Source organism: Stegostoma tigrinum, chromosome 6 (genome assembly GCF_030684315.1).
Source record: "Stegostoma tigrinum isolate sSteTig4 chromosome 6, sSteTig4.hap1, whole genome shotgun sequence".
NCBI lineage: Eukaryota > Metazoa > Chordata > Chondrichthyes > Orectolobiformes > Stegostomatidae > Stegostoma > Stegostoma tigrinum.
The window spans coordinates 30,846,710-30,918,798 of NC_081359.1; positions in this window are offsets into that span (position 1 = coordinate 30,846,710).

A 72,089-nucleotide genomic window follows, 5' to 3' on the forward strand; every position below is an offset into this window, starting at 1 on the left:
CAAATGATACATCATCCAGCCATTGTGTTTTTCGATATTGTAATCTCTACGATATCAGAAGTAGATTCATCCCAGAAAAGGTCTCAAAGTGTTACAGATTCTATGACAGGAAGACCAACCTTTTTCACCTATTTCTAAGGTAAGGTCCTTACAACAGCTCTTGCAAACTTATCCAGCATTGAAAATAAAACTCTTGCTCCCCACGAATCCCATACTGATTGTTATCCTTTTGATTTTGTACCATTCACTAGCCTATTTCTAAAGACCATATATTTGTGGCTGTTTGATATAGGTGTAGGCTGCCTTCAAAATCTTGCCCAAGTCATCATTCTTTCTGTGTTGCAGCCTCACTAGCTCAGTTGGGATTCTCAAGCTGGGCTAGAGTCCTGTGGTGGAAGTTTCTGTTTTGTCACTTGGTAGCAGTCTTATCTCCTGAGTTGTGGTTTTAAGTCCGAGGACATGAGCTCAAAAATCAAGATGTGGAGATACTGGTGCTGGACTGGGGTGGACAAGCTTTCAGAGCTTCAGTCCTTTATAAGGTGTTAGTTAGACTGACGCTGTACTGGGAATGCACTGTAGTCTCTTTGGGATGAGCGTGCACTCTATCCTGATGGAGTAAAATATCTGATATCACTTCTGAACAAGTCCAGGGATGTTAACCCTGACTACTTAATTAACATTTACATCCCAGATAAGGTCACAAAGAGACATTATCTGGCTATTATCCCCTTGCTGATGGGGGATGTTTGTTAAGTACAAGTTCGCTGGTGTGTTTTCTACATTTCAGCAGTGACTTCACAATGAAGTACCACCTTGGCTTTGAGATATCACTAGGGTGATGAAAATGTGACATAAATGTAAGTCTTTCTGATACAATATGACCCAAATTGTCTGGAAAAGCCAACATAACTGTATCTAATCTTATCCTCATACCAACACCCCTGAGCAAGAGTAACACCAACAGCAATTTTTTTTGATAAAATGATGTTTCGTGAAATGTCACAGAGGCATGCATAGTTTTCATCAGAGATCGCTTGATAACCACTAGAGCATAATGCCCAGTTAATTTCCTTCTCACTATTCCAAAGACTGAAGCCAATTGTTGTGCCTTCAGTTAGGGTCAGTCAAGCCACCAAAGGTCAAAACATCAAAGCTATTCCCTTCCTGGTATACAGGGATCATGTATTGCATTGTGTGCTACATTTATCTCCAAGATACTGAGAAAGCAAAGAGTTGTAAAACAGGAGAGTCTGCCTAGCGGTAAGACGCAAGCTTAGTTGGCAATTGTGTTATTATCTCTCAGCCTGGAAATGGTAATAGAATGTTAGGAGGTGCTAACATATGAAGCACTGCCCATTTCACTTGCTCACCCTCTGCAATGTTAGCTAAGGTGCAACTGATGGGTTCCCAAAAAGAAAGCCAACAAAAGATTTTGAAAGTAAAACTCTTGCTCTTCCACCAATGCCATACTGATTGTTATCCTTTTAATTTTATGCCATTCACTAGCCCATTCTAAAGACTGTTTATTTGTGGCTGTTTGATATTTTGTTGCAGGGATGCCTAAAGTGAAATTAGAAGCATCAGCTGATTTCCCCCTACATGCTCAGGCAAGATCCTCTGGGATTCTCTCAAGGCAAACAGAGAATGCAGGTCAGTAAGTCTTGGTGCAGCTTTCAAATCCAGAATGGGGAAAGTGGCAAAGTGTACATTGAATTTCACAATTTCTATAAACACAGTGGCTAGGAAGGCTGCTATAGCATGTAAAAGTTAAGGTTCTGCATATTCAAAGCTTGTGAAATTGTAGAGTTAGTATAGCATTCACGTAATGACCCTGTGGCTAAACATGTGTGCATCATTCAATAGGTGAATGGCCATTTTATGAAATCCAAATAAGCTGCCATTAGTTTAATTCTGTCCATCATTTAATTTTTTTATTAATTTAATATGGAGCCAGATCACAATTTCTATGATCCATGAGACTGCTATATATAACCATCAGCTCAGATGCCATGGATTTCATTGCTAGTTGTAGCAATTGTTTCATTATTGCCTTTATCATAACGGAAAGATTCAAAATCATTGTTTTTTGTTTGCTTTGACAGAATTCTCTGCATAGCTTTCAACTAGCCATTTGATGTTCTCCCTAATGATCACAACCCACTTTCAGTATTGTCATCACCTCAAACTGGTTTACTTGTTTAATGGGTGTAAAACATCTTCCCCTTTTACTCAAGGTTTTAGAATTACAGCATAGATTTATTAGGCACATGTTCTGATGCAGTTTCTAAAATTATATCCAACAGTTGTGAGCAGCGTTCTGACTGCATCAGTAATTGACTGTGTCAGTATTCTCAACAATAAAATACATCAGGCCTGCTCTTGCTTTTCATCCCAAATACAGTTAGAAAGGGTTTGTCTTTTCCCTTGATGAGTCCTGCCGAACTTGATTGCTATTGGTTAGACTTCCAACATAATCACCAGCCCCATGCTGTTGGCATTTCCATGATGCTTAAATCATTTTTCACCCATAGTACACAGTACTTTAACAGATAACACTTCAGTAACATGGAAAAAAAAACCCATATTCTCTATGTTAACTGAATCAGCCACAAAAATTCCCTGACTTTATGGACAGATCAGAGGCTGGATATACCGTGGCAAATAACTCACCCCTTGACAGCTCAAAATCTGTCCATCGTTTACCAAGCACAATTCAGGAATGTGATCAAATGGTCTCCACTTAAGAAGCTTGATGCCATCGAGCATAAAGTATTCTGCTTGTTTGACACACCATCCACTACAGCCAACATTCACACTCACGATCATTGTCACACTGCCAACAGTATGTACTGTCCACAATATACACTGCAGTAACTCACCAAGTAACTCCTTCAATATCCTCTTCCTAGTCTGTAAAATCTACTGTCTAGAAGAACAAGGGCACTAGGTACATGGGAACAACACTACCTGCAATTTCCTCTCCAACCCACACACTATCTTGATTTGGAAACATATCAATGTTCCTTCACTGCCTCTGGGTCAATCTTCTGGAAGTCCCATTGTACACTGCACTGTGGGTAGCAGACCAAGAAGACAGGAATGGTTCAATAAGGCAGCTCAATGTCACCTTCTCAAGGGCAATTACAGATTGGCAAAAAATACTTGCATAGCCAGTGAGGTCCATTTCCAATAAAAGAATTAAAATAAAGCAGACTATGGTGACTAATTCATGTTGGAGTGTATAATGATGTACACTCTGAGTCAGCCAACATTATGTCAAATCCCACTAGCCCCTTGCTCTATCCACCATTTTTATTAGTGCCAGAGAATTTCCTTTGTCTGCATGACAAAGCCTGCAAACAATGTAATAAGTGCATTTTAAATGACGAGGTATTGGACAAGAGTGTTGTTAAAACAACAGCAATCCCCTGAACAGCAGAACATGGCTGGAGGTCAAGTGCAGGTATATATCCGATTATTAATTGTAATTTTAACAGAAACTAGGCTGTCAGTAACTATTATATGCATAGCTTCAAAGAAGTTTTTTTTAACTTTGTGTCAGCTTGTGCATGAACCAAGGTAGAAGTTAACACAGAGTAAACAGAAATAGGAGGTTGTTAAAACAGCATAGGCACATTATAACTAAGTTTCATGAGAGATTTTCCCTGCCTTCAAATTTCATCATTGCTAACTATATTAAAATTGGTGCCCTTACCTTTATTATACAGGATCCCCACAATGTGGGGACAGGCTATTTGGCCCAACAAGTCCACCCAGAACCACCCTCTTATTACCCACTTAACCTACACATCCCTGAGCAGTATGGCAATTTAAGATAGCCAATCCACCTAGCCTGCTCATCTTTGGACTGTGGGAGGTAACTGGGACAGCCGGAGGAAGCCCACACAGATAGAGAGACGTGCAAACTCCAAACAGATAGTCACCTGGGGGTGGAATCAAACCCGGGTCTCTGGTGCTGTGAGGCAGCACTGCTAACCACTGAGCCACTGTGATGTCCCACAGTTCAAAGCCACCACCTTCTGCCTGAAGACCTCCTTCCCTCCTTCCAGCTCTGTCAGCCTTGGTTGTCTTTTCTGCCAGTTGGGTTCCAAAAACTGCTGGTGTAGGAACATTTCATTTATGTACCCCTCCCTCTGAAAACAAAGGTTCTAGTGCAACTCTAACTGGGCCCTGGGCCCTAGATCACAGTTAGGCACCTATGTTATAAAGCCATCCATCATAGCTGCGTGCTTGGTAGCATAACATGCAAAAAACACAACCCTTTTGTTCATTTTTCCTCATAGCTTCAACCTTAGAATTCAGTTAACATTCTAGTAACTTCACTGCTATATCTTCAAGGTCAGTATATCTTTACTGAGGTGTAGGATAATCAAATTTCTGAGATTAAGCTTTTATATGCAATAGCATGAGAAAATCCACCAGGAGAATGAATCTAAAGATTTGACATAATGTAGGCTGTCTCAGTGTATATCATTATACATTCCAACATAAATTAGTCACTATAGTCTGCCTTATTTTTATTCTTTTATTGGAAATGGACCTCACTGGCTATGCAAGACTTCCTTATTTGTAATCAGAGTGCAATGTCCAAGTAAGAAGAGGACAAAATAACTTTGTTGTTTTTATATGTTGTTGAATTCTACAGAGAAACCAAAGCTTGGATCTCATGAGACTAGAACCATCTAGACCATTGCTGATAAGTGAGAGCCCTGTGCCTGTAGTGCGTGGCACAGACAGAGAGCCTAATGCCAAAACAGGGATCCTCTGCACTTCCATCAATGGGATGGCAATTCTCACATTGCACTAAGTCTGGTTCCTAAAACACCTCTCTGATCTGATCTAGGGTGCAATGTTGAAGATAGGATTTTCTCCAAGGTCCTCTGGCTTCAAAACATGTCATGTGCCCATCTAAGCTGTAAGGCTGCAAAATTCCCAGACCTCTGAGGTGAAAAACTGATATATCCTTTTCTGTAAAAAGTGAAAATGCTGCCTGGAGATTGCAAACATTAAAGAGAAAATTGAGACAAATTCAACACTTAACACCCGGGCTGCTCCTGCTGTGCAGGGCTCAGACATACTCCATGACAGATTGATCCACGGCAGAGTATATATCCGCTTCATCAATGTGGACAATTGTTCTGAATCCAAACCTACATGTTCTCCTGTCAGGGTGAATGCTGTCACAATTATAGTTATAAATTATGTGATCACCTGCATGATTTTGATACCTTCAGTTCCAAGATATAGGACTCTGGAACAGATGGGACTTGGGTATGGGTCTCCTGGTCCATAGGTAGGGATTTGATACCCTTTTAAAGCTTCTTTGACTAATATCTCAGTTCTTAATATCGCACAGCTAACGTTGTGTTCACAGCCATTCATTTTTCTCCCTCTTTTCTCCCCATTTTGCTTTTGCTGTCACCCATGCTCCAAGGGGATGACTGACAGAGGTCTGCTAGGAGCAAAATCAGGTCCATCTTGGATATTGGAGCTGAATAGACCCAAAGAAGGAAAACCGGCAAGCCATATTTATTTTGGGGCTGGGAGTTTGTGGCACCTTTTTGTTACTTTTCACACTGAATTTTCTTGCCATAAACTAGCTGTGTACTTTAACGTACATTCTCAACAAAATGTCTTTCATATTCTTAAATGAGTGCCACAATTGATGTTATTATACACACCCTCAGCTGCATAAACATCCACCCATTTAGAATTTATATCCAGTTTGTTAGCTCCTGGAGATCACAAAGAATCTGTTTGGGTGGACCCTACATATAGCATCACAGGCAGCAACACTTACAGCCAACAGTTTGGCACCATAATGCGCATTTCCAATATGCTGCTTCATAACAGTTAACTTGACCAGTACGACTGGCACAATGACCAGTATTACCAGCTGCTAGACTAATATCCCAAGTGCAAAGACCTGTGTTACTGGTGCCATGATTTATATTGTCTACTCAATTCTCTTAGATGAATGAGAACTCTCAACAGAGAATGACTGGGCTGAATCTTAGGTTTTTATTTGCAAAGTGTGAATTGCATTGATGTTTTTGGACGGTTTGCTCCATGAAGCCTAGCACGTTTTCTCACCATATCACAACAAACTTGCCTCATTGACTACCTAAAACACCCCCATGTTGACTGTCATGTCGATTCCAGCCATTCCCTGTTCTCAGAACAACTCACCACTCAGCAGATATCCACAAAACTGTCATCCCTTGCGCCTGTGCCATCTTTTAAATTTCAAAATGTACTCAAACAAATGTTGACTAACTGAAATTTCCCTCTCTCTGGCAATGTCATGGCAAAGCAGCTGCAAAGCCATGCGGCTCATGGCTGGCACTCCCTCATGCCTACAACCCAAATTCTCTCATCTCCTTTGTTGGTTACCCACCAGCCACAAAGTTTACTAATCCTTAGCTGCATCTCATCTGAAAACCCTCTCTAAGTCAGCGCCACTCTGTCCCCAGTACCTGTTGGAGACCCACAGTTTGTCATTGTCCAGTAGGTAAACATTAAAGACAGGCAAGTACAAGTATGAGCTTCTATATGCAGACAACTAAAGAGAGCACAAACACAATGATTAGGAGCTGTAGGTCACCTGCAAATGTGAACCCAATTCTGTCATCCTGACCAATGAATATTTTACAGTCTAAGTTTGATTTGACTTATGTTGTCATATGCACCTAAGTCCCATGGAAAGTTGTGTTTTGCAGTACAGTCAGATGATAACATACAAGGGCCTACAGAACATGGGGTGTTCAGACCGATCGAGGCATACAATATCACAAATCCACAGGAGGTACACAAAAGCAAGATCAATCTCAAATTTGAAATTAGAGATGCCCATTCAGAAGCTTAATAACAGCAGGGAAGAAGCTGTCCTTGAGCCTGTTGGTGTGAGTGTTCAAGTTTCTGTATCTTTTGCCTGACGGAAAGGGTTGGAAAAGAGTGTTATCAGGATGGGGGTGCGGTCTTTGATGTAGACAGCCTTTCTATGGCAATGATAGGTGAAGATGGAGTCCATAAATGGGAGGTTGGCTTTTATGATGATTTGAGCTGTGTTCACAACTTTCCGTAGCTTCTTATTGTCCTCGGCAGACCAGTTTCCGTACCAAGCCATTTTGCACCCAGATAGAATGCTTTCTCTGGTGCATCTGTAACGTTTGGTGAGGGTCCTTATGGGCATGTAAAATTTCCAAAGGTTCCTGAGGAAGAGATGTTGTTGTGCTTCTTGACCATCGCATCTACGTGGGAGGTCCAGGGCAGATTGCTGGTTACTGTCACTTCTAGGAACTTGATGCTGTCGAACCCTCTCCACCTCATCTCCATTAATACACGTAGGGGTGTGTCATCCTCCTTTCTACCTAAAGTCAATAATCAGATTTTTATTTTGCTGACATTGTGAGAGAGGGATTATCATTGGACCACAACATCAAGCACTCCACCTTTTTCCTGTATTCTGACTCATCATTGTTTGCTATCCAGCCCACAACAGTGGTGTTGCTGGTGAATGTATAGATGCTTTTGTACAAGATTTGGCCCCACAGTTGTGAGTGTACAGCGACTACAGATTGTAGCAAGGAGAGGTTAAAGATGTTAGCGAATACTTCTGCTAGCTGGTCTGCACAGGATCTAAGTGCACAGCCAGGGAATCCGTCTGGGCCAATCGCTTTCCTCGCGTTCTCTCTCACAAAAGCCAATCTGATGTCTGCAGCAGTGACTGAGAGAACAGGTATATCCGGGACTGTCGGGCCAGGTGTCACTGTGTCACTAGCATTCTGCATGAACAAAACATAGAAAGCATCAAGTGCATCAGGGATGGGTGTGTTTTAAATCTGCTATTTTGTTCTGCTTCATTTTGTATCCCATTCTGTCATGTAGGTCTTGTCACAGGTGGCAGATGTCCATGTGGTTAGTTTGGGCCTCTGACTAGGTGCGATACTGCCTCTTGGCATTTCTCCAGGTTGTAACTGAATTTCCTGTATAGGTCTGGGTCGTCTAACTTGAATGCCACATGCCTAGTTTTCAATACGCACAGTTCATCCAAGGTTTCCAGTTGGGGAACACACTGATTTACTTCTTTGGCACGCTGTCCTCTATGCATGAGCAAATGAAGCCCATGACGGTGGTGGCGTAGTTGTCTAGGTCGTCCATTGAATTCTTGAATATGGGCCAGTCCACTGATTCCAAGTAGTCCCGGAGAAGCTCTTCTGCTGCCTCAGACCAGACATATGCTACTTTCTGCGAAGGATCCACTCATTTCGGCTTCTGCTTGTAAGATGGGAGGAAGAACACAGCATTGTGATTTGATTTTCCAAAATGCAGACAGGATATGGAGTGATAGGCATCTTTGCTGGTTGTGTAGCAGTAGTCAAGGATGTTGAGTCCGCTGGTGGGGCAGGAGATCCGTTGGTATTTTGCTAGCACCCTCTTGATGTTAGCCTGGTTGAAGTTGCAGCCACGATGAATAAGCCCTCAGGGATTTTATTTTCTCCAAAGCATTTGTAGCAGTATAAATTTCATCCACAGCATTTTTCACCTCTCCCTGGGGTGGTATTTGAACTGCTGTCAGGATGGAGGCGGTGAATCCATGCAGCAGGTAATAACAATGGCATTTCACTGTAAGATATTTTAGTTCCGGGGAGCAGGAGCTTGCCAGGGTGGCCACATCTGAGCACCAGAAGATATTGATTAGGAGGCAGATCCCCCACCACTCACCCCCGGCCTTACCTGAAGATGCTGTGCAGTCCATGTGATGTATCGAAAAATCTTCAGCTTGCAAAGCACAGGCAGATGTAGCAGTCTCTCCATTCCTGCTGGAAGGTAAGTGTAAATCTGAGATCATCAATTTTGTTTTCAATACCTTGGACGTTTGTCGGAAGAATGCTTGGGAACATGAGACCAAATTGTTTCAGTCTCACCTATAGACCGGTGCGTCTTCCATGTTTTCTCATAAGCTCCCTGCTTGTGGAGGGTCATGAGTGTTGGTTATGCGAGGCTGCTGCTCTGGAAGGTGACTGAGTTGGTTTGGGCTGGGCTTCCCCAGGGCTGTGTTGCTGTGAGGCTGGAGTTCGGGCCTGGGTTGGTCTGGTCTCCTCAGGGTCCAGCAGGAACGGTACTTGGTCCTGGGCTGGTTGGGCTCTTTTAGGTTTGCGTCAATGTAGGCTTAGGATTCAGTCCTGGACTGGTCAGGCTCCTCTGGGTCCGGTGGCCATAGGGATCAGTTTTGTTCTGAGTCGTGTCAGGTCTCCATGGGGTCGGGTCACTGCAGTGTCAGAGGTCTGGCCTCGATTCTGGGTTTAGTCATGGGGTCTGCGGGAGTCTGGTAATTTTACTCTGGGCCTGCAAATATGTTGCACCCAGTCCTCTTTTGTTGAAAGTGGGTGTCAATGAGATTTTGTCTCGCTTGTCGTGTCCAATGAGCCCAGCTTGGTTGTGGATAATGGCAGCTTCCTCCTCCCCAATACCCTCACTCCCTCCTTGGAAGGTTGCTCCCATTCCCCCAGTTCCTCACCATTTTTAACATCACAGCATTCCTCTCCTGCTCCAGTTGTGCAGGGCACTGCATGCCAAGATGATGTGTTACTGCTTGGCTCAGTGTAGTCCAGGCAGGCTGTATGTGCAGATGGGTAATTCAAATTGCAGTGGGTTTCGATCAACTACAATCAAATTGATTAATGGGCCAGTGTCAATGGGAGGAATTCATTGCCTACTCCTGTTCCCAGTGGTCCCAAATTCATAAGCAAATGGTCATTGTCTTCCTCGATTTGAAAGAATGTGAACTGGGACGTGGGAAGGAGGAACTGGCATGATACTGGTAGTGGGTCATCTTCAATCACTGAGGAAGAAAACATTTACATTGGAAATTCCACCACAGTTCCTCTTCTCAATGTGGACGAAAATGTATTGCTCAAATTATTGTGCAGGAAATTGAACAGGAAACATACACATCTGCAAGACCTTTACTAATATGTAGATGCATTCTTTTTTGGCAGTGTTGCTGAACACAGCCTTATGGGAATTGGTGGAGGTTTTGAGTGATGATTTGTGTCAAGCAGTAACTCAAAGTCAGACTTTCTCAGGGATCGCAGCAAGCACTGTTACAACAGATGACAGTTGAAAAGCAATGTATCTTTTCTGATTTTTAAAAGCTAAAAATTATGAATCCCATGCATCAAAGTCTCCACATCCAGTAATCTTCTATCATAGTATGTTAACTGTGCTTTTCCTGGATAAGATTAAGTGTCAGCTTGAAACCGATGTAGTGATTCCAATCTGAATCAGATCTTTACACTCTAAAACAAACATTAATTGCCTTTAGCAAGTTTACAAGGCAGCCTTGATACCATCAGAAAATGACTGATAGCATATTGAAGTCGTAAAACTAATTCTGTGCTTGATTTCCCTTCCGTTAGACAAGATTAAATGTAAGCCAGCAATATCCCTAGGTAAATGTATGTAGACTCATGCAAACACCAGTGGAAACCTCAAAGACACAAAATGAAATAAGGAACGAAATGTGCTCAAACTGCCAGCCAGTAGCTATCAACAGGTGGCACGGTGGCCTAGTGGTTAGCACTGTTGCCTCACAGCGCCAGAAATATGGGTTTGATTCCAGCCTCTGGTGACTATGTGGAGTTTGTATGTTCTCCCTGTTTGTGTCAGTTTCTGCTAGGTGCTCTGGTTCCCTCCCACAGTCCAAAAGTGTGCACGTTAGGTGCATTGGCAGTGCTAAATTACCCGTAGTGTTCAGGGATGTGTAGGTTAAATGCAATGGCCATGGGAAATGCAAGGGAAGGATAGGGTCATGGGCCTGGGTAGGATCTCTCCGGAGTGTTGGTGTGGATTTGTCAGGCTAAATGGCCTGTTTCCATGCTTTGGGGATTCTATTAAAGAAAAACATTCGGGCTTTTTGAAACAATAAGAGCAACCGATGGACTAGGTAACTGTAATGTGATATCACATCTGTAATATGGACAAAAGTGTGGGGAAACTCATGCAAATAAAGTGGCACTTATCCCCAACTTTGCAGGTCTGGTGAGGCCCACTGTTTCCCATGTTATACTCTGGTATATTCCAATTGGGCAAAAAAGTATGGAAAAAATGTAAAGTTTTTTTTAATCGATCTAGAATTCATATCTGCGCAAATAGTGATAAACTTACTTTTTTTGAGTTCTACCAAAGGTACTGCTTAATTGGTAATGAAGCATAAATACCTAACAAAATACCTTTTATTGAAATATGCCTATTACATGTACGCCGACAGTTGTTGGGAAGAGATATGCTACAAACGTGGAATGAATCCTGCTTCCAATTAATATGCTTAATCATCTGTACCCTTTGGCCTTGTCCAAACTGATGCGTTGTTGATGAAATCCAGAAAATACTCATCATTGAAAGGATGCACATATCCATGTATTTTCTCTACCATCTTCACTGCTAAACGTATGGCAACCTTTATTACTATGTCTTTTAGGAGGATATGGTGGGATGGACTGAAACTGAAAACAACTGTGTTTTTGAGTTTCATTCATTATTTCATGTGAACTTTTTATTTACAATAAATATTTATAACCTTATTTATGAGCCCTTGTACCGACATCAGAGGTTAAACACACTGAAAGTATTTATGACCCAGCCAAAATAGTGAATTTTTACTAGGTTTCCTGCATCTCTTGATGATCAGAAGTGACTTCATTGCTTCCTTACCCTGTTCTAATGGTTACAGAAATATTGCAACTAAACATGGGGGAAAAAAAATCTATCTTCTACATACAGTTCATTCTGCATGTTCTCCAAAGATTATAAGGGTCCCTTTTGCATTAAGATATTTTATGTGTTGCTTCCACCAGTGTCTATTTTTCTTTCAGTTTATAATAAATGATTGCTTGCAACAGACTAAATGGTTCTCCAGAAGCATTCGATCATCCATCACTTCAGGATATGCGCTGCAAAAAGACAAGGATTCCCCCTAAAAAACAAAGATGATTATGTCACTCTACAAGGAAGCGTGAATCTTTTCTAAACATTTTTCTTTAAAACTAGATATGTTTAAAGATTTTTGTTATATTAACCCTAATTCTTTCAGACGTTCCACAATCTTGCACTTATTAGTGTTCCCCATATGTTGAAATGATATGGCTGTTTCAAAATTAAATCTTGCCACAAAAATATGCTTTTCACAGTCCCTAAAGTACATTGAATATTTAACAACTATGAAGATGACAGGTGCTAAGTGTTAATGAAATAAGCAACTGTTGATTTATTTTATTAAAGGAGAAAGAAATACTTAAAAACATAAAAAGCTACAAAAATTCAGCAGTTCACTGGCAGCATCTTTGCAGACAGAGCGCAGTTTACATTTTGAGTCCATTGTGACATTCCTTCAGAACTGACAATGCACTAGTACAATTAGTCACTTAGTAATACAGATCTTGAGTATTACTGGAAAAAAATAGTTTTGGCCAAAGGCTTTCATCTTGCACTGATTGGGACAATTCACAAGTATGTTAACTGGAGGGAAGGAAGCTACTTACACGGTATAAGAGGACAATGCCAATTGGTTGGCCAGTAACCTCTGATTAACAGAGGATTTTCATAGGAGAATGCACCTATTAATAATGATTAACAGTTCACTGCCAGGCTTATTAAAATTATAAACCAGGCAGGATGACTCTGATTAGCATTGCCCTGAGAAAACAGCTAGCAATTGGCTGCTAATTATTTTGTCCATATGCTATGTACAATTGTTTTTTGATCTGCAAAGGGCAGGACCCTGTGTACTACTAAATGTAGATTCTTATGCGTGCGTGTTTGCCCAGTTGACAATTCTAAATTGGTAGGCTGCATAATTCCTTACACACTCAGGATTAACCAGCAATTGTTGTGAAATTGCAAAATCACATTTAATGTTGGACACTGTTGTGAGTTTTCCGAGTGCAAGCCACTTGGGTACCGTCATTATGTAACTTCTGCAAACAGCAAGAGGGATATGCTTTTTGATATGATCTTTGAGATACACAATTTACGTATCCGGAACAACACGGACAATTAAATTCATATATTAATTTACTAATTTGTATGATAGGCAGAATGTCTTTTTGGTTTGGCTTGGCAGATGTAATACGCATATACATGCATTTTACCTCAACATAATAGGTGCCAGCCATTTGCTGGTTCAATTCTTAGAGCAATGCCTCAACCAATCAGAGTAAGGCTGCTTGTTTTTAAAACTCAAAACATTGTGTGGTAGTTATTATTTATCATTAATGGCTGCATTTTCCATGGCAATGCCAAACCAGAATCTACTTTGCGACAAATCACCTGTTATTTCAGACAGCATAAATATTTTCTTCTTAAATTGATACTTCTACAAATTGTCGTAATGAGTGCCAGGCTAAATTCTTTGACAAAATGTCTCTTGTTTTAGTTCAGTCATAGGAAAGAAAACTGGATTAATCATGTTACAACTTTATGTGCCCTATGTTTTTCTTTCTGCACTCTCCGCGTAAGACAATAGAAATCAATGATAATTATCAATAGAAGGTCTAGAAGATAATGCATCAGATTGCAGAATAGTAGACAAATTGAGGGTTTTCGGATTCAGATCACAGTCACTTTCATGACATGCGACTCTCTTCAGCCTGATGCAAAATAAATCAGTGATATTTGTTTTCTGACTCATACTAAATGCTTTAACTGAATTCAAAATGTAAAAAAAAATTCTTTTATCATTTATTTTAATCAATTTAAATAATGATTATACCCACAGTACGACCTTTGATTGCTCATGTGGTTTGTAAGCAAACTAAAAACTAAAATTATACGAATGGACAGAAAGCCCCTCTGAGAGAATCTTTGGGGTCTACAGATACGCTTTATTGCCTGCAGCCCACCTCTTAACAAAAAGACTTCCTCATCCCCATCCACCAAGCTGCCACTCAACATTGCCTTCATTCAGCTAGTGGTCTGCACATCCAGCATGGAAGATGCATCACCAGAAATACCGACAGCCTAGTAAAACATGCCTTTAAGACAGTTTTTGAACATTTAAATTTGTTTCTGTTGAAGTCTGGAATCCCAGACTGAATCAAGAATAATTATTTCCACTCTATGGGAACTGCAGTGAGGGCCAATAACACCTTACACACTTTATACAGGAAGACAGATATGACAAGGGAATCTCGAGAAACAGTCAAGTTCTGCACTCTCCGCGTAAGACAATTGAAATCAATGATAATTATCAATAGAAGGTCTAGAAGATAATGCATCAGATTGCAGAATAGTAGACAAATTGAGGGTTTTCTGATTCAGATCACAGTCACTTTCATGACATGCGACTCTCTTCAGCCTGCTGCAAAATAAATCAGTGTCTTAAAAAACTGTCTTAAAGGCATGTTTTACTAGGCTGTCGGTATTTCTGGTGATGCATCTTCCATGCTGGATGTGCAGACCACTAGCTGAATGAAGGCAATGTTGAGTGGCAGCTTGGTGGATGGGGATGAGGAAGTCTTTTTGTTAAGAGGTGGGCTGCAGGCAATAAAGCGTATCTGTAGACCCCAAAGATTCTCTCAGAGGGGCTTTCTGTCCATTCGTATAATTTTAGTTTTTAGTTTGCTTACAAACCACATGAGCAATCAAAGGTCGTACTGTGGGTATAATCATTATTTAAATTGATTAAAATAAACTTGACTGTTTCTCGAGATTACCTTGTCATATCTGTCTTCCTGTATAAAGTGTGTAAGGTGTTATTGGCCCTCACTGCAGTTCCCATAGAGTGGAAATAATTATTCTTGATTCAGTCTGGGATTCCAGATTTTCTTTTTGATTTTTCAGGGAGAATTTGGTTGGTTCACAAATGGTAACATCATGATATTTGGCAGAGGTGGGTACGGTAAAGGTTTGGTCAACCATATTCAGTCAACTCCATGACCATGCCCTGTGTTTAGAAATGTTACTGACAGTGGGACTAGACTTCAACAGAAACAAATTTAAATGTTCAAAAACTGTCTTAAAGGCATGTTTTACTAGGCTGTCGGTATTTCTGGTGATGCATCTTCCATGCTGGATGTGCAGACCACTAGCTGAATGAAGGCAATGTTGAGTGGCAGCTTGGTGGATGGGGATGAGGAAGTCTTTTTGTTAAGAGGTGGGCTGCAGGCAATAAAGCGTATCTGTAGACCCCAAAGATTCTCTCAGAGGGGCTTTCTGTCCATTCGTATAATTTTAGTTTTTAAATTAATTTCTAAGGCCTACTGGCTGTAGGCTTTAGGTTCACTGCTTTCCTCAGCAATGGTCACTGTTGTTCCTTAGGATGCCTTCTTTTTCTGTAATGTTTCTGGGGCCAATCTAATTATCAGTGCTAGATGATAGGTCACTGATGAATCTAAACAGAAGAGGCACTTGTCTTAGATAGCAAGGTAGGTTATTGCTTGAAAGCAGTACATTAAATTGTAAGGTATATTTGGTGAGGATTCCTGGGAGGTATGCACATCTGCTCCCTCGAGGTACTTGTGCTGACCTTACTGTCTCCACCTGAGTACAATATGACTTTGAACTCAATGGAATCAGAGTATAAATTCTTTCAAAACCATTACTGTGTGCAGTAGACATGTTGCCTCTTGGATCAGCTGAGGTTACTAAGTGTGGACTGAATCTCTACTGAACAGGACGGCAACATCTACAGCAGTTTAACACCCAAACTACTGCCCAGAAGAAGGGTACATTCCAGTTGGCTGACTGTGCATTTTGCCAACATGTATTTCCATCTGCTGTCAGGAATCTAACCTCGTCAGGAAAATTCTAATCTGAAGTAAGGGCCAGATTCAATCCATACCTCCATCTGTCATTTAATTTCTTGGATCATCATGTAAGTAAACAACGATGAAACACAACCTGGAGATTTAATACATTTAATTGTTCTGTATTCAATTATGAGTCTGGTAACACCTATGCTCGCTGTGCTTGTTTGGTTAAGCTATTTATAGACAGAAAGGCAACAGACAAGACAGAAGTTGTGAGAAGTTGAGCTGGGGTAAGTACATCTCCACACAATTTTGAGATCGTAGAGGTGGTTGAAAGAGCTGTCTTTACACTGATTGCACACTAAGAAGCCAGGTCAGTGTGTCTGCCAGACCCAGCGAAGCCCAGTCTGTGGGAAGAAGAGGCACTAAGACATGGGTTCAATCTTCATTTGTGGATCTACAAATGTAGAAAACTACTTCTGCACCCTGTAAGGGAAAATGAAACAAATAATTGTCAGATTATATTGCAATTTTACAATAGCAAATACCAGAATGAGGAGCATTTGGAATTCATGGAATAATGGGAACTGCAGATGCTGGCGAATCCGAGACAACAAAGTGTGGAGCTGGATGAACACAGCAGGCCAAGCAGCATCTTAGGAGCACAAAAGCTGACGTCGCGGGCCTAGGCCTGAAACGTCAGCTTTTATGCTCCTCAGATGCTGCTTGGCCTGCTGTGTTCATCCAGCCCCACACTTTGTTGTCTTGCATTTGGAATTCATTCAATTTTCATGTGCAGATTTGTACATGAGACACCTCCTTCTCTGAAGAAAATCCATTTTCACTATTGAACAGTCAAATGGATCGATACTTGAACGTGAAGTCCCTAGCAACTGGTGGGAAACAAATGTGCATCCTGATGCTTCAATGTTGTATAGATCTTTAAACAGAATGAAAATCAAAACCACAAAAGATTAATTATTTAAATTGGTCTAACCAATAACTCTAATTCGAGGAACCATGCAAGAATGTAACTAAATTAGCAACAAGTCACCACTGGAAGGTGTAAACTATTATGTACTAAATTCCAGATTTGATGGCATTGTTTAGGTTTCTTCTAGTAGTCAAATAAATGGAAAAATTTCCTCTGTTCATTTTCGGTAGCTAATAACACATGTTTGTGCCTCTGTTTCCAACTTTTCTCTGCATTAAGACCAAAGAAAACCATCCAGAATTGGACTGAGACCAACAGAGCAATCTATAAATGTCTGTCAGGTGGAATTTTAGTTCCCTCCACCCAACAGGAATTTTGTGGGTCAGTTTGCACCACATCATTTTTTTTGATGTAATAATCTCAGAATCATAGTCTCATACATCACGGAAACAGATCCTTTGGTCCAACTCACGCATGCTGACCAGACATCCCAATCTGACGTAGGTCAATTTGACAGCATTTGGCCCGTATCCTTCTCAACTCTTGTTATTCATATACCTGCTCAGATGCATTTTAAATGTTGTAATCATACCCACCTCCACCACTTCCACTGGCAGCTCATTCCATACATGTACCACCCTCTGCATGGAAAAGTTATCCCTCAGGTCCTTTTTAAATCTTTTCCCTCTCACTTCAAACCTATGCCCTTTAGTTTTGGATTCATGCCTCCTTGGAAAAAGACATAGAACAGATCAGCACAGCACAGTACAGGCCCTTTGGCCCATGATGTTGTGGCAAACTTTAACCCTAATCCTAAGGTCTATCTAACCTCCATCTGTGCTTTGTGCTATCATCCATATGCCTATCTAAATGCCCCTAATGTGGCCAACTCAACTACCTGCTCCAGCGATGCATTCTACGCCCCGACCACATGAGTAAAGAACCTACCTCTAACGTCTCCCTTATATATACCTGCACTCACTTTAAAACAATGCCCCCTTGTAATAGCATCCTCCACCCTAGGAAAAAGGCTCTGGCTGCCTATCTATACCTCTGATCATTTTGTACACCTCTATCAAGTCACTTCTCATCCAAGACCTTGGATATTCACTCTACCCGTTTCCTTCAAGATTTTACAAGCTCACTCCTCTGCCTCTGATGCCCCAACCTATTCAGTTTCTCCCTGTAACTCAAACCATCTAGTCCAGTCAATATCCACATAAATCTTCTCTGCGCCCTCTCACGTTTAACAACATTCTTCCTCTTGAAAGGTGGCAAAATTATATGCAATATTTTAAAATATGCCTCACAATAGCCTGTATGACTGCAACGTGACGTCTGAACTCCTCAACTCAATGTTCTGCCCAATGAAGGCAAGCATGCCAAACGACTTCTTCATCACCATTTCTACCTGTGATTCCTCTTTCAAAGAATCACGTCACAGGAGCAGAAGAGTTCTTCTGGACTGTATATGGGAAATCTTGCTTTCAGTCATCTTATTCTTCCTACCCAAGCAATTCTTCTTTAAATACCCCATTCTTTACCATAGCACATCTGTTAATAATTTTATATATATTACAGCAATACAGAGGTAATGGCCTAATGTTATTGTGAGACTGTTAATCCAGAAGTTCAGCTAATATTCTGGAAGATGGTGAAAACTAAATTCAATTTTTAAACAATCTGTAATTAAGAAATTACTGATGACCATTGTTGATTGTCATAAAAATCCACCTGACTCACTAATGTCCTTTAGGAAAGGAAATCAGTTACCCTTACCTGGTCTGGCCTACATGTGACTCCAGACCTACTGCCATGTTGACTTTCAACTGCTCTCTGAGCAATGAATGGGCAATGAATACTCAACTAGCCAGTGATGCCCACATCCTATGAATGAATAATAACAAAAGAAATGACAAGAGCTCCTTAATGTGCAACATGTTTATTCACAGTGCTTTCAAACATCCCTACAATCTCAATACCCTGAGTGCAGATTCTCACAACTTGTATATGGTCTGCTGGCTTTCTGTCCACAAAGGATATTTGAACAAAGCATAATTGAACATTTACTTCAGCTTATGGATAATCAATGTTATATCTTTATGCTTCTGGTGGCTTCAGGATTAATGTAAATGAGATCATTTGTATAGCTGGCTCACTCTAACAGGATTTAAAATTTGCCTAAATGAAAAACAAAAAATTTGCGGATGCTGCAAATCAGAAACGAAAACTGGAATTGCTGGTAAAGTTCAGCAGGATGGCAGCATCTGTGGAGAGAAATCTGAGTTAACATTTCTGGCTGACTGACCCTGTTCTGGCCACTCGGCCCAGCACATTAACTCTTGATTTCTCTCCACAGATGCTGCCAGATCTGCTGAGCTTTTCCAGCAATTTCTGAAGTGTTGGATTACACTTGCCGATATTTTCAGTGAGAAACAGAGATAACTGGGACATGTTGGAATGACTTGTTTTATATCAGAAGATCAGAATCAGCCCTCTTTGGACAATCAGGTCGTGAACAAAGGCACAGGTGGTGAGAAACCATCCAGCCCCATCTCTTCATTGCACAAAAATAGACATACAAGTAACAGAGGGAATCTACACAGGGTAATTCAGTGTGCATGCGTGAGCAGACAAAGCTATGCGTGACCACACACTACAGCCAGCAGATAGTTTACCAGAAAACAAGAGGGTTTGATTGCATCTGAAGAAGGTATGGATACAGACTTCAGATGCCCAATTTTGTGTGTGTATGTGTGTCTACTTCAAAATGACTGCTACTGTTAGTAACTCATCTCCTTGACACCTAAAGCCTGTCCACCATCTATACGGCACAAGTCAGGAAAGTGGTCGAATACTCTCCAGTTGCCTAGATAGGTGCTGCTCTAACAATGCTCAAGAAGCTTGACACCATCCAGGACAAAGCAGCCCGCTTGATTAGCATGACATCCACTGCCTCCACCACTGATGTTCAGTAGCAGCAGCATGTACTCTCTACACGATGCACTGCAGAAATTCAGCAAAGGTTCAGCAATACAGCACCTTCTAGAACCCATGACCACTTCTATCACTTGAAGGACAAGAGTGCCAATAAATGGGAACACCACCTCCTGCAAGATCTCCTCCAAGCCAATCAACCACCCTGACTTTGAATTATACTACTGTTCCTTCATTGTCACTGGGCCAAAATCTTGGAATTCCCTACCTAAAGGCATCGTGGGTCAATCCACAGCAGGTGGACTGCAGCGGTTCAGAAGGCAGCTCACCATCACCTTCTCAAGGACAATTAGGGACAGGCAATGAAAGTTGGCACAGCTAATGATGCCCTTATCTCATGAGTGAGTAAAAAAGAAATGAGAATGATGCTTTCATATTATGAAAAATAAACCTGTGAATTGAGCCTTTGAAAGTGGCGAAGCTGTTACTCAGAAGATGCTACAGGCTGATGTGGAAATTCTTTCACTTTTGCAGCCTGGTAATGATCATGGACTGATAATCAACTTGTTTAGCCATGTTATGGTACACATTTTGTGGGTGTAAAGTACTGAGGTTGGACTTGAACCTGTAGCTTGGCCAAGGGGGGCATTCTACTGCACCCTTTGATTTTAAGAGTGAGGTCCGGAATTTTCTCCAATTGTTTTAGACATGAATTCCCTAGCTATAAGCTGCTGAACCAGTCTGAGGTATGGAAAAGTTTGCTTCCAGTTTAAGTGGAGGTCTAATGTGTAATAAAGTCTATCCTGAAGCATCCTGGGTCCAGACCATTCAATGTTGTTGTCCACGGATATTTTGTCTTAACATGAGCAGCCTTTCATTTCTTACTGTGATAAGAAAGAGATTAGCAAAGCTATCAGTCTAGAAAGCCACAGTATGCTGAATCCCAAATGATAATTTGGTATCAGGCAGAAAACATGGGGTCTGGAATTAACATTTTATCAGTAGAATGTTCATCCTATGCGAGTGATAATCTGTGGTTAAAGTCACTTAATGCTGGGTGGTTCTCAAAAAAATTTAGACAAAATTAAATGTAATCTCCAAGTCTTGAATCTGTGTAAGTAGAACAGCGTCATTCTCAAACAGACATTAACGTTCTGAGTACCTGCAAATAAACGTTCATTTAAAAAAAAATTGGAATTGTGCTACGCTAATAGTAAATATGGATTATTGATGTTCAACTACATAATCTGAATTTAACAACTGAAAACTTAATGAATTAAAGTTATTTTTAAAGCGAGAACACTTTTTCGGGCAAGGGCATTCGGCCTTCGATATTCGGGTTAGCATGCTCCAAGGCAGACTTTGGGATACACACCACAGTCGTCGCGCAGAGGCTAACGATTGGTACCCATGAGGATGGTCTCAATGAGGGTTTTGGGTTCATGTTGCACTACAGGTGCACACTATACATTCTCTCACACACGCACAAACACAAATACTTACATACATATAAATCTATGGGTTAATTTGCACTTGCAAGTTTGTATTTGTTCAAACAGGACACAATTTGTTGACACAGTCAGTCAGTGGGGCATTTTCTAAATAACATTCCGTTCTGAGGAAGGGTCACCGGACCCAAAATGTTAACTCTGCTTTTTCCTTTGGAGATGCTGCCAGACCTGCTGAGCTTTTCCAGCAACTTTGTTTTTGTTCCTGATTTACAGCATCCACAGTTCTTTTGTCTTTTTATTGGGCATTTTCTAAATTCCTATTTTGGAAATAAAACCTGTCTGACTCCACGTTAAGCACTGACAGTGTCTAAACAAGGCTTCGCAACAAAAGGCATTGTCTGACCTGAGATGTCACCTCTTATCTTCATTGACAAAACCTTTAGTTATCGCAGGACATTGACTTGAAAGAAATTCAGAGAATTGCATATTAAACAATCAAAACCTGCATCTCCTTTCTAACTGATTAAGGATTTAACAGGAGGGAGTCAGCCATCCAATTTAGGATCATTAAATATATTTGCATCAGTTGTATAATCATTTGATCTTTTACTTACAAATTCTGTGCCATGATACTTTCTTTCTCATTACACCTGAGGAAGGGGCAACATTCTGAACGCTTGTGTGTTCAAATAAATCTGTTGGACTGTAATCTGGTGTCATGTGATTTTTGACCTTGTGTAACCCAGTCCAAGACCGGCACCTCCAAGTCATATTTTTAAAGAGGAGGAATACTGACCTAAAATAACTCCTGTGATCACCTGAACACAGTTCGAAGCATGTCTCGTGAACTCCTACAAAATACAGTAAACTGACTTTACTGAAATTACTATTTCATTCAAAGGCAGTGAAATCAGCCAACTAAATCAGTGACAAGAACGTCAAACTGCTTCTATTTATGGACTTCCTGTTTGAGCCGGACAATCCCTACCCCTAAGTTTAAACTTATTACCTGTGTTTATGTGTGCTTGCATTAAATGTGATTTTATTTTGTTTTATTAAGTAATAAAATTCATTTTCCTTTCTCTTAAGAAAATCCTAGAATTAACTCTTTCATTTTGATGTAGTTAGCTAACCTGACGCGTATGAGATATGTGCTAAAGAATTGTTGCAATTAATCAAAATGGGGGTTAAAAAAAGGAGCTGGTTCCCCCTCCTAACTGGTCATAACAATGGTCATTTCTAGTCTGGGCCACTCAGTATTGCTACAAGGATTCAGCATTAATTTGTCTAAAATTGGCAACAAAATATCTCTCATTGGACCCCCTGTTTGCATACTGTATTTGAAGGCCTCGAGGCTTGCCTATCTCAAGGGCTTTACCCTCTACCACAAGGATGGCTGCTAATGTGGTAATAGGAATGAAGTGGTGAGTGCTGCACTAAGTTTACACCGCATTACTATCCCATCCATCCCTTCCAAAAATAGTTCCCCCTTCCCCCTCACAATGTTTTGACTTGTACATTAGGATATAATGAATTTGCATGAAAACAATACAATAATCACTTATGTCATATTGAAACTGTGACATCATACAGTTTAACTCCCACGGGTTATATGCCATTAATGCGTAGTAATTATACAAGATTTTGAATGCTGGAACGTTGCTTGAAAAAAAAGACTTCAATTGATCTACATTTGAAGTCAAATTTATTCCCTTTCTCCTAAATATAAATTGAAATGGAATCCATGGTATTGAGGCTTGAGACATGCAAGTACAACTGGGAATTTTGTTGGTCAAGAGGAGCAAAAAAAACTGATTAATTTTATTATTTCATGTCATTTTTATTCACTCACACATTTCAATATCAAACTACTGCTTAATCCATAGCTGATAAAAATGTACAGCTTCAAAGAATGGATACTGCACTGTTAGTATGGTCTGATTACCACAACTTACAACCCTTTCATGAAGTGACATGGAAATATCAGCGACACATTCTAGGCCTGGAAAAATTGATAAAGCTTCACCCCCAAATCATTCCTTGGCCTCATTTGTTTTCTGTTCCACTTGAGCCTCCATATCATTAATACAAGGATATGGCATTTCCTTTTTATCAACTGTCAACTGGTGCAGGGGAGTTTGACAACTAAAGCTGATTTAATAGTTATTGTGGCCTGCTAAACAGGCTGTGACTAGATGTAATTTCCACATGACATTGGTAATCAGACAAAAGAAAACATTGTGCAATGGAGCTATTACAGCTCACCAAAGTTGCTGGTAGCAATTATTGATATGCAAAAAAGCATCTTTTGCTATCAGGACCACCAACAACCTAACACAGAAACCCAGGCTTCCCTTCCTTTATATTTTTCTTCATATATCTGGGGCTTGTAGGGATTCTGGTTTGCGATCAGTAATCTGCTGATTTTTAGGTGGTGCAAATCACCCCCCGACTCTGGTTGCGACAATGGTCTTCATTTAGGAATGTGAAGTGGAGAAGGCAGTAAGCAGGTGTTTCAGGGCAAAGAATCTCTGCGTTTATTAAATGCAAAGATGAGTATATCACAAGAAATTTAAAAACAAGGCAAAAGTAATAAACAGGGAAATAAATTAAAGGTGAATAAAGTACAAGAGTTAAAAAGGCAAATTCGAAACAGTGAAACTGACACGATCAGTTATCAACTTAATGCAGGCTAATTTCTATTAGAAACTAAACAGTAATTTCAACACAGACAGTGAATTCAGACTTCCCAACCTCTGGGCTCCATGCACTTTCACCAACCCATCTTCACCTCCCTGCTAGCGCGGTTGAATACTTTAGGTCTTGAAGAAACTGGCTCACCACTGGGGATAAACATGATTTTGAAATACAGCTGGCAGTTCCCACTTGTCATAGCTAGTGCTTCACTGAAGACTTCGGACAGTGTTCAGTCTGAGTTGACAGTTTGGGTTTTCTTACTTTGTAGTGGTTTTTATGAGCCAGTTTTCACCTCAGGATGAGCCTGAGGCCTTGTCAGTCATGTCGCTGGTTTTTGGAGGTTGTCAAATTGTCAGATCTGCTGGTCGCGGTTGGTTGCCATTGGTTCCTCCGGACAGTACAGGCCTGTGTTTGTAGGTTTCAGGGACGTAACTGTGCAGATAGTTCTCGGGGAGAGCAGCTGTCTGGGATCCCTCTTTTGGTAGCTGCAGGGATGGCTCTCTGTCCCAGATCAAGGCCAGCAGCTATAAAAAGATAGTAAGAACTGCCAATGCTGGAGTCAGAGATAACACAGTGTGGAGCTGGAGGAACACAGCAGGCCAGGCAGCCTCAGAGGAGCAGGAAAGCTGATGTTTCAGGTCAGGACCCTTCTCCAGAAAAATATTTTTTTGAAGGAGGGTCCCGACCCGTAACATCAGCTTTTGTGCTCCTCTGATGCTGCCTGGCCTGCTGTGTTCCTCCAGCTCCACACTGTGTTATCTCTGACTCTAGCATTGGCAGTTCTTACTGTCACTGATTGGAACTGAATGGGTTTATACCTGTGTAGGCTCCAAGGCTTCTGAATTGTTGAGGTTGTTTATTTCCTGTAGGCTGGCTTGTATTGTTTTAGCTGAAGCGTGAATGGAAGTGTTTTCCTTTCCCTATCTCAGACATCTGCCCTGGGCTTGTATATTTCCCAGTCTGTCCCAGCCAGCCTCTTCCTGGCTCAGTTGTAGCCCGTGGTTTCTGGAGTTCCAGTGACTTTAAACCAATATAATGTATATATTATAATATAATTCCCACAACTTTTGCCTTCAGAAAGTTTTTAAGTCCAGGTTATGTCCAACAACTGATGGGGACTTTTGCCCCACCTTACAGGCTAGAGCCCCAAACTCATCTGTGATCATTTTTAATTTGTAATTTGTCACTCCAATTGGTAGCAATGGATGTCTTGCCTTAGATCCTATATTGAGAGCTCATCACTTTGGAACAAAAGTTTAGAATGGTTGCAGTAAATGCCATTTAGCTCATTGTGTCCACATCAATTCTCTGCAAGAACAACTCTGTTGTCACTCCTCCGTTGCTCTTTCTCTGTAGCCCAACAGCTTTTCTATTTACTTCAGGTGCTCCACCAATTTCTGTAGGGCAATAGGCTGACAACTGATTTTAGCATTCCCTTTTACATTAACTGCAAGTCCCTTCTTTACCTCTCAAATTTTAATTCCTTCTGCTCTGAAGTTTCTATACTCAGCCTGGCTCTGATTTGTATTCTGAGGAAGGGTCACCGGACCCGAAACGTTAACTCTGTCTTCTCCTCCACAGATGCTGATAGACCTGCCGAGCTTTTCCAGCAACTATGCTTTTGTTCCTGATTTACAGCATCCGTAGTTCTTCTGGTTTTTATCCTGATTTGTATTGTTAGTTTCATATTCATTATTTACCCTATGTTTCTGGTTCATCTTAATCTCTGTCTCTTTCATCATCCAGGGAAACCTGGTTTCTGTTGCGTTACCTTCCTTTTCATGGAAATGCACCTCAACTACACATAAACCATCTTCACATAAAAGGCAGGTCATTGTGCCTTTATTGATTTGCCTATCATTTTTGATTCCAATTTACCAGGTCAGATTGTTTTCCCCTTTAAAATGGTCCTCTTTCACTAAGTAATTTTATATTGGCTTGTTCCTTATCCTTTTTCATAAATAACCCCATCAATATGATTTTATGAACACTGTACCCTGTCTTTTCTGAACACTTTACATCCAGGAATATTTATTACCAATCGTACTATCCTTTCAGCTACATAACTGCCACAAAATCACATTCCCATGTAGCTGTTTGTATTTTTTAGCTTACCAACTTTATTTGTCATGTTTTGTGTGTTTGCACACATGTATTGCAATTTCAAACTTATGGCATTCCCTCAGAATCTGGCCCACCTAAATACTGTTTCTCCTTCCTTAGGCTACATCTTGATGTCCACCCACTGCCAAATTAGTTTAAACTCTTGTACACAGCTTGAGCAAACCTCCTGTTAGAATACTGGCCCGGTTTCTGTTCAGGTGTAACCCATCCAGCGTCTTTACACACCCCAACACTCCTTCCCAAAGCCCATTGATGTTTCCAAAATCCAAAACCCTCTTTTGTTGCACCAATTCTCCAGCCACACATTCATCTGGTCTACCCTTTAATTTCTAGATGAGTGAGCATGATTTGCTTGGAACCCTGTTGACTTGGAAAGAAAACATGGAATTTCCTACGAAGAGTGATTGATTCAACTGGGCTAGAGTTTAGAAGAATAAAAGGGGATCTGATTGAAGCATATACAATTCCAACAAAGCTAAAGAGTCTAGATTCAGGGAGGATATTTTCCAAGGTTGGGGAGCCTAGAACCAGGTATCAAATCTCAGCATAGGGAGAAGGCCATTTGGGACTGAGACAAAGAAATATTTCTTCACTTAGAGGATGGTCAACCTGTGGAGTTCACAACCACAGAAGGATATGGAGGCCAATATATTCAGCAAGTGATTGATAATTTTTTAGATATTAAAGTTATAAAGGGATATGGGGAGAAACCAGGAATACGGCATTGAGATAGAGGTTTAACCATGATCCTATTATATGACACAGTAGGCTGGATAAATGGCCTACTCCTGCTTCTGGTTTCTCTGTTTCTGTACACTTCCATAGGTTCCATCCATTTGGCAAAAGATAGCAGCCTGCTTAATGCATCAGGTTTTATTTCTCAAATGGCAACTGATTTTCTAAGCATTCTCAACATTTTCAAATGTTCTATCTACTTTGATCAAATATGTTCGATGTAAATGTACAATTTGGTTAAATTAAAGAACAATACGTTGCCCTGTTTATATGCTGTGGAATTGTCCTGAAATGTTTTTACATATAATTGTATTTGTATGAATCCAGGAGCTTACATAGTAAAGGCAAGTACAGACAATGATATATTGGTAAACTAGATGCATAAACTTGTGGCCTGAATAAGATATTGTAATTTAGTAGTGCAAATGCAACTTCCTGGAGTTTTCTCTGAAAAGCTAGCAATGAGAAAATATTGGCTACTGTGTATTCAAATAGTCTTTGAAATATACATAGCAGATCATAGCATTTGACAGCAGAGAAAGAAACCAATCAGTTCATTATGTCTATGCTGACTCTGGAAGCAATACCCTTCAGCAACACTTTCCCAGTCTGATCTCACAGTGTTGCGGGCGGCTTGGTTAATTAATTGACCAGGGGTCATGAGGTAAATAGTTGATTTTAAATGTGAACGAGATCATGGCTGCAATCAATACTTTCTAATCAACCTGTTCAGTGATGTTATTACACCAGAGTAGGATGGGACTTGAACCTAGGTTTTCCTGACTCAGAGGAGGGAACGCTATCACAGCACCAGAAGAGCACTCAAAGGCTGGAGCCCAACACTCATACATAATCAGGGTGTATAGTCTGAAAACTTTATTGAAACTTGAATTTGAAGTCAATGAACCTGATTTCAATCCATTCAAAATCCATCATCTTAGAAATGGTTAAAGGGCAAAGCACAATCAATGCTAACTTTTAAACTCATTTGAAGCGGTAAAATTTACAAAACTGTAAAGAAAGACCAGAGGAGTATGACTACACTTGCTAGAACTGTGGAATCCTTTGCAGCACAGAAGCCATTCAGACCATTACGCCTGCATCAGCTGAATAAACTAGTCTCCCATTCGAATTCCACTTACTAGCACCTAGTTTGTTGCCTTGCAGGTTACAATGCTTCAGACGCAGGTCCAGATTCCTTCTAAATGAGGTGAAGATTTCCACCTCAAGCACAGAAGCAGGCAGTAAATTCTAGACACCTACCACTCTCTGGGTGAAAATGTTTGTCCCTGTGCACCTTCTATTCCTTCTACCAAGCTTGTGAAGGCTGTAATGTCTGAGAATTGATCTCTCTGCTCGGGAAAACAAGTCTTCTCTGTTCATTCTATCCTCATTTATTTGTATTCCTCGAATAAGTCGCCCCTCAGGTTTCCCCAGTTGCAATGAGAAGAACCTTAGCTTATCCAATTGTTCTTCATAGCTACAATTTTCAAACTCTGGGCCCTTCTTGTTAATTGTTTCTGGAGTCTCTCTAGAGTAATTATGTCCTTCCTGTAATGCAGTGACCAGACTCTCCAAAAAAATCCAGGTGTGCCCTAACCAATGTATTAACTTGTTCCTGCATTACTTCCTTGTTTTTGTGTTCAATACCTCACCCAATGAAGGGCCCTTCTTTGCCAGTTCATTTCCCTGTCTTGCTATCTGCAGAGGCCTGTGTGCATGCGCTCCAAGGTCCCTTGGTTCCTCAATAGTTTTCAGCAAACCCCTATTTATTGTGTAATCCACTACTTTGTTTGCTCTTCCAAAATGCACAATCTCACACTTGTCCAGATTTCCATTCATCGCTTTTCCATCCTGTCAATTGAACCTTTGATATCTTCCTGCAGTTGCTAGCCATCCTCTTCACTTTATCAACTATTTTGTGTAATTTGCAAATTTCTTATTCATGACTCCCACATTTAAGTCTATATCATTAATTTATACCACAAACAGCAAAGACTTGACATTGAGTCAGGAGAATATCACTGTGAACTGCTTTCCATTCACAACTACACCCATTACTAATTGTAGATAACAAGGCTTAGAGCTGGGTGAACACAGCAGGCCAAGCAGCATCAGAGGAGCAGGAAAGCTGATGTTTCGGGCCTAGACCCTTCTTCAGAAAGGGGGAGGGGAAGGGGGTTCTGAAATAAATAGGGAGAGAGGGGGAGGCGGATAGAAGATGGTTAGAGGAGAAGATAGGTGGAGAGGAGACAGACTGGTCAAAGAGGCGGGGATGGAGACAGTAAAGATGAGTGTAGGTGGGGAGGTAGGGAGGAGATAGGTCAGTCCAGGGAGGACAGACAGGTCAAGCGGGCAGGATGAGGTTGGTAGGTAAGGGATGGAGGTGGGGCTTGAGGTGGGAGGAGGGGATAGGTGGAAGGACAGGTTGGGGAGGCAGGGACGAGCTGGTTTTGGGATGTGTTAAGGGGAGGGGAGGTTTTGAAGCTTGTGAGGTCCACATTGATGCCATTGGGCTGCAGGGTTCCCAAGTGGAATATGAGTTGCTGTTCCTGCAATATTTGCATAGCATCGTTGTGGCACTGGGGATAGGGGATGGCATTTTTGCAGGAAGGTGGGTGGGAGGAGGACCAGGATGGACATGTCGTCTGCGGAATGGTTCGCGACTGGGAGGTGCAGTTGTTTAGTGTGAACCGAGCATAGGTGTTCTGCAAAGCGGTCCCCAAGCCTCCACTTGGGTTCCCCGATGTAGAGGAGGCCACAACGGGAACAGCGGATACAGTATACAACATTAGCAGATGTGCAGGTGAACAGTATTCTTCGGGCCTGGGAATGGGGATGAGGTGGGAGGTGTAGGGGCAGGTGTAGCACTTCCTGATGTTGCAGGGAAAAGTGCCGGGTGTGGTGGGGCTGGCGGGGAGTGTGGAGCTGACAAGGGAGTCACGGAGAGAGTGGTCTCTCCGGAAGGCAAACAAGGGTGGGAATGGAAAACTGTCTTGGGTGGTGGGGTCAGATTGTAGATGGCGGAAGTGACGGAGGATGATGCGTTGTATCCGGAGGTTGGTGGGGTGGTATGTGAGGACAAAGGGGATTCTCTTAGGGTGGTTATTGTGGGGGCAGGGTGTGAGGGATGTGTTGCGGGAAATGCGGGAAATGCGGGAGACACAGTCAAGGGCGTTCTCGACCACTGTGGGGGGGACATTGCGGTCCTTGAAGAATGCGGACATCTGAGATGAGCGGGAGTGGAATGCCTCATCCTGGGAGCAGATGCGGCGGAGGCGAAGGAATTAAGAATGGGGATGGCATTTTTGCAGGAAGGTGGTTGGGAGGAGGTGTATTCTTGGTAGCTGTGGGAGTCGGTGGGCTTCAAATGGATATCTGTTTCTAGGTGATTACCTGAGATGGAGGGAGAGGGGTCCAGGAAGGTGAGGTAGGTGTTAGAGATAGTCCAGGTGAATTTAAGGTTGGGATGGAAGCTGTTGGTGAAGTGGATGAACTGTTCAAACTCCTCATGGGAGCACAAGGCGGTGCCGATATAGTCATCAATGTAACGGAGGAAGAGGTGGGGTTTAGCGCCAATGTAGGTATGGAAGAGTGGTTGTTCCATGTAACCTACAAAGAGGTTGGCATTGCTTGGGTCTATGCTGGTACCCATGGCCACCCCCTTTGTCTGCAGGAAGTGGGAGGAATTAAAAGAGAAGTTATTGAGGGTAAGGACGAGTTCGGTTAAGCGGATGAGGGTGTCAGTGGAGGGGTACTGGTCGGGCCCGTCTGTCTCCTCTACACCTGTCTTCTCCTCTATCCATCTTCTATGCGCCTCCCCATCTCTCCCTATTTTTTTTCAGAACCCTCTTCCCCTGCCCCATTTCTGAAGAAGGGTCTAGGCCCAAAATGTTAGCTTACCTGCTCCTCTGATGCTGCTTGGCCTGCTGTGTTCATCCAGCTCTACACCTTGTTGGCTCAGATTCTCCAGCATCTGCAGTTCCTACTATCTCTGAAACATTAATAATTGTACATTGTTTCCTGTCACTGAGCCAATCTTGGCTCCAACTTGCCACATTCGCCTACATCCCATAGGCTGCATTTTTTCCTGCACAGCCTTCTATGTGGCATCTTTGCAAGTGTTTTATGAAAATTACTAAACTGCACTACCTTCAGCAATCCTTCTTCTTACTTCTTCAAAAATAAGTTCAGTTGTTAGTAAGACACAATCTTCCCATGACCAAGCCATGCTGAACATCTCTGATTAATCCATGTCTCTCCAAGTAACAACTTTATCTCTCAATATTAATTCCAGGTATTTGCCTGCCACCATGGAAAAATGGCCTACCTTATAACTATTTCGTCTATCGTCTTGCACACTTTTTGATAAATGGTGCAACATTCATAGATTTCTAATCCACAAGTACATTACCTGTATCAAGTGATTGTCAAAGCATCTGCTAAGGGTCTAGGCCCGAAACGTCAGCTGTTGTGCTCCTAAGATGCTGCTTGGCCTGCTGTGTCCATCCAGCTTCACACCTTATTATCTCGGATTCTCCAGCATCTGCAGTTCCTATTATCTCTGCTACATCCTCCCTAGTTTCCTTTAATAGTCATGGATACAATTATTCTTCACCTGTTAATCTATCCAGTTTCAAAGAGGTCACTCTTTCCCATACTATTCTTCCGATTGTGCATATTTTATCTAATATTTCAGAATCCTCCTCTTCATCTTTGGCATTCTGCATCATCTCTAACTTTTGAGAAAACATTAAGAAACCTGTCCCTGTTAAATAGTTCTTTCAGGGACATAGACACAATGGACTAAATTTTCTTTTTTTCCCCTGGACTGCCTTATCCTATCGTTCTATGATTTTATGTAATGTGGCCTCTGTAGTGAAAATCCACCTGATTGTTCGTGCAGTGCTGCGAAAAATATTTTCTGGGCCGTTAACTAATGGAACTGAAGTTATAAAGTTTCCCTAAGCCAATGGTGATTCCTGTTTAATAAATCTGAAATACTTTATGACTTCAGCCACATCTGGTATGTATACTAAATTGCAAATCCTGGTTCTTTGACATCCAGCACACCTTTGATGACATTTTATTATGCTGTGATCTGCAGCTGCATTCCTCTTGACTGTTTCAGCACAGATTATTGGAAGGAAGAATGCTTATTTAAACAGGCATTTCAAAATGAAAAATTCCGAGCAGTGAATGAAGCTGGAAATGTGTTTTGTGTTTGACTATTTATAACCTCCAAAATGACAAGATGGACAGTTACAACAGCAGCAAACTCCAAACAAATTAGAACAAGGCCAAAGGTAAGCTAGGTAAGTAAGAGAAGTGTATTAGTTAGAGAGTCCACGTGAGCGATAGCCATTAGGCCATGGGAAGTTAGTGAAGGGAATAAATTAGTGCTTTCAAGAAGATAGGAAACATAACAGGATGAATTGATGAATACTACAAGAAAGCAAAAGAGCTGTAATTGCTTAACAAAATCTATCGTGTCCTCACATTGACATGAATACACAGTCAACAGTAGCTTCGTGAACAAAAGAAAATCCCAAATAGGTATCAAAGTGGAAACCAGGCAGCTGTATACAAGCCATATTCAATAGCTTACTGAGGTCTGGGCTATACTCCATGGCTTTGAGGCTGGCTCATTTGATACCATTATTTGAAAAGGAGAAGAAACTGGGCCTTTGTAGTCATAAGCCCCATGAACTTGTTGTTAGCTGTACATTGACTGTTGGAAAGCTTTATGAAGGATGAAAAACATAATTATTTGGAGTGTTTGGCACTTATTAAGGGACTCTGTCATGGCTTCAGGAAATGCAAATGACCCCACGCTAACCTGATTGAGGTGTTTGAATAAATTAGCAGAATAGCGAATCGAAAGAACTCTCCTGATATTGGAATCTGAATTGCTGGCAGTTTTACAGCACACAAACAGGCCATACAGTCTAACTGTTTGATACCAGTATTTATGCTCCAGACAAGTCTCACCGCCACCCGCCTCCCCAATTCATCTAACTCCTACAGAAAATCCTTCCGCTCCGCTCCTAGAATAATATTGTCCAGTCCAACCAATATTTGCAACAAAGCCCTCATCTAATGGCAGTTTGTGGCATCTTGCTGTGCATTTATCAAGTGGGCTCTTGGAAATGTAAAGGTGCTATCTGTGAAATATTCTATCTTGTTTGTACTTACAGAAAAGACTGTACTACTTATTGTGTCCATTATTAATTAGTAACTATGAGAAATATCATGTGAGCACTGAAGATAAATATGGCAGGAGTATAGGTAATGACTGATTGCAGTGTTATTTTAGTTGGATCGCTATTCAAAGATGTTGCCATTTATGAAGGTGTCTGGTGTAGAACAGATGTTTCTGGGCAGATGTTGTTGGTGATAACACATGGCCTTCATAGAAGTTATTGGCTCCCACTGACAGAGAGCTTGAGATACAGACCTGTAATGAGGCAGTGTAATATTTTGTACCAATATTTACCCGAATAATGTGTACCAGAGCAATCCAGTTCGTGCTACAAACTTAAAAAAGTATTTGCAGTGACTTATGATGACGTTGAAATATCTTAAGACACTTCACAACATGTTTCACCCTTAGAGAACAGTGGTTGTTGTTAAAAAAAACACTATTTCTCAAGATAATGTCCTTTTCCCATTAGTGGTTTCTAAACTGACTTTGGGCTATCATCATGATATTGCAAAACATCTTTTTACTGACACTTGAGATACAGGCAAAACGTAGGAGAAAACATGGACCTTGAGTTACACTTAGGGCACAAGTTGGAATATTTAACATGGTGTCCTGACTTTTCTCTCTTTCCTGTTTTCATTTGAAACCAGTTGACATTTCCTCTAGATTTGCACGGGGAGGCATTTCAGATTTCCATTTCAACCATTTGCTCTCCAGAATTTGACTAAATATTCTTTGAATACTGGTTGAGATTAGTAGCACAGAGGAAGTAAAGTACAAAATTTTATGCAAGAATCACATGGGCAAGTTTTTAAAGGACCAAAACAAAATAACAAACATTGTTAAAAGAAGTATGCTTTACTTTGTATTTACCAAGCTTTTGATTGTGATTGTGCTGAGAGAATATGATCATTGTTTGGAAAATGAGGCGATATTTCACTTTGCATCAATTACCAGCACTTGTGCAAATCATATTTCCTTTAGTAACATCAGGAAGGAAAAACAACTTTTGGTTGGACACAAAGTGCAAGTTAGTCATTGGACATCAGGGATACTCTTGCTGAACATTCCCACATAAGGTGTTTGAAATGCATGGAATAGCTACCTGTTCTGTTAATCCAGAATTTTATCCATGAGTTGGGTGTGAAGAGTCAAGAAAATTCCTGGCTCTGCGCTACCAAGTTTTGAAAGTGGCTGCCAGGACAGCAGATTTTCAGTTTGTTGAAGTTGGTTACAGAACGCAGACTGGTAACCCTGAATTAAGATGGGGAGAAAAGAAAATATGATAACATGCCATCCCTCACCCAACTATTCCCACACAACTTCTTCATGTGCTTTCCATACAAACTCATGTCCTCTACACTAACCCCATAGTGTCTCACACAGTCTGTGCTAATCCATGCCACCCAAAGCCCTTTACACACTTCCATAACACCTCATACTCTCTGTGCCAACCAGTGCTCTTGTAAGCACTCCCACGGCACTTTTTAACCACGTTGCCAATTTGCTAACTCATACCAAATAATGCTCCCCATCTACCACTCATTTCCCTTACATCTACCATATCAACAATGACATTGTTGCTGTTCAAATAACTGCAACAGCCAGGTTTTATACAGCGACCTGGGTTTGAATCCCACCACGGCAGATTGTGAAATTTGAATTAAATAAAAATCTGGAATTGAAAATCTAATGCTGACTGTGAAACCATTGTTAATTGTCGTTAAAAAAAAATCTGTTTCATCAAAATCCTTCAGAGAAGGAAAGCTGCCATCTTTACTTGGTGTGGCTACTTGTAACTCCAGGCGCACTACCCTCTGTTATGGTCTGGCAAACATTTGAGTGGTATCAACACTCGAGAGAGACTCAAAAAAATGAAACTGAATGGACCCTCTAGCTTTGGTTAAGGCCCTGGACACAACATCGATTATAGACTGCTAGACACCACAAAATCCTCCTTAATGACATTTAGGGCTAGGACCAAAACTGGGAGAATTGTCTCACAGACTACTCAGAGAAGAGCCTGACATGGGCATGCTCACGGAACAATACCTTACAGACAATATCCCAGACAACACAAAACATCATTCCTGGGTATGTCCCATCCCAATGGCAGGACAGGTTCAGCAGAGGTAGTGGCACAGTAGTACACAATCAGGAAGGAGCTTCCCTCAAAGGCTTCAACATTGACTCCAGACCGAATGGTGTCTCTGGCATCAGGTCAAATATGGATAAGGAAACTTTGCTGATGATCACATATCACGCTCTCTTGGCTGATAAATCAGTATTCTTCCCTGTTGAACATCACTTGAAGGAAGCACTGAAGATGGTAACAATGCAGAATGTAGTCTGGGTGTGGGGCTTCAATGTGTACCACCAAAGGTGGCTTAGCAGCATCACTACTAACCGAGCTGGCCAAATCTTAAAGAACATAGTTGCTAGTCTGGGTCTGGGCAGGTGGCAAAGGAAACAATAAGAAGGAAAAACATTCTTGACCTCATCCTCATGAATCTGCCTACTGAAGGTACGACTTTCATAACAATATCAGTAAGAGTGATAACTTCTCAGTTCTTATAGGGATGAAGTACTGCCTTCACATTGAGAATGTCAACCATTATGTTGTGTGATACTATCACTGTGTTAAATGGGATAGACTTAGAACAAATCAAGCAGGTCAAGGCTGAGCACCCGTGAATCCCTTTGGGCAACTGTCAACAGCAAAATCATACTCTAACATAATGTGCAACCCCATGGCCCAGCATTTCCCCTACTCCACCATTCCCATCAAGGCTGGGAATCAAACTTGGTTCAATGAAGAGTGCAAGACAGAATGCCAGGAGTAGCACCAGGGATACCTAAAAATGAGTTATCAACCTAGTGAAACTCCAAAGCAGGACTATTTGCATGCCAAGCATCATAAACAGCAAGTAATAGCTAGGGATAAGTGATTCCGCAATCAATGGAGCAAATCTAAGCTCTGCAATCCTACCATGTCCGGTCATGAAAGGTGGTGGATAATTAAACAACTCATACATCTACACTTGTGACAAACCTCAATGAAGTATTTGCTCAGCATGTTCGGGCAAAGATTACACTGGAGCACTCACAACAATCTTCAGCCAGAAGTATCGAGTAGACAATCCACCTCATCTCAACCTTGTCCAGAGGACTACAGCATTAAAGCTGCTAGTGTTTAGCCAATTGATTTGCTCCACGTGATATCAAGAAACTGCTGGAGGCCCTGGAAACTGCAAAGGCTATGAGCCCCGACAGTGTTTTGGCAATAATGATGCAGACTTGTGCTAGAGAACTTGTTGTGCTCCTGATCAAACTCTTCCAGTACAATTAGGACACTAGCATCAACTGGACAATGTGGAAAATTACCCAAGCATGTCCTCTGCACAAAAAGCAGATCAAATCCAGCCCAATCTCGATCATCAGTGAAGTGTCATCAACAGAGCTATCAAACAGTACCTGTTCTCACTGAGACCCAGTTTCAGTTCTGCCAGGATCACTCAGCTCCTGAACTCTTTTTTTATTTGAAAAAAATATACTTTATTCATAAGATATACAAAAAATAAAACATTTATACATCTAACCAGTCATGCAAGCCGCTCCGGGTTACCTAGGGGGTACGTACACCAACTAAAAGGAGAAAAAAAAACAAAGCAAAGAAAATATCCCTGCAGTTGTCACCCCGCACATTCCCCGTTGGCTCCCTGACCAGTTGGGGAAGGCGCCGGCTGGGCCCAGTTACCAGATAGGGCCCTTTTTTCTATTCTGGACGAGGGGTTTCATACCGTGGTCTTTTCCCACCGCGCCTTGGCGGCGGCTGCCCCAAGCTTTAGCGCGTCCCTCAGCACGTAGTCCTGCACCTTGGAGTGCGCCAGTCTGCAACATTCGTTCGGAGTCAGTTCTTTCAGCTGGCAGACCAGCAAGTTGCGGGCAGACCAAAGAGCGTCTTTCACCGCATTGATGGTCCTCCAGGCGCAGTTGATGTTGGTCTCGGTGTGTGTCCCGGGAAACAGCCCGTAGAGCATGGAGTCCCGCGTCACAGAGCTGCTCGGGACGAACCTCCACAAATACCACTGCATCCCCCTCCAGACCTCCTGCACATACGCACACTCCAGAAGAAGGTGATCGACAGTCTCGTCCCCCCCGCAGCCACGTCGAGGGCAGCGTGCAGTGGCACAGAGATTCCGGGCATGCATAAAGGATCTCACTGGCAGAGCCCCTCTCACCACCAGCCAAGCAATGACTCAGCTCCTGAACTCTTTTTTTTAATTTGAAAAAATATACTTTATTCATAGAATGTACAAAAAATAAAACATTAATACACCTACCCAGTCATGCAAACCACTCCGGGTTACCCGGGGGTACGTACACCAACTAAAGGAAAAAACAAAACAGAGAAAAAAAAACAAAGCAAAGAAACCACCCCGGCAGTCGTCACCCCACACAGTCCCAGTTGGCCCCCTGAATAGTTGGGGAAGGCGCCAGCTGGGCCCAGTTACCAGATAGGGTTCTTTTTCGTATTCTGGACGAGGGAGTTCATACGGTGGTCTTTCCCCACCGCGCCTTGGTGGCGGCTGCCCCAAGCTTTAGCGCGTCCCTCAGCACGTAGTCCTGGACCTTGGAGTGCGCCAGTCTGCAACACTCGGTTGGGGTCAGTTCTTTCAGCTGGCAGACCAAGGAGCATCTTTCACCGCATTGATGGTCCTCCAGGCGCAGTTGATGTTGGTCTCGGTGTGCATCCCCGGAAACAGCCCGTAGAGCACGGAGTCCCACGTCACGGAGCTGCTCGGGACGAACCTCGACAAATACCACTGCATTCCCCCTCCAGACCTCCTGCGCATAGGCACACTCCAGAAGGAGGTGATCAACAGTCTCGTCCCCCCCACAGCCACCTCGAGGGCAGCGTGCGGTGGCGCAGAGATTCCGGGCATGCATAAAGGATCTCACTGGCAGAGCCCCTCTCACCGCCAGCCAAGCAATAACTCAGCTCCTGAACTCATTCAGCCTTTATTCAAACATGGACAAAAGAACTAAGTTTGAGAGATGAGGCGACGGTGGATATCTTTGTCATCAAGGCCCCTTTTGAATGACTGTGGCATCAAGGAACTGTAGCAAAACTTGAGTCAATGGGAAATGGGGGGAAAATCTCTCTGTTAGTTAGAGTCATTGCTGGCACATAGGGAGATGGTTGTACTTGTTGGATGTTAGTCATCTCAGGTCCAGACATGCCTTTAGGAATTATTCAGATTAGAGTCCTAGGTCCAATCATTTTCACCCACTTCATCAATATCCTTCCCTCCATCATGGGGTCAGAAATGGAGATGTTCACTGATGATTGCAGAATGTTAGCATGATTCCTCAAAACGTAGCCGTCCATACCAAATGCAATAGATCCTGGACAGTCGCCTATTGGGGGCTGAGACAGTGATGAATAGCCTAAGTCCAAACAAGAGATAGATAATGACCACCTCCAAAAGGAGAGAATCTAACAATCATTCCTTGACTTTCAATGGCATTACTGTCATTGAATTCTCACTAATCAGGAGTTACTATTGACCAGAAACTGAACTGGACTAGTCAAATTTATACTGTGGCTATAAAAGCAGGTCAATGATTGTGAATTCGGCAGACAATAACCCATCTCCTGACTTCTCAAAGCTTTTCCCCATCTACAAGGCACAAATCAGGAGTGTAATGGAATACTCTCCACTTGGCTGGATGAATGCAGCTCAAACAACGCTCAAGAAGCTTGATGCCAAAACAGAGAAGCCCATTTGTTAGGCACCATAATCACATAATATTCATCAACTACTCGCTGTAACAGCAGTATGTGCTTTCTTTAATTTGCACAAAAGAAATTCTCTATTCTCCCTTAGAAAGCATTTTCCAAACCCACATTACCCCATTACCATCGAGAAGAACAAAGTCAGCAGATATTTAAGAACACTACAACGTGTATGTTCACCTCCAAGCCAGTCACCATCCTAACTCAGAAATATATCACTGTCTCTTCGGTTTTGCTGGGTCAAAATCATGGAACTCCTTCTCTAATGGCATGTGGATATCTAGACAGAAAATAGACTGCCGCACTTTAAGAAGACAAGTCACCATCAATATCACAAGCGCCATTAGGTACAGGAAATCAATTCTAGCCCTGCCAGCGATGCTTAATCCCATGCACAAATTAAAAAAGAAAAAGAATTCTTTCAATACCATAACGTCTTATCAGAACAAATATTTAATTCAAGTTGGTAATTCTTTTAAACAACAATCCTTAAAATTTATCATCCCACTTCAAAACGTCTATAAACACTGGAGTGGTCATCCAAACTGAAATGATACACACCCTGCTCTCATAATGGATCATTATGAGATTTGAGTTCAGACCCATGCCAACTAGATTTACTCTGCATACTTCAGGTTTCACACTTGTGGACTAGCAAAATCACACAGGAATGGACACACCTGATGATGTGAATGGCCAGCAGTATCTGTGCAACATACATACGTCAATCCCAACTTGATCCAGATGTAATGGCCTGCAGTTTCTGGGCTGCTTGTCACACAAAGAGTTTTTCAAACTGTCACCACAAAAACCCAAGATAACAAAGTGTGAAGCTGGATGAACACAGCAGGCCAAGCAGCATCTCAGGAGCACAAAAGCTGATGTTTCAGGCCTATACTCTTCATCAGAGAGGGGGATGGGAGAGGGTTCTGGAATAAATAGGGAGAGAGGGGGAGGCAGACCGAAGATGGAGAGAAAAGAAGATATGTGGAGAGGAGAGTATAGGTGGGGAGGTAGGGAGGGGATAAGTCAGTCCAGGGAAGATGCACAGGTCAAGGAGGTGGGTTGAGGTGAGTAGGTAGGAAATGGAGGTGCGGCTTGAGGTGGGAGGAAGGGATGGGTGAGAGGAAGAACAGGTTACGGAGGCAGAGACAGGCTGGGCTGGTTTTGGGATGCAGTGGGGGGAGGGGACGAGCTGGGCTGGTATTGGGATGCAGTGGGGGAAGGGGAGATTTTGAAGCTGGTGAAGTCCACATTGATACCATTGGGCTGCAGGGTTCCCAAGCGGAATATGAGTTGTTGTTCCTGCAACCTTCGGGTGGCATCATTGTGGCACTGCAGGAAGCCCATGATGGACATGTCATCTAAAGAATGGGAGGGGGAGTTGAAATGGTTCGCGACTGGGAGGTGTAGTTGTTTATTGCGAACCATGCGGAGGTGTTCTGCAAAGCGCTCCCCAAGCATCTGCTTGGTTTCCCCAATGTAGAGGAAGCCACACCGGGTACAATGGATACAGTATACCACATTGGCAGATGTGCAGGTGAACCTCTGCTTAATATGGAAAGTCATCTTGGGGCCTGGGATAGGGGTGAGGGAGGAGGTGTGGGGGCAAATGTAGCATTTCCTGAGGTTGCAGGGGAAGGTGCTGGGTGTGGTGGGGTTGGAGGGCAGTGTGGAGCGAACAAGGGAGTCATGGAGAGAGTGGTCTCTCCGGAAAGCAGATAAGGGTGGGGATGGAAAGATGTCTTGGGTGGTGGGGTCGGATTGTAGATGGCCGAAGTGTCGGAGGATGATGCATTGTATCCGGAGGTTGGTGGGGTGGTGTGTGAGAATGAGAGGGATCTTCTTGGGGTGGTTATTGCGGGGGTGGGGTGTGAGGAATGTGTTGTGGGAAATGCAGGAGACGCGGTCAAGGGCGTTCTCGACCACTGCGGGAGGAAAGTTGCCGTCCTTGAAGAACTTGGACATCTGGGATGTGTGGGAGTGAAATGCCTCATCCTGGGAGCAGATGCGGTGGAGGCAGAGGAATTGGGAACAAGGGATGGAATTTTTGCAGGAGGGTGGTTGGGAGGAGGTGTATTCTAGGTAGCTGTAGGAGTCGGTGGGCTTGAAGTGGACATCAGTTTCTAGCTGGTTACCTGAGATGGAGACTGAGGTCCAGGAAGGTGCGGGATGTGTTGGAGATGGCCCAGGTGAATTTGAGGCTGGGGTGGAAGGTGTTGGTGAAGTGGATGAACTGTTCGAGCTCCTCTGGGGAGCAAGAGGCGGTGCCGATACAGTCATCAATGTACCGGAGGAAGAGGTGGGGTTTGGGGCCTGTGCAGGTGCGGAAGAGGGACTGTTCCACGTAACCTACAAAGAGGCAGGCATAACTTGGGCCCATGCGGGTATCCATGGCCACCCCCTTTGTCTGTAGGAAGTGGGAGGAATCGAAAGAAAAGTTGTTGAGGGTGAGGAAGAGTTCGGCTAGGCGGATGAGGGTGTTGCTGGAGGGGGACTGTCGGGCCTGCCGGACAGGAAGAAGCGGAGGGCCTTGAGGCCATCTGCATGAGGAGTACTGGACATCCATGGTGAAAATGAGGTGTTGGGGGCCAGGGAATTGGAAGTTCTGGAGGAGGTGGAGGGAGTGGGTGGAGTCATGGACGTAGGTAGGGAGTTCCTGGACCAAAGGGGAGAAAATGGAGTCCAGACAGGTGGAGATGAGTTCGGAGGGGCAGGAACAGGCTGAGACAATGGGTCGACCAGGGCAGGCAGGTTTGTGGATTTTGGGAAGGAGATAGAAACGGGCCGTGCAGGCTTGGGGAACAATAAGGTTAGAGGCTGTGGGTGGGAGGTCCCCTGAGGTGATGAGGTCATGGATGGTATTGGAGATAATGGTTTGGTGCTTGGGGGTGGGGTCATGATCAAGGGGGCGGTAGGAGGAGGTGTCAGAGAGTTGGCGTTTGGCCTCGGCGATGTAGAAGTCAGTGCGTCGTGTTACCACTGCGCCTCCCTGCAGCCCAACGGTATCAATGTGGACTTCACCAGCTTCAAAATCTCCCCTTCCCCCACTGCATCCCAAAACCAGCCCAGTTCATCCGCTCCCCCCACTGCATCCCAAAACCAGCCCAGTTCATCCCCTCCCTCCACTGCATCCCAAAACCAGCCCAGCCTGTCTCCACCTCCCTAACCTGTTCTTCCTCTCACCCATCCCTTCCTCCCACCCCAAGCCGCACCTCCATTTCCTACCTACTAACCTCATCCCACCTCCTTGACCTGTGCATCTTCCCGGGACTGACCTATCCCCTCCCTACCTCCCCACCTATACTCTCCTCTCCACCTATCTTCTTTACTCTCCATCTTCGGTCCGCCTCCCCCTCTCTCCCTATTTATTCCAGTTCCCTCCCCCCATCCCCCTCTCTGATGAAGGGTCTAGGCCTGAAACGTCAGCTTTTGTGCTCCTGAGATGCTGCTTGGCCTGCTGTGTTCATCCAGCTTCACACTTTGTTAACTTGGATTCTACAGCATCTGCAGTTCCCATTATCTCTACCACAAACACCCAGGCTTGTCATGAAATTTGTTTCATAATACTCTTGGGACATACAGTGGGAAATAATAATTCATTAAGAGTGTTATACAAATGCAAGCTGTTGTTGTTACTACCAAAATGTCTGTGTCCCTGCTAAACCTGAACCCTGCCCTTTTTTATTGTGTGATTTTCTGAACGATATCTCAGTAAAAATGCCTGCTCAATGAAATGTAGCAATACAGGTGGAACAACTCATATTCCACCTCTGTATATAAGGGGAACATAGTGCTATCAAGAATAATTCACTGTTAGCCAAGGTTTCTGACTGAATATGTAAGAGCTGAGCACTGTGCCTCATGTTAGAGTTTATCAGCAAAACCTGAACTTTAAATATGATTAAAACATAAATGTATTTTCTCTCTTCTTGCTGTGAGCATTTCAGCACAAGTGCTCCCCATTCCCAGTAGTGATTTTGTTCGATATTTTAATTCATAAAATTTTGTTTCTGCAACCAGGCAATTCCATTTAGCTTTAAACAGTTTGTCACAGAAATCCTCAACGTGTTAAAAAAATGAACATTGCAGTTAGATTGTGAAGTAGTGTGCCAATGGGAAAGTGAAGGGGATTACTGTGACATAAAGAACTTTCCAAGCTGCTTAAAATAGCTGCCAGCCTTAATACATTTTAAGTATTGACTTTGTAATTGATTCCTGTAGTATGAGTAAATGGTTAGTGTCATTTATCTGATCTTGGTGACTGTCCAAGATGTGTGTTGATGGCAGAAGTGGTTGGGTCTAAAACCATTTTTAAAAGGGAGACACAGATAATTTGGGTAATTATCGGCCAGATAGATTGGAATCTGAGGTGGGGAAAGTTTTAGACTCTTCCATTAAGAACACAATTACCACATTTTTAGATAAAGAGGAAATAGTTATGTGTAACCAACATAAATTTCAAAGGGAAGGTTTATGCTGAGAAAATCTTGCTGAATTCTTTGAGGAAGTAGCAGATGACAGGTGCAGAAAATGTATTGACTTTAAGACAGCTTTTGACAATGTACAACATGAGAAGTATATTAGAGAAGATTATGAGTTACAGTGTAATGGCAAGTGGATAATCCTAATGGGTCTATGACTGAGATCTCCACCATCATAGATGCCTGTGTAATGCAATTCAGTTTACTCTGCATTACATCAAGAGACAATTCAGTGCAATGGAAACAGAGACGAATATAAGCGTTGACAACATATAGGGTGATGGAGCTGAGACTCATTAGGAAAGCTGCTTTACTGCATAGTGGCTAGCTAGCAATTTGGTAAGTTACAGAAATATGATATTTACACAGAAAATAAAGGATCAAGCCCAACCATTTATCAGCCTACATTCACTCATCGGGTAAGGAAAGACAGGAATCATCAATTGATGCAATAAATCACTAAGAAACTTTGCACTGACTTTCAGAAGAATCGCAACGCCTCGTCTCATCAAAGACCTGATCACCCAGGTATAAGCAAAAAAAGTTGAAGAAGGCTGAGAGTCACTGGCCTTGGACATCAAAGTAGTATTTGATTTGATATAGACATAGGGAAAATGTGTACATTCAGTTTGTGATTTTCGCATTATTTGATAGCTGAGAAACCCGTCAGGCAGTTCTGAGTTTCTTGTACACTGGCTGCAAAGACCAGGGCAGTACAAGTTCCCAACCAGGATTTTGCCTCTAATCATATTTTTGAATGATCTTAAGTGACGATGAAAACTTGAAAAGACAGTCCTTCAGTTTGTGACTTACCTGTTTCCTTAGCTTGCATGTATTAAAAACAAAGTCTGTTGCTTACATACTGAACCTATCTGCTGTACCTACCTCATTTTGTTTACTTAAAACTACTGTTTGTGTATTTTGGGGGGCTTTCAGGAACTCTGAAGCTTCCTAGAGTTTAGTCTATGAGATTCATCCATAAACAGTCGACAAGTTAAAGTAACTTGTTTTACCTAGGAATGCAGCTCTGTGGGCGGATGTGGTCACTAGCTTTAAACATATCTTCTCCAGAATTCAACCATTCCACATATGCATACAAAAATAAGTTTCACCAAAACATGAGTGCATCCACATGCAGCAATATAATATCCTCTGCAGCTGGTAAGGAAATAATATCTTCCTTTTAACTAGTAGGATATTTAACACAGCTTGTTATTAAATTCATTGTAGGAAATAAATAAATGTGTTCATAAAGTATCATCATATTTTTCAGAAAGGTTTCAAAAGGCAGTATAAGCAAGTATGGCAACTATACTACAGCCAATCAGATCCTATGAACAGAAATGGAATGTATAGCAAGCCAACATGTTTTTGGTTTGGTTGATTAAGTGGAAAATTGTAGTGATTGTAATGAGGTCAGCCAGGTAGACCACATAGATCTCAGGCAACCAGCTAGAAATTGATGTCCACTTCAAGCCCACCGACGCCCACAGCTACCTAGAATACACCTACTTCCACACACCCCCCCCGCAAAAATTCCATCCCCTATTCCCAAGTCTTCCGCCTCCGCCGCATCTGCTCCCAGGATGAGGCATTCTACTCCCGCACATCCCAGATGTCCGCGTTCTTCAAGGACAGCAACATCCCCCCAACTGTGGTCGAGAACGCCCTTGGCTGTGTCTCTCGCATTTCCCGCAAAACATCCCTCACACCCCACCCCCGCAATAACCACCCTAAGAGAATCCCTCTTGTCCTCACATACCACCACACCAACCTCCGGATACAATGCATCATCCTCCGACACATCCGCCATCTACAATCCGACCCCACCACCCAAGATATTTTTACATCCCCACCCTTGTCTGCCTTCCGGAGAGACCACTCTCTCCGCGACTCCCTTGTCCGCTCAACACTCCCCTCCAACCCCACCACACCCAGCACCTTCCCCTGCAACCACAGGAAATGCTACACTTTCCCCCACACCTCCTCCCTCACCCCCATCCCAGGCCCCAAGATGACTTTCCATATTAAGCAGAGGTTCACCTGCACATCTGCCAATGTGGTATACTGTATCCACTGTACCCGGTGTGGCTTCCTCTACATTGGGGAAACCAAGCGGAGGCTTGGGAACCGCTTTGCAGAATGCCTCCGCTCGGTTTGCAATAAACAACTGTACCTCCCAGTCGCGAACCATTTTAACTCCCCCTCCCATTCCTTAGACGACATGTTCATCATGGGCCTCCTGCAGTGCCACAATGATGCCACCCGAAGGTTGCAGGAACAGGACCTCATATTCTGCTTGGGAATCTCTGCAGCCCAATGGTATCAATGTGGACTTCACAAGCTTCAAAATCTTCCCCTCCCCCACTGCATCCCAAAACCAGCCCCGCTCGTCCTCTACCCTCACTGCATCACAAAACCAGCCCAACCGGTCCCCGCCTCCCTAACCTGTTCTTCCTCTCATCTATTCCCTCCTCCCACCTCAAGCCACACCTCCATTTCCCACCTACCAACCTCATCCCACCTCCTTGACCTGTCCGACCTTCCCAGACTGACCTATCACCTCCCCACCTATACTCTCCTATCCACCTATCTTCTGCTCTATCCATCTTCGGTCCACCTCCCCCTCTCTCCCTACTTATTTCAGAACCGTCTCCCTATCCCCCTCTCTGATGAAGGGTCTGGGCCCGAAACATCAGCTTTTGTGCTCCTGAGATGCTGCTTGGCCTGCTGTCTTCACCCAGCTTCACACTTTGTTATCTTGGATTCTCCAGCATCTGAAGTTCCCATTATCTCAGACCACATAGAATGTGGGTTCCTTGTTACTCTGGTCCAATCAGTGAGCCCTTATTCACTGATAGGAACAGGAGTGTCAGATATTCTGCTCACACTGATTTCTTGCTCTGAGTGAACTGGATCAGTGTCAAGGGCTCTCCATGTATAAATAAAGGGTGATGTGATGACGGGATGCAGACCTCTGGAGCGTTCTTTCAGTGGTGGTGAGAGAAATACATGCTCTCGAAGAAATCTGCTCGTAACAGTCGTCGTTGAGTTCATGTAAGCAAATCTGGCACCATGCCATTATTGGGAAGCTTAACTTATTCAATCTGCCATCAAAGACTGGTCCCAGTATGTGCGAAGGACGTGTTATTTCTTCCAGGCAAATAACATTGGTATAAATAAAAAACAATGAGTAATTCTCCTGACAGCTTGTGGGCCCACAGCATTTTCAGTTGTTAGGAGCCATACTTTCACGGAACCACCACATACTAAAACCTTTCAAGAGTTGATGGATTTGGTTAAGGAATATTACAACTGCAAAACCCCTCTAATTCTGAGATGCAATTGGTTTTTGTTGGCAATTTGAGAACCAGGGAAATCTAAGATTTTTGACTAGGTTAAGGTGGCAGAAGAATGTGACATTGGTTTAACTCTTGATGAAATACTGAGAGACCATTTGGTATTTGGACTTAATGATGTAATTATGCAAAAGTGCCTATTAGCTGAAGCCCAACTGGACTTCAAACAAGCACTAGAACTGGCTTTATCATTGGAAAATGTGGCAAGTGAAACATATGAGTTGCAGGGTATTCCAATGCAAGTAGACACCGTTGCTAATCTAACTGAGTTTGGGGAAGACCACTTGAGTGAGGGTAATTGCACAGCATCCTTCAGGATGTATCCTGAGCAGAGTGACTTTAGGTCAGCCCACAGCAAAGACCCAAAAACTTGGCTAAACAGTTAAAATTTCTTCAGCTTCTGGGCTGGCAAGCCATTGTAGTTGCTGTTAGTTGGTGGAATCAAGACAGCAAAGGAGTCCTACTTAAATTGAGTAAGGTAACTCATAGGCCGGTATACAGGAGAGTGCACTGCCTGGAAACTCCAACTACATCTGATTTGGAATAGTGAAACTGCTGAGCAACATCCAAATCGCAATGAATCAAAATAAATGTCTGGTTAAATGGTTACAACTGCTACTAATGGAGGTTGATACAGTGTAGCCATTTCAGTGATCGCAGAACTAATTTTGGTCAGGACACAAACCCTTAAGACCTCAGCTAGACTGAGAACCTACACCAGGGAACCTTTAGACTTTAAGGGTGCAACTTGGGTTTCAGCCTCTTATGAGAAGAAGCTGGTTCAGTTACCACTGATTGTAGTAAAAAGCTCAGGCCCAAGCTCAATGAAGCAAAGTTGGTTGAGAAAGATTCACTTATAATAGCTGAACATTTTTTGGTTAGAAAATGGCCACCAGAGTGAAGACCTAATTAAATACCTGGAAGATTTTCATGAAGGTCTAGGGACTATCAGAGGAGGCAACCTTGCACGTTGACCAGGATGTAATTCCATGATTCTACAAGGCCCATCCAGTGCCATTGATATTACTGACAAAAGTAGAAGCAGAAATCAGAAGGCTGGAAAGCAAAGGAATCATCAAACCAGTCCAATTTGCAGAATGGGGAGCACCTGTCATCCCGATTGTGAAACCCAATGGTTGTATTTACCTCTGTGGGAATTTTAAACAAATGGTAAACAGCTTTTCGCAGCTGGATAAAACCCAATCCCTCGCGTAGAGCTGGCAGGGGCAGTCCTTCACAGAGCTTGTCATGAGCCATGTGTACTTGCAATTGTCGATAGATCAGGATTCACAGAAATATGCTACAATTAATACCCATAAGGACTTGCACCAATGCATGAGTCTGACATTTGGGGTGTTGTCAGTCTGTGCAATGTTCATTGGATGATGGAGAACATTTAACAAGGTCTACCAGGTTGCTATTCATCTAGACAATGTACTAATAACAAGGAAGACTAATAAGGAGCACTGAGAAAACTTGGACATAGTTCTTCAACAGCTCTCCCAGGTGGCCGTGTGCCTTAGGAGGGAAAAATGTGTGTTCCAGGCACCTCAAGTAACCTACTTGGGCTACAGAGTCGTGTTACTCCCGTTGGAAGATAAAGCGAGGGCGATCAAAGGTGCCCTGGCTCCTACAGCTGTACCAGAGCTTAGGGTTTTCCTTGGACTGGAGAATCATTATAGAAAGTTCAAACATAATCTGGCCTCCATCCTGGCACCTTTGCATCAACTTGTACAAGGCAGTCAGTATTGGAAATGGTTGCATAGCCAAGCCATAGCCTTCAGGAAAGTGAAGCAACAGCTAAGATATTCTAAGGTGTTGGCACACTGTGATTCCAAGTGAGATCTATTATGCGATATCTCCTGGTACGGTTTCTGAGTGGTGTAAGCTCATTGGTAGCACAATGAAGAGGAACAGCCATTGGTGTATGCATCCAGGACTTTGGGTAATGTAGAGTGTAAATACACATAGAGAGAGAAGGAATGTTTGGCTGTCATAATTGGAGTCCAGAAGTTCCATTAATACCTTTATGGATGTAAATTTGTAATAATATCGGACCACAGACCTCTGCTATTTAAACAGGACCAGACAGGGCCGCCCATAGCTTCAGGCTTAATTCAGCGGTGGGCTTTAATACTAAGTGCATACAATTATAAGTTGGAACACTGTCTGGGAGACCAAGTAGAAAATGCGGATGCATTGAGTTATTCCCTGCTGGCAGATACATCACCAGTGCTACTGCCACTGGAAGAGTCCATAGTGCTTTTAAAACTTCTGAACTTTCAGTCACAGGTGACAATATCAGACTTTGGATACAGAAAGATCCCATCCTGTCAGAACTGAAACAGCTGGTGGTGATGGGTGAAAGCCAAAGGGCCGTCACAACCAGAAGCAAAATCCTTATGCATGCAGAGAGATCAGATCACAGTAGAGAGAGGCATATCAGAAGAAACAGAAATTGCTACAGAAACTTCACAGGTCTGGCAGTATCTGTGGAGAGAAAGCAGAGGCAATATTTAGAGTCCATTGACCCTTGTTCAGAACCTGTTGACCCTTTGTTACTGCGCAAAACAAGATTTCGTACCTGCCCATCTCTGCAGTATGCCCCTGCAGAGCCTAAAAAAAATCAAGTAAAATATCATCTGTATCAAATAACAAAATCTGGAAGTTAATATAAACTCGCCCAATGGTAACTATGAAAGTATTGTTGATTGCTATACTCCTTAAACAAACCAAACCCTGCAGGTTCACTAAGGGAAGGAAAGCTTGCCATCCTTATCTGGATCAACCTACATGTGACTCCAGACCCACAACAATGTCCTTGACTTTCAAATGCCCTCTGAAATGATCTAGCAGGCCACTCAGTTGTATCAAACCATTACAAATTCTGATTAAAAAGAATGAAACCATCAAGACCACTTAGAATTGACGAAAAGCTAGAAGTGCACACAAAGCTCTGTCGATCCGGAAAATCTGATCTTACGTACATCTGGTAGCTAGTGTCATAATTTTGAGAGCTGGCCCATACATGAGTCAAGCAACAGCCAGAAATAGCCATTCTCATGGAATCATATCCTACAGACAATGTCCCAGACTCCTCCATTACCATGTCTGGACATGTCCTGCCTGCTAACAGCATGAATATACCAGTGGGTGGTTGCAGAGTGGTACACAGTAAAGAGGGAGTTAGCCTGGGGTTTTGAACACTAACTCTGGTACACAGGACATTTCATGGCATCACGCCAAGCATGGGCAAGGAAACCTGCTGCAAATTAGTATCTACCTCACCCTGCGTCTGCCTTGGTTGATGAATCAGTGCTCCATGCTGGAAGTTATAAGGGTGACAAGGGCACAGAATGTTCTCTGGATGGAAGGGACTTCAATGAGTGACTGCAGAATCATGACTGACTGAAGTAGTCAAGACCTTAAGCAAATAGGTGTTAGAGTTTGTCTGCAGCAAGTGCTAAGAATGTCAATAAAAAGCTTTCTTAATCTCATTGTCTCTAATATAAACTCTAGCGTACGCATTTCCCTGACTGTGGGTATGACCACTTCACAGTCTTTGTAAAGACAATTTCCTGCTTTCACTCAATGATATCCTCATTATGTTGTGTGGCACTGCTAAATAGCATTGATTTCAAACAAATCTAACACCATTAGATGTTGTGGGCCATTAGAAGTCTAAAATTGTTTAACACAATCCACAATCTCATGAAATAATGGGAACTGCAGATGCTGGAGAATCCAAGATAACAAAGTGTGGAGCTGGATGAACACAGCAGGCCAAGCAGCATCTTAGGAGCACAAAAGCTGACGTTTTGGGCCTAGGCCCTTCATCAGAAAAGCTCATGGCTTTTCATCTACATCTCATACAATAAACCTGTTGGACTATATCCTTGGTGTTGTGTGGCTTCTGACTCAATTTCAGCCTTGCCCTATTGTTCCCACTGATGCCAGAATTTAGTCAATTTGATTCATTCTATGTGATATCAAGAAATGGCTGAAAGCACCACAGTGTTAGCTGGGCTGGAGAGTTTTAGTTGTGAAGAGAGATTAAGTAGATGGGGCTGTTTTCCTTGAAGCAGAGGAGAGTGAGGTGGGACATGATTGAGATGTGTAAAATTATGAGGGGTATTGATAGGGCAGACAGGAAGGATCTTTTTCCCTGGTGGATGTATTGATGACCAGAGGCATAGATTTAAGGTAAATGGCAGGAGATTTAGAGGTGATCTGAGGAAAAATGTTTTCACCCAGAGGGTGGTATCTGGAACTCACTGCCTTAGGATGGTAGAGGCAAAAAACTCTTGGGTTTTGAGAAGTATTTAGAAGAGCACTTGCAATGCCACAGCATACAAGGCAATGGGTCAGGTACTGGAAAATGGGATTAGAATTAATAGGATTTATTTTTGACCAGCACATACTTGATGGGCTGAAGAGCCTTTCTCTGTCCTGTAGACCTCTATGACTCTATCACTCTATGGTCTACCACACTGGGTACTGCAAAGGCCATAGATTCTACCAACATTCTGGCAATGACACTGAAGAATTGTGCTCCAGGACAATTCATATTAGTAGCCGAGCTGTTCCAGTACATTTGAAACACTCCCTAACTAAAAGGAAAGTTGCCCAAGTATGCCCTGTCCTCAGAAGATACATGAATTCCAAATTGGCTAATTATTCATCCATCAGTCTACTCTCAACCATTAGCTATGAAACAGCATTTACTCAATAAAAATCTGCTTCCAAATGCTCAGTTTGGGTTCTACTAGGTTCATTCAGCTCATAACCTTAGCCAAGACTGTAGGGTGACTGCTCCAGTGAAAATCTTCAAGCTCCAGGAGCTACTGTAGAAAGGGGCATTTTAGCTGTACTGAGACTGCAGATAATTCATGAATAATGTTTACATTTGCTGATATTATTTGTTCTTTGCCCACGTTTTATGATCTGACACTCTATAAAAGTTTATTGTCTGTTCTTTGCAAGTTTGGAAAGTTGTGCACGTTTTATTTTTCAATTAGTGAAATGCAATTTGATGTAGTTGTGGATTTAAAATCCTTTGTAAATGAATGTTGCGTTTTTGCTTGGTTTCTGAATCTAACCCCACCTCCACCCCCAACACCAACATTCCCCCAACCCCACCACTTCACTATCACCTCTGAGCTTCCCATTTCCTCTCTGTTTAACAGTCCCGATTTTTCTCGTCTGAGATTTCTGTTGTCTTTACCCTGGGGCTTGCTTGCAGTCCCGATAGCTCTCTCCACTCATTTCTGATGCTGCTGTACTTTTCTCTTGCTGTTTGTAAAATCATAGAATCATGGAATTCCTGCAGTGTAAAAAGAGACCAATGCTTTGAATTTCATTAATTACAAAGATCTAGATAAGGGTTCAGTGAGCTAGCTTGTGCTACACAAATAAAATATATTGTGTCACAGAGTAAAACACTCCTGTTGTTACACAAATTCACATATCTATTGACCCAAGTTGAGAATAGCAACAGAAGATTGACTTGTATTTTCTCTGAGGAAATATTCCCTTTGTGCGCTAAACTAAAGGAAATTGTTAACCATTTAACTAAACAGGTTATGATCCTGTTGTGCAAAGCACAGAGAAAACACATCCTTCATAATACACTTGTATATGAGATCAAAATTGTTACTTATTATTGGCTGTCTGCTGATGTTCACAAAGTAGATGTTTAATTTTACAGTTAGTTCTAAAAAAAAGATGTTCCAATGCAAACTTATCATCTGAAGTTTGGAATAAATATGCCAACAGTTTTCTTTTGTCTTCATTCACTATAATTTATGTAAATATTCACATTTATGTATATTAAATTTACCTCATCATGATTTATAGTTTCAATTCAAATAGTGAAACAATGTCCAAGTGAAACATAGATCTACTTGACCCTCCCATAACACAGTTCTCTTTTTGAAACCTGGTGTTATCCTTGGCTCCTGAGATGACATAAATCATATTCCTAAGAATTGTATTTCACAGACGATACAGCACAGAAATGGACATTGGGCCTAACTGGTCTAGCCAGTGTTGTTACTACAGAAGTCCCCCACACTGAATATAAAGTATACACTGTATACCTCATTTCAGTCTTTCAACATACTTTCACATTCCTTAATCCCTCATGTACTTATCTGTATTTTTCCTGAAATGAAACCTTGCTCCTCATGTCCGCCACTACACGGATTAACAATTAAGCTTCACATTCTCACTACACATAGCAAAAAGTTTTCCCTGTGTAGCTTTGTGAATTTATTAATGTTACCTTATAATTACAGTTCTTGGTTTTGAACTCCCTCATAAGTGGAACTGCCTTCACTAAATCAATCTGAATAGATCACTTCATAACTTCAGGTCACATTTTTCTTGAATAAAGAACACCCACCTGTTCAAACTTTCCTGATTGTCATTTCCCTTCTAGCACGTGCCTTATAAATTCTTTCTCCTTTAATTTTAATGCTTCTGTATCCTATTCATAATATGCAGACCAGAACTGTGTTCAGTCCTGGAATCCCTACAATGTAAAAGCAGGCCATTTGGCTCATTGAATCCACACCGACCCTCTGAAGTGCATCCTGCCCAGACACACCCCATCTCTGTAACTGCATTTCCCATAGCCAATCCACCTCGCCTGCACATCTTTGGTCTGTGGGAGGAAACAGACCATGTAGAAGAAATGCATACTGAAGTGGGGAGAGTGTGCAATCTCTGCATAGACAGTCACCCGAGGCTGGAATCGAACTCAAGTCCCTCACGCTATGAGGCAGCAGTGCTAACATCTGAACCACCATGTCACCCAAAAGGTGGACAAAATTTGGGGAAACAAGAGCTGAGTTACTTTCATCATAGGATTCATAGCCTCTGATCTGCTCTTGTAGCCACAGTAATTATATAGGTAGTTCAGTTACACTTCTGGTCAATGATGGCCCTGTGCATTATTATTTCTTCTCATGTTTAGTAATAAAAATGCTCACTCTTTTGTTAACTCTCAAAGGTTTGGTTAAATTGGCTCCTTTTAAAACATAAAAACATTTTGTCTAGGGGAAAGGCATTCATGGGGAAGGGACATTTTGAAAGTAATCTTGGAGGGTATCCACTGGGCTCTTTAATAAATTAGGAAACGCTGCAAAGAGAACGGTTGTAACAATCTGCATCTGGGTTGTAAATATGGAGATATGAACACTGCCAAGTCCCAGCAGTGTTGTTGAGAGCTTTCTCCTCTCCTGTTGTGCATTCTGAGATGAATTTCAGGAACCACACAGGGCAGCTCCAGACTGACAATGCTTGCCCAGGTGCACAACAGCCTTTTAAAGATGGCGCTGGGGCCAGGGTTGCTAATCAATTCCAGGAAATCCAGGTAGAGGTAACTCTTGGAATGCTGCATGCAAAAATAGGGCTGGAATCAGACAAGAGGGATGCCATAGTGGAGGGGGGAGTAATTAATGTGGCAAATTTGGTAAGATATGGCAAATCAACTTGCTGGGCCTCACTGTGAAATTATCTCCAGAAAACTCAACTGGCACTTAGCTGAACAGCATCCATGACTTGCTTTTCCTTGCCTTACTTTGTCATGCTTTATCGCTTTGACACTTCAAAGGCTTTCAGTACTGCTGTATTGAGGTGCTCTTTTACACAGGTACACATGCTGCTTGTCATATTGGTCAGTAGGGAACCTGTTCAACGGGGAAGGGTCCATCATTATGAATAACACACTGACACATCAGTTTTAAGAAATGCCACTTGAGCCAACTGCCTTCGTGGCCTACAAACTGCACATTTATTCAACAAAGTGGCCATGTTGGAAACTGGGAGGGGTTGTCCTTGTCTACTCAAGGGGGAGTTGGGTGGATGTCGGTCAGGGTCCAGGTATTGTCAGTCACAGGCACAGTCCCCACACAGTCCAGGGGCTTGGACATGGTCAGCTGTTCACTTCGATCTCTAGTGGTGAGGAGATCAGTCTGACCACAGTCTGAGTAATGGACAGTTGTCAGTCCTGTAGGGCAATCATAAGCAGTTAGGGAATCACATATTGTCTGTCCTGGGATTGCAAAAACAGCAGTCAAATGAGTGATGAGTCATGTCCTGTGGCTGCTTGTGACGTCAATCAAAGGTCTGGGATGAATAAATTCTTGGGGTATGCATTAATCATTCAGGAGGGTGCAAGGGGGACCTAAAATGGCAGCAAGTGAGAACCAGTGGATGAGGGTGGGAGAAGTCAAGACTGGGAGGAGAAGCAGATGCATTTGTAGAATTAGCCTCAAGGATGATGATGCAATCAATCTCATGTTGTTTCGGGGTAAGTGGAAAAGCACCAGAGGTTATGGAAGGTAGGTTACTGGCAGCAACTACCACAGTGGCCTAATTTAATTTCAGTGATTGGTCAACGAGAATACAGAATTGGATATCTAAGTGAAAACAGATTTGTGAGATATGAAATTATTTCCACATTAGAAACTAAATCAGAAGCTGAACATGTAAATGCACTTTTATACATGACTGGCAATAGAGTTAGTAATGTTATAATTTACCAAGTTGGAGGAGAATCAACAGATACTGAAAGCCTTTGACAATTACTTCAGATTCAGAACCATTAAAATTCTTGAAAGAGCAAGATATAACAGAGCAACCTGCATTCCAGAAGATTTGTATTTGATTTCATTATTGATAAATATAGATTAGCAGTGAAATTCTATTCTATTATGTTATGTTTCTAGAATTGTTGAATTGGTTCTTCAATGATTGCGACAAAAATGGGTAGCAGTGCTAATAGTGCTGGTGTGGGTTTGGTGAAAGGTGGTGAGGTGTTCTGGGGGAGAGAGAAGACAGCGCAAAGGCCATTCAGGGTTACTGGTGTGGGAGGTTGGAGAGAGAACATGAGCAAGTGAAGGAAAATGTTGCAGGCAACAGTGAGAGCTGCAGAACATGATACTTGGTGGGAGGTGGTTGCAGTAGCTGAGGTAGAGGGAGTGTGAGGTAGCAGAGAGAAAAGTATGGCACCTATCCTGGAAAATGAGGTGAGGTTGGTAAGATATGTTGAGAGATCTCATTAGCCCTCATAGTGATGCCCTCCAAAAAACCCACCAAGTTTGTGATACTGAAAACTTAAGCGAAAAATCATAAGATTCAGTCTGAAATTTCAGTTTTCTCCTGAATGCAATCATTCTGCAGAATTTCCTTAGCTAAGGAGATGGACACTAATAATGCTTGCCCTTGCACTTCTCAAGTGTCCAAATAGCCACTTAACAAGCCAAGTTGCTAAAAATGTTAATTTACTTTTGGAGAGTAAGATGCAGTAGTGCAGCAGATAAGAAGCAAAGCCAACTATTTCAGATTCACCAAAGCCACCCACTTTGAATTCTGAAGGATTGCTTCATATTAACCACGTAAGAACACAAATATTTTGATGTGTTGACACTCCTAAAAAATGCATTAAATCTTTCGGGTAGTGCATTATCTCCTTGTGTTATCTACATTGAAATTAATTTCTTAGCTCCATCCTTGGCCTCCTCTCTACCTGTATTGAGTTACCGAAATTACCACTGGAATCTTGTGCTTTTATTTATATAGAAGCTAGTGAGTACACACAGCTAATGAAAGCACAGTATTATTAAATAAATTATCGTGTAACTGATCAAAGTATTCTCAGAGATAGGGATGCTTAGCTGAATCAAGCGCAAATCAATGTAAAAGCCAAGTGCTGACCATAATTACATGACCTTTTGTCAGATGAAGAGTCCAGAACAGAATTGACTAATTTTTTGATGTCTTCACATAATGCTGGCTAACTTGCTGAATGTGTCCAACATTCTCTGTTTTTGACTCAAAGTTCTGGCATCTTCAGTAAAGTATACAATGGTATGTTCAGGAACTTAATGCCCTCTTTTTTCCTGGTTCCCTACAGGACCAATGCAAGTATGGTGGAACCAGACTCCCTGAAGCATGCCACACAGGGTGGAAAAGCCCCATCTGTGTGGATATAGTAGATGAACTGACCATGTTGTAGCAGTTGAACCTTACAAGTTTGCCAACTTATTTAGTAATTATCTTATGGGCAGATATAGAGGTAAGGGACACAGTTTAAAAATAAGAGGTCATTCATTTAAGATGGGGACGAGAGAATTCTTTTTCTCTCTCAGAGTATTATGAGTCTTTGGAACTCTCTTCTCCAGAAGGAGGCAGAGGTAAATTCTTAATAAGAACTAAAAGATCTTCACTAACAAGAGGATCAAAGATTATCACAAGGAGATTAAAATACAGAAGTCATGAGCTTATTGGATGATTAGGCATGCTGATTGGGCCGAAGGGCCCCCTTTTATCCCTAATTTGTAGATTCATGTTCACAGCAAGTTTGTCCAGTGGATTGGTGAATCTTATAGACCAAGAAGAGGCCAAGATTGAACATGATTTTGGGTTTTATTCACTTGACAATTAAAGGTGCTGCAATAGATTTCTGCACTAAAAGCAAAATACAGTCAATGCCGACAATCAGAAACAAAATAAAATGCTGCAGAAACTCAGCCTGCTATTTCAATTAATCGCCTTACTATCATGTTAACATTTCTACAATGTTCCAATGAAGCACAATGCAAGCTCCAGGAACAACACCTCATTTTCTGCCGAGACACTTTACAACTTCCAGGTGTCAATTTGAATTCCATAATTTCAGACCATGGCCTCATGTCTTTCATTGTTCCTAAATTCTTTTCTCGCTTATGACCTTGATTTGTTTGTGTCTTATTTACTTTGCTCTCAGCTAAGGAGGCATTTTCACTCTTCAACTCTTTAATTCACACTCCATTTACATCACTATTTCTCTTTCACCCCAATTAGCAATGCTTTTGGTCTTTTGCACTGGGTTTCCACACCATTTATACCCCTTATTTCTCCTCCACTGCCAACTATTTTCAGTTCTGAAGAAGAACGAAATCAGAAACGGAATACTGCAAGATCCAGTAGAAACATCTCATTGTTTGTTAGGAACTTCATAGGTTCTACAACACCACACTGAATTCCTCAAATCCAGAGATTTGCCACATGATGTCTGTCCTCCATTTTTCTTACATTATTTACCACCTTCCCACTCTCACTCCTGCTGCCTTGTCTTCTTTGTCTCTTGTTTACGTTGATCTCAGCCAAAAACACACATTTTGTTTTTCTCTTTCCATGAAGATGCTGCCAGACCGCGCTGTGTTTCTCCACCATTTTCCATATTCCATTCTGAACGTGTATCACTGCACCCGAAACGTTAACTCTGATTTCTCTCCACAGTTGCTGCCAGACCTGCTAAGATTTTTCTGTTTTTATATCACGTTTACAGCATCCACAGATCTTTCAATTTCTTCATCTCTGCTTTTCTGGGCAAGAAAGGGGAAAACTATTCTGGAAACTTAGCCCTGAAGCTGGAACCCATCCAGCAATCCTTCCTGGTGGTGTCAGTGATTGATCTTGACTGTGGTGATCCAGAAGCCGAACTGTCAGCTAATTTTCAACATTGAAATTCTCACCTGATTAAAGAGGTAGCAGAGCCTGATCTGTAACTATAGAGGTGTAGTATAGCTCAGGCTTGCACCTCATATTGGTACAGTGTTAACTGCTTTTTTGCAATAGAGCTCTGTAGAAAATTGAGGACTTTAAATCCAGAAACTAAAATTATAGGCATGCTTCATTATATAATCAGTCATGCCAAAATTAGAAATGCCTACATGAACTTGTTATTGTTAGAATTATCGGAATAATGCATCAACTATTTGTTTAAGTTTATTTAGCCTGTGAGGACACTGGTTGGCATATTCGATTATAATACATTGAACTGTGTAAATTCTAATGTAACATGCACCCATAAATTTTAAAAAAAGAAATAATGTCTTTATTTTTACTAGAAGGCAATATTTTGCTATTTTGTGTTGTGTTGGGTAAGGTCTTTTTCAGAAAAAAATGTATTCTTGCATTTTATGTATCATTTGTATACACAGAAAGTCTTGTCTGTGAAGTAATAAATATTAAGGAAAAATAATAATATTAAACAAGAAGTTGATTTATAAACACTGCCAATTAATGACCTCCAGATTTACTCCAAAGTAAAACATAGTACAGCTGGTGAAGATATTATTTTGCAAAGAATATGCACCAGTGTTATTGAAGTTCAGCAATGGAGTTGCTCAACTGCATTTTAAAGTTCAATGTAGAGTTTTCACCTGTCACCATTAGTTGCATTTTTTCTGGACTTCACACACATTCAAATGCATGCTGCTATCTTACTGCTACTAAGTTATCACCAAGGAAAATAGTTGTGATTCCACCTTTCCTGTCATTTAAAATAGTAGCATTGTCAAAATAGCTGTTTGCAGGTTGCACAATTGCAAAGAATAGTTTTTATTTCCTTCTGTATCAGTGATGGTTAGGGAAGTGAAAAATTGGGCAGTGAAACAAATCAGGAAACTTGCACAGAAGTATCGAGATTGCTTTTCTGAGTTTTGAGATAAGTCAGATTCAGAGGAATTCTTTAATCCCACTAGCTTCCCCTTGATATCATGGAATTGGGTGATCCACCCTGATATGGAAGCAGAATAGAAGGAGCTTTACTTGACCACTGACTGCATTGATATTTTGAGGTGAATTTCCTTAAACTCTGACACTTGTTAGTAAACGTAATGTTGTGACGCTCCATGTCAGAATTTCTGACTTGGAGATGGAGCACCGTCAAATCACAACTTGCACAATTTTCCATGAAATAAATCCTCCACATGAAGATACTGACTTGAAAGACACAAATATATTCCTATGTATTAATCATGTTTCAACTGTAGTGGGTTTGACATTTCCTTGGATTTAATTTAACTTGTTTCTCCTCTCTATGGCCATAAGGCTCTTGTCATTTGTACTGTATGTTTTGTTGAATATTTGAGTAAATTACAAACAAAAACATAACAAGTACAACCAGATGATTCAACTTGCTGAACAGGTGGACTTTTTATCGCACTGATACCGGACAGGATCATGGCCTAAGCTTGGAATGAAGGGTTGATTTTATTTATGACGCTTATGATTCAACTGTAAAATGTTGTCATCAATCTTGCTCAACATACATGAAAAATGTCATTAGCACCTTCTCTCAAAACAAAGTGTATTATTTGCTGCAGTCTTCCGAAAAGGTTAGTTGCCAATTGTAAAAATGGCATCACCACTAAGAATTCCTCATCAGTTTGTTCTGCTGCTATGTTACACTTTTGGGAGCCTTTTTCCTGGATGAATGTATAAAGACAGACTTTCACTAAAGCTTGCCATTTACATATCAGCTTACTTCTGTACCCCAGGCCTAAATTCGAGGCCCAGTCCCTTATTTTGCATCAGACTAATGGTGCTGGTGAGCTAAATCCCGCACCCTTAATTTAGTTTGATAATTTTGCCCAACACACATGTTTTGTCCTCTCCATCTCCAACTCATTGTGACCCTGGAATAGCTTTAAAATGACCCCTGAAGTGTCCTGAGTGACTTTTAGAAACCCTTGCAATAAGCTGTGCCCCTATTGCAGGGTGTAATTGAATGTGGTCAACTACCATGTTTTAGAATGGCCATTTCTCTGAATGTTATTATGTAACAACACTGGAAATGGAATTCATCACTGAAACTACACAGGTCATGCTATTCTACAACTTGTGTGAATGGATGAATACAAAGTTTGCAAGTTGTTTGAGAAGGCATAGTGAATACATAAGAAAATTTGCAGCCGTTATCTGAATAGAGGGAAGCTATTGTCCTACTGACATCAAATCAGAAATGTAATTTCAGCAAAATGGTGGTGGATCTGTGTGAGATGTGACAGCTGTTGGCAATTCCTTGCAGTCTGTATTGTTGTGGCGTCATAAAGTGCACTGATCATTTAGTACATCCACAGTAGAAATATTCCTCCATGGCTTTTCCATGAATACCTTTTATTCAAGTTTACCTTGATGTTATTGTTCATTCTCGAGAATTTGTACATTTGCTCCCTGCAGCACATGGGTATTCACTGTTTGCCTCCTCCTAATACACCTGCTTCATGTTTACTGAACTGGGAGGGGCACCACTTAGCTCTAGCCTTTCTTATCACAATTTAGTCCAATAGTTTCAGTGATGGGAACTACTCTTGGAGTTCCATGTCTGTCTTTCTCAGTCATTCGCAACTTCCCCAAATTACTACTGAATCTTCCTCTAAGTAAATCAGGTCTAAGTACTGCTGAACTTTAGATTTCTCTGCCAACTACCATGTCCCAGTGTAAAAGTGCATCTTGCCAACATAAACAATTACAAAGGTCTCAATTTAAATTATTCAATTAATTTGGGTCTTCAGAATTCATTAGTTTGGATAGCATAACCCAGATTTATACTCTATTGGATATTGGTGCTATTATCCTTACTTTGTAATCAATGAGATATCATTGTTTTACTGGCAGGATCAGCGTGGAACAGATGGAAAGTAGCCCAAAACTGGGTACTTTGTCACCTGTCATCACTTAAAGAGTCTTGTTAGCAATTGAGCTCTGGCATAACTCTTAAAAGGCCACCATTATTGGAGGGAGTGAGAGTTGCTGCATCCCCATGGTACGAATGGAAATGCCTCTCGGGAACAGATATATTCACTGTAGAATGTGTATTGGCCCAGCTGCACTGTCAGAACGGAATGCTGGGCTGTGCTCTTAAAATTATAAGTTATTTTCCTTTGGGATTCATTTTTATTTTCCATGTCTGTTGGAAACTGGATTGGTACTCAGTCAACTTGTTATTGATAATCATTGTTTCACTGAACTTGACGTATTTAGGTAAAGTGCAATGACTTGTGAGGAAACTGTCATTGGCTGCCATTAAAAGACAAGTGAGAAGAAGATAACAGCCAAAGAGGACATTCCTCCGCCTCCGCTGCATCTGCTCCCACGTTGAGGCATTCCACTTCTGCACATCCCAAATGTCCAAGTTCTTCGAGGACAGCAACTTTTCCCCCACAGTGGTCGAGAATGCCCTTGACCGCGTCACCTGCATTTCCTGCAACACATCTCTCACACCCCGCCCCCGCCACAACCGCCCAAAGAGGATCACCCTCGTTCTCACACGCCACCCCAACAACCTCCGGATACAATGCATCATCCTCCGACACTTCCACCATCTACAATCCGACCCCACCACCCAAGACATTTTTCCATCCCCACCCTTGTCTGCTTTCCGGAGAGACCACTCTCTCCATGACTCCCTTGTTCGCTCCACACTGCCCTCCAACCCCACCACACCCAGCACCTTCCCCTGCAACCGCAGGAAATGCTACACTTGCCCCCACACCTCCTCCCTCACCCCTATCCCAGGCCCCAAGATGACTTTCCATATTAAGCAGAGGTTCACCTGCACATCTGCCAGTGTGGTATACTGTATCCATTGTGCCCGGTGTGGCTTCCTCTACATTGGGGAAACCAAGCGGAGGCTTGGGGACCGCTTTGCAGAACACGTCCGCTCAGTTAGCAATAAACAACTGCACCTCCCAGTCGCAAACCATTTCAACTCCCCCTCCCATTCTTTAGATGACATGTCCATCATGGGCCTCCTGCAGTGCCACAATGATGCCACCTGAAGGTTGCAGGAACAGCAAGTCATATTCCGCTTGGAACCCTGCAGCCCAATGGAATCACTGTGGACTTCACCAGCTTCAAAATCTCCCCTTCCCCCACCGCATTCCAAAACCACCCCAGTTCGTCCCTCCCCCCACTGCACCACACAACCAGGCCAGCTCTTCCCCTGCCCCCACTGCATCCCAAAACCAGCCCAGCCTGTCTCTGCCTCCCTAACCTGTTCTTCCTCTCACCCATCCCTTCCTCCCACTCCAAGCCGCACCTCCATCTCCTACCTACTAACCTCATCCCACCTCCTTGACCTGTCCGTCTTCCCTGGACTGACCTATCTCCTCCCTACCTCCCCACCTATACTCTCCTCTCCACCTATCTTCTTTTCTCTCCATCTTTGGTCCACCTCCTCCTTTCTCCCTATTTATTCCAGAACCCTCACCCTATCCCCCTCTCTGATGAAGGGTATAGGCCCGAAACGTCAGCTTTTGTGCTCCTGAGATGCTGCTTGGCCTGCTGTGTTCATCCAGCTTCACACTTTATTGTCTTGGATTCTCCAGCATCTGCAGTTCCCGTTATCACTGATTCAAGATTGTTTTACTTTATTGCCCCCGATCACACAAAATATAGGCATTAATCTCCTGGATCTCCTCACCCTAACATACTGAGAAAACATTACTGATCCCCAATCTGCACATTTACCAGAATGGTACTGGGTATCTGAGGTGATATGAATTATGGCAGCCAGCAGCCAGTTATAACCTCATATGCCTGCAGGCATGTAAGACCTGAATGGCATCCACACTGCCCTCCAACCCCACCACACCCAGCACCTTCCCCTGCAACCGCAGGAATTGCTACACTTGCCCCCACACCTCCTCCCTCACCCCTATCCCAGGCCCCAAGATGACTTTCCATATTAAGCAGAGGTTCACCTGCACATCTGTCAGTGTGGTATACTGTATCTATTGTACCCGGTGTGGCTTCCTCTACATTGGGGAAACCAAGCGGAGGCTTGGGGACCATGGAGGGAACGTGGGAGACAAAAAAAATCAGCGGAGCAGCATTGTGAACATAGTGGTAAGACTTCTTTTGAAAAGAAATTTTGCTTTGTTTTCCACCCAGTTACAGCCAAATAGAGGGGCAGTCCTTACAGGAGAAGGAAAAACAAATGGCAGAAGGCCACAAGCTCGGGAACAATCCCAGAAACTTGGAGGTCAGAAGAGGTGGGATTGAAAAGGCTTTTGGAGAGATCAGCAATCCAAGCTGGAAGAAACAATGTCATTCTTCAGCTGCCTAAGAGAGCATCAGGGATAGCAAGAACTGCAGATGCTGGAGTCAGAGTCAACACAGTGTGGAACTGAAGGAACACAGCAGGCCAGGCAGCGTCGGAGGAACAGGAGAGTCAATGTTTTGGGTCAGGACCCTTCATCAGAACCGAAATGTCAACTTTTCTCCTGTTCCTCTGATGCTGCCTGACCTGCTGTGTTCCTTTATTTCCGCACTGTGTTGAGCCTAAGAGAGCATTCCTGCTCCTCCTGAGTGTGATAAAAAGGCATTTACCTTGTTAATTTGGGGATAGCTTTCACCTCTGATTCAGTTCCATGTTTCCCGGTCTCTGGGAAAACCATGCAACAACAGTCAAGTTTACGTGAGCCTGCAAACCAGACAGTGGGAGCCAGGTGCAGACAGATTGATGAAGGTTCCCTCTGTGCAATAATGGGGTAGCGACATTTGCCTCTATATTGAAGATGCTATGCGTGCATGCATGGCGACTTCACGTTACATTCCCACATATTACATTCCGAAACCCTATATTGTTGTGGAAGGGTGAGTGGAAAATGTGTTAATATTGAAGCCAAGCAATTTCCTGGCAGAAACTCTTTAGGAATAAAGTCCGCCTTTCACTTTTAGATATGCTTCTTAGTGAGTGAACATCCATTCAAGCCAGCTGACTTCCCACTGACCCTTGAAACACTGACAGTATGGATCTGGAGGTTAGCAGTAAGTATGATCCTAACAAGATTACTGGACTGTACATGTTCGGAACCTTAATTCTACTGTCATTAAATACATTTAAGAAATAAATGTTGGATTTGTTCTTTTCATTCCTGGAACAAATGTGGCATGTGCTTGCCATGCACTTCCTGGAACTACTTTGATGGGGGTTCATTAAAGTAATTAAAAAGCAACCAACAACAGATTTAACTCCTAAATTTATGACGACGAGTCTAAACCTAAACATGTATAAACTATTAGTTATGTGCACAGTTTAATCATTGTGATCTTTAAAACCACAATAGTAGCATTGTGGCAGAAGAAGCTTCCTATAACCACTTTGATGAAAGTCTGTCTTTTAATTATCTTAAGCATTGTAAACACATTTTAAAGAGGTAGCTTTAAAACATCATATGAGCTTGTCAGAAAGAAATGAATAAAGGACCAGATATAAAAGGACGGAACCATTTATTAAATATATGCTTTAGTCACCAAAGCCACTTCAGCAGCTTTGAAACTTGAGGTTTATGATGCATCAATTCAAATATGAATGCCCCTTAAACTTATTAATCTATTTTTAATTGCATGAGCAAGTGATGTGGCTGCTGGAAATTAATTCAGTGTGCCTGGTTGTATTAATATGGCAGTGGATAATTAACACCACAAATACAAGGCAACAATGCAGTACTGGAGCAATAGAGCAATGGCCACTGCACATTGTGTTTGCATTAGGACAGACTGGCCTGCCTTGAACTGTAATGTAGGCTCTAGAATGGTGGTATTTCCAGGGTTGAGCACATGAAGTGATCTAAGCTCTTCGAGATTGAGGAAGATCTCATTTCTGATACCAGAAATTTCTAAAAGTTGTGCTGCTCATTGTGACAAAGAATGGTTGAGGAGGATGGCGTGGTACCACCAAGTGATCAGATATCAGAGGGCCTATTACAGTTTTTACCCTAGTGAAACATCACCTTATGTGAAGATGAGATCCACCCTGTGATTAAAGGCCAGATCATTCAAAGGAATGAGATAGAGAAGGTGATGCAAATGAGGGGTCAAAATGAAGCAGGAGAATGGAGAGAGGTGGAAAATGTGATGGAATTGCTAGAGGGGTGCAGGCACATGGTTCTGGGTGGAAAGAAAAAGTTATGGATCAGAGGGCCTTGCTTTTTATTGCATTCCCTATCTCAAGTACAGTCTGCAATGTTGTGACATCTTTCTCTGCCTCAATATATCATGTCATCTAACACTATACAAAAGCAGCAAAGTCATACTTGTTTGACGAAGCTATCAAATTGAAAATCTCCTCCTAATTCAGGAAAACTCAGGAAAAATGCCTGTGAGCCTGACTAGCAAAGCATCTGCTAAAATAATTCAGGGTGAAATATAGGAAAGGCATGCTAAAGCTAGAACATAAAATCTGCTCCTTATGTTTAATCTCCTCCCCTTTCATTTGATGTCATGTGTATTTCTTTATGCTTTTATGTATGAAAAATGCATAAACCACCATGCTGTGCTTTGTAAATGTGGTAAGACAGTATAAAGTCATTGTCACAGTGTTCTTAAGTGGAATAATAAGCCAAACCCAGAATACATTTTGTTCCATGCTAAATTCTGCTGAATGGAAAAGTGTATTCTATCAAAATCAACGTTTTACTTCTGTTTCTGAAGACAATATAGAATTAAAGATTTTGGCTAATTTGGCCATTAATCCTCAAAAAGTGTGAACAGTTAACCACCAAAACTGGAGTTTATTAACGAGCCAAGTTTAAAATGGAAACAGTTCTGTTGTCTGTCTGCCTCTCTTTATACACCAAATGATCCAATTGGAGACAAGTCAGAAAAGGCCTTGAGTTCTCCAGCATGACTGTAGTTTCCATAATTCATGTGGTAGAAGAAGCAATAAACATTCGGAAGTAAATAATCTTGAATCAAAACAAGCCTGAATAAAAAGGACAAGTAAAATCACAAGACTAGTGTACTGTCTCCAATGGATTTAGCCTTGATCTAGACTGTTTTCAATCAACAAATGGCTCAATGATAAACACCACTGGAAAATGAAAATATTTGTATACAGATGGCAAGAAAAGTTCAAAAAGATAAATGTCATATTAAATTAAGTAAAATGCATTGAAACAAGCTTGGATCTGATTTTATATTTGTGGAAGTGAATGGAATTTTAGCAAGTCAAATGTGAGTCCATTGAAATTCCTCTGTTTTAAGAAGTAGTTTTGCTAAATTGATATTACCTATGACAAAAAAATCATTTTTCCAAAAATATCTTGGATAATGGTCTTTGGATCTCAGAACAAGAAAAGTTTCTGCTAGCAGGTATCAATTATTTTTAAAGCAGGTTGTAATTGCTAAAAATGATCTGACATTCCTGTAAAATATCTGCTCCATTTTGGAGAGATTCCTGAGGATTGGAAAGTGGATAGAAGAATTTTGAGTTTTAAAGTAAAAAGTAATCAACTGAGGAAAGCTGAAATTCCAAACTCGGCAGTTAATTTTTTGCAGGCATTTTCAAGTTGGTAATTTGAGACTTTTGTATGTGACCAATTGCAGTCCTGGAAAAATGGCTTCATTGGTGTTCCTACCAATTCCACCAAAGTTACAGTGGATAAACAGAAACATCTTCATAGAAGTTTACCATCATGAGTTTTAACATGGCTTTTTGGAAAATCTGTGAAGTTTGTTTTTAATGTATTAGCAAATAAAATATATTTGGTAAACTACAACGATTGTATCATGGTTTGAGGAAAGTAAGGACTTCCTTGACAATTAGCAGCTCTGAAATTGCAAAGAAGTAAGTAGATCAAGATATGAGTACTCCGGGTCCCAACTTATATTGGAAAGAGAACAATTAAAACTCAATTTAGGGGTCAATTTGTGATTGGGGTAGAATTTTACGGGTGCAATAGCAGTGCAGGTTATGGTGAGATTTGTGGCAGAATTGGATAAGAATTCCACTGAGGCTTTTCGGAGTGTTAAGAGCATCTCGCTTCACCTTTTCTGTTTTTGCTGACTTGTGAATTGTCATTTGAGGTGAATAATAGCTTGCTAAATGCAATGATTGTAACAAGGTCAGCCAGTGGGACTACCTCAAATATCAGTCGCCTGACTGAACCTGATTAACAGCCCCAATCAGGGATCTCCTGCTGACAGATTAAAAACAGCAATGTCAGAGGTTCTGGAACTCTGATAGCTGACTTTGAAGAGGCAGTACTGAAGTCAAGGACTGTTCATGTGTAAGAAAAGGGTGACTTTGTGATGAGATACTGTCCTCTGTGGAGTTACTTTACTTAACACCTTCAGAGTGTGTGTTTTTTTTCCCTGAGCAAATGATACTGTGGCAGACAAAAAATATTCTCCTGATAGCCTGTAGAACCACAATTTTTTCTGTTGTTAGGAGTCTAAGTTTCCCTAAGGCACTGGATACTAAAGCCTTTCAAGAATTGATGTACATAGCTAATGAAAATTACAGCCCTAAGCTTCCTTTAATTCTGAGATGCTGTTGTTTTTACTCAGTAATTTGAGAAACTGAGGGCTTCATATTTGAATTTTTGGCTGGGTTAAGACACAACTGGCAGAGGCATATGGCTTTGGTTTAGCCCTTAGTAAGATGCTTCAATCTGGAATGTGGGATTAATGATGAAACCATACAAGAACTTCTACTAACTGAAGCCCACCTAGACTTCAAATGGACACTGCAACTGATTTTATTGTTGGAGAGTGTGGCAGGTGGAGCATATGAGTTTCAGGGTATTCCAATGGAAATGGGAGTCCTCACCAGACTGACTGAGCTTGAGGAACACCATTGGAGTGCAGGCGATTACATAGCCTCACTCAGAACATATCCGGATCAGAGGGACTCGAGGTCGGCCCACGGCAATATGCAAAATGAAGACAAGCTTCAGCTGAACAGGTGTGGAGTTTCTTCAGGATCCAAGCTGGTAAGGCACTGTAGTTTCTACCAGTACGCAGATTTAAGATTACTAAAGAGACCTACTAGACCTAGATTGGGTAAGATAACTCATAGACTGGTATCCAGGAAGGTATCCGGGATAGTTCATACCCTGGAAAATTTACCTACCCTGGTGAGGAAAACTAAATTGCTTAGCAATATCCAAATCAGAACCAATCAAAATAAACATCAAGTTAAATGGTTAGCCGGTTCTAATGGAAATTGATACTGACATGGCTGTATCAACGATCACAGAACCAGTCTTTAACAAAATTCACTCTGGACTCATCTTTCAGTTTGTGCAAGACCTTGGCTAGGCTTGAACCTATACTGGGGAGCCTTTACAGATTAAGGGTACAACTTCGATTCTGGTGTCTTATGAAAAGCAACCGGTTCAGTTACCAGTTACTGTGGTGAAAGTCTTAAGCCAAAGCGTGATTGGGCAAAAGTGGTTGCAACAGATTCATCTTGATTGACTCAATATTTTTCAATGAGAAAATGGCTGCCTGAGTGAAGTCCTAATTAAATACCCGGAGGTCTAGGAAGGTCCAGGGATAATCAGAGGAGCCAAGGCCACCTTGCATGTTGACCAGGAAACAAGTCCATGATTCTTCAAGGCCCGCCCAGTGCCATTTGCCTTATAGGTAAAAGTAGAGGCTGGAATCAGAAAGCAGGAAAGTGAAGGAATCATTAAATCAGTCCAGTTTGTAGAATGGGCAGCACCAGTCCCGTGTGAAGCCTGACAGGTTGGTTCATCTTTTTGGGTATTTTAAACAAATGGTAAACCACTTTTCACAGTTGGATAAGTAACCAATCCCTTGCATAGAGGATTTATATGCATAGCTGGCAGGGGGCAGTCCTTCGCAAAGCTGGACATGTGCCGGACTTATTTACAATTTATGTTAGGATGAGGATTCCCATAAGCATGCTACAAATAATACCCATAAGGTTTTGTGCCAATTTACGAGACTGCCAACTCGGGTATCATCAGCCAGTCCAATTTTTCAGCGGACGATAGGAAAACTGGTGCACCTTTTTCAAAACATGGACTCCCAGATATATTGGTCACAGATTTTGGGCTATCGTTTACCAACAATGATTTTGGGTATTTCCTAAAGTTGAATAGGATTCAACATATAAGGCCAACTCCATACCACCCATCATCCAATGGCCTGGCAGAAAGAGTAGCCTAAACTTTGAAGGCTGACTTGAAGGAACAGCCTATAGCCTCACGAGAGGCCAAGCTGTTATGGCTCTTATTTGGTTACAGGACTACCCCTCTTGCAACTACTTGGTTAGCACCGACAGAGTTGTGAATGGGTCAAAGACTCTGCACCAGGTTTAATCTGATCTTCTCGGACATGGTGGGAAGGGTGAAACGGCATCAGCAAGGCCAATATCGGACACAAGACTCTGCCAAGAAAGAGAGAGAGTTTGATACGGTGGTTGAAGTTTGGTGTAAGATTCATAGAAATGGCCCTATGTGAGTAAGAAGTATGTTCGACATGGGGTCCAGACCAATGACATATAAAGTTCAGGTAGGTGTGACAGTCCTGAACAAGCATGTGGACCATATGAAAGCAGCGAATTCACAAGCGTGAGGGAGCAAAATGTGCCCTGCCCCTCACACACAGCAGTCAGACGGGCTTCCAGAACCCATTGATTCACTTTCTCCCTCAAGTGTTGATGAGTTTTCTGAATCAGAGATGGACATGATGGATATAGCCACCTTGACAGCTTTGCTGCTGGAAGACGACAGTAATGTTCTACTGAGGCGCTCATGACACAAGAAGCAAGCTGCTGTGCGCTACACACAGCTCATATCGGACACTGAGTTGGAGGAACCTGACCCGGTGCTAAATGCCCCAGGAGGCACTGCAAAGAAAGGAACCAGCTGATGTCCTCAGGCTCAGAGGGGTAGGAATGTAATGATTAAAATTAGGTCAGCCAGCTGGTCCTCATGGAATATGAATTCCCTGACTGGAGCTGTTCATCTAATTCTGGCACTCTGACAGCTGACTCTGAAGAGGCAGTAGTAAAGTCAAGGACTGTTCATGTGTAATTAAAGGGTGACTTGGTGATGGGATACCAGGTTCTTTTACTAAACACCTTCAAAATGGCCCAACTTGTCCCATTACTATTCAGATTCCTATCTTACCATTGTGGCAAACAATGAAGAAATTTGATACAGACGTCAGTGTGGATACCTGAGGACCTCAGCTTGCTACTGGCTAGGAGAACCCTTCATCAGATCAAACAGCATAGTGAGTGACCCAATGGCATGCATCCCTCCTCCATAGACACTGACATCAGACATTTGCCATTGCCTCACGACCATCACGGCATCTTCCCTATCCACTTGCAGGCTGCCTAGGAAGTATAGACTTGTACTGTAGGGTACACCAGATTCTGGTGTAAAGACTTCCGTACCCAGCTCACAGACTGGATCATGCTGCATCTCAGGGCTGCTCACTTTCTCTCTTAGTGCTTGCTTACTTAGCACTATTCCATGCCATGCTTGTGAACACATTCATCATTTAGCCAGTGCCAAACGTTATTAGTGCAGCTGTTTTGACAAGCCCTTTTGTGTGGACACACAAAGACGCTGCGAGCAATAGTAGGAATTTGGCTGGGTGGGGTGGAGGGGGGATGCACAGAACACTGAGACATCAGTTTAACACTTTCGGCCTGCACCAGCAGCATGCGCAATACAAACACTGCATGTGTATTCACACAAATGGCCATGTCAGAAACTGGGTGAGGACCAGTCCTCAGTCCAATCAAGGATGAAGGGTCTAGGCCCGAAACGTCAGCTTTTGTGCTCCTGAGATGCTGCTTGGCCTGCTGTGTTCATCCAGCCTCACATTTTATTATCTTGGAATTCTCCAGCATCTGCAGTTCCCATTATCTCTCAAGGAAGTAAACACTGTTGTTCACTGAGCCCTCGGACCATCAGTCAGGATACAGTCTGCACACAGTCCAGGGCTTCAGCATGATCAGTTGTCCACTTGGGACGCTCACTGTCATCCGTCTGGCTACAGTCCAGGGAGTAGTCAATGGTCCATCCTGTAGAGTCATCACAAACAGTCAAGAGAACTATGTACCATCAGTCAAGGAGCTGCTAAAAAGTGGCAAGGGGTATGGTCAGTTGTGTTTAGGGGCTGCTCATTGAAGTTGACAATCAGGTGCAGCAGATCATTGTGGACAGTTAAGACGACAAATTAATCTTGGCCAAGATTTGATTCATATTGTGGGGGTGAACTGCAGTCTGTATTCGTTTCCGTTGAGCTCCCTTTTCCTGGCTGTCAAACAAGCTCATGTTTGAACTTGTCCAAATTGCTTACCTGTGTGCCATACCCCTTTACTGGAAAATGAAAGAGATCTCGGTGATCACTGGGCATTGAGCGGCGGGGGGAAGAGTATCAGGGACTCAGATGCGGTATATGTAAGAGCAGAAAACTGTGTGATCTGGTGATTAAAGAGTCACTAGGATGAGACAATGGAGTTTTATGTGTGAGGGAGTGCCAGTTATGTTGGATGTGCCACGGGCAGGGAGACATTGTGGTTGCTGGGCCATTCCGCTGTCAGTGAGAGAAAACACTGGATTGCCAACACTTGTCTAGATGCACAGTGCAAATGATGCCTGTCTTTTAGCAAGTTGTGCTGAGGAATAGTATGTGATAAAATGGGGATTGAATCAGACAAGAGGGATATCCAAAGGGCAGAGTAGATACTTACTGAGACATGTTTGGTAAAATATGTTGTGATATCTTGCTGGGTCTTGTGATGAGAATCCTTCTAAAATATTTAACCCAACTCACATCTAATCAGAGAAATGTAAGATTCAGTCCAACTTCACTCTCTTTCTGCTGCCTACACCAATTGCAGAAGCTGCCAGTTTAGTAGTGGAGATCTGCTTGTAGCATGCTTTGGAGATAAAGGCCTCATATTCTAATGATAGGATCACAGGAATGAAAGCCGCACCCATGAGTATTCTTATGCAAAAGTTTCTCCTCCACTGTAATGGC